Genomic DNA, 61,784 nt, shown 5'->3' with positions numbered 1-61,784 from the left:
AATGGTGGTAGAGCTAGAGAAAAGTTGTGGGTCAACAGAATTTTCTAAAATTAAGATAGGAGATCAGAGACAACAGAATTTAAAAGAGTAAGGATGGCCAGACATTTTGCATGAGCAAATGAACAATGGCTGAAAGAACGATTTTGAGATGGGGACAATGGCGAGAAAAATTGAGAGTTCTGTTTCTGACCCTTTATGTGGAGAGAGATTCCCCTTAGCCAGTTAGACTTGTGAGCCTGAAGATCAAGGAAAACGTTGGGGCTGGAGATATATGCTGGGAGTGTCATCAGCATAGAGATGGTATGGGGGGGACTGGAAGGAAAACCCTCTGTAGGGAAGAGGGCTGGTGCAGTTGCCAAGCAGTGAGGAGCATAGGTTGTTTGGGAAGCATAAGCAATCATGTTTCTATAGGTGCAGAAGGAATCAGAATGAAGATGAGCCTGAGTTTGGACACGAAGACTGTATGCTTGGCACACTTGGAATTGCCGTGCACACTGGGTCTAGATATTTAAAATTACAGTTCTTCTAACCTCTGTGCAAATCTGAAAAAGTCATTCCCTCTGGTCTATGCAGACTACTGGCCACCACCGCTTAATAAATCAAGTGTGTGCTAGATTTTGGCCTCTCTTACCCCAAGAGCACCATTAATTAAGCAGGGCACAACTTGGTGGCTTTGCTTCTCAAAGCTGGGATACACATATTCCCATCCTGGAGCACACAGAGCTGTAGGATACCAGGACAGATCTTTCTAAGCATCATTCAATCAGATATTTATTTTAGAGAAAAGTTTTTATTCAGGGAATAGAGGTATTAAGCTAGTATAGGTAGATTATAGCACATGACAAACTCTATGTGAGCTTTCTATCTCTTGCCACTGCAGCAAGAGGAGCTGTTGCCATATCTGCATATCTCCAATGGACAGTTGTACACAACTGCTCCAGCTTCCTGGTCAAAAGGAACAAGCAGACTTACAGCCCCGAACCCAATAATCTGAAAGCCCGCATCTCCTTCTGATAGGTACAACAGGCTGATCCAGCACAACACGGTGGTCATGGAGCCAGCAGCCTATGGCAAAGCTGAGACAGTCGTCATGAAGTGGAGATCTGGTCAGCAAAAGCTGGCCACCTCCTCCTGCACAGCCAGAAGCCATGCTGAAGAGGAAGCGGGCCCCTCCCCACCAAGAGCTCCTGAGCACTACCCCCCACAAAGCAATAAAAGATCAGCTGACTTTCCTAAAAACAAACAAAACTGTATGTGAAATTTAAAGCTAAAATAGAAGAAATTTCTTACTTATAGCAGTAACTTTCACCCAAGGAAAAAGAATGAAAAGTTTTGCTTCTATGTGTCTGTATTTTAGTAGAAGTTTAAAAAGGACCTACCATTTATTTAGCATTTGGTAAGTGCTGGCAGTATGCTAAAGATATAACTTCTTATTCCATAATAGCCTTTCTTATCCCCATTAGACAGAAGAAGAGACTGACACTCAGCTTGGTTAAGTAACTTGCTCAAGTCCACACAGTGAATACAAGTCAGAGCTGAGTTTGAATTTTGGTCTATCTTCATAGACACACCCCTAACCACTTTGAACATCTGTCTTTCTAGAGTGTCCCCAACATGGTCCTCAGAGTTGTTGTAGTACCCATGGCCAGAGGATTCAGACTCGGTGGGGCGTAGGCTTATCCTAGCTGTTGGAAGAACCGGTGGCACAGAAGGAGTCCAGAACCAGGAAGAGTTGGGATGGATGATCCTTGCTCAGAAATTATCCTCCAGGGGCCATACCTGCTGCTTGTTTGTGAATCTTTGGGAAATAGGTGACACACACCATCACAAGTGCTCTTCTCTACTAGTATCTAGGCTGAAAAGACAAGACTTCTTGACAAGACTTCTTTATTCTTGCAGAAGGTTGTATTTTCCAAGATGGCCCTGACAAGCTCTGGCTTCCCACGTGCTCTTTTTAAAATATGACATCGTTGTTCCTTTTATAAGGTAAGGTAAGGTCTCTCGCTTTGAGTCTGGGAGGGATGGCGACCTCGAGGGAGATGTGATGCTACAAATGTGACTTCTGAGGCTCAATCATAAAAGGGGATGCAGCTTGTGCTTGGTCCTCTTGGGACACTTGATCTTAGAACCCAGCGATGATGCTGGGAGAAGCCCAAGCCATGCAAAGAGGCCACGTGTAAATGTTTCAACCACAGCCACAGCTAGGCTTCCAGCTGTTGTTTCCCTGAAAAGAAGACGTAGCCGGACCATCAGCTCTAATGTGTCTTTTGGAGCAAAAATTAATATAAGACCTGGTCTTATTTTAATACAAGACCAGGTATAACATATAATTAATATAATACCATATCTTATATTAATCTTTACTCCAAAAGACGCATTACAGCTGATGGTCCGGCTAGGTCTCTGTCATGCAGGGAGTCACGCAGGGTCTCTAGTCCCGCTCCCCACATAAGAACGCAGGATATGGTGAGGCCAAAAAGGAACACCCACGGAGCCATAAGTAGGGGAGTCATATCACTATAGTCTCACTGGCGGCTGGGTTGGAGACACAGGAGGCAGGAGCCACAGAATCCACAAACCACACTTCACCGGCTAACTGCAATCCACTCCTGCTCGCTCAGCCACCATCTTCTTGCTAGCCCCCATTTTCTGCTAGCGTAGCCACAGCAGTTATATTACTGGCCAATGGCTCACTGGTTACAGCTGATGGCCATCCAATCACAGTTGATGGCCATTTGTTACCTGAGTGAGCACCTTTCCACGTGAGGCCGAGAGCCTGGAAACTGCACTCCTGGCTCTGTCCCCACACTCCACCCCTACAGGGTCTCACCTCACAACCTATGCGACAAGCGTCTTCCGTGAGGGGCCCTGTGCGAGAAGCCTGGAGGTGAATGCAATATCCTGGACACAGCCAGGCTCTCTGGGCACAGCCAGGGTTTCTCAGGGCACCACCAGTCCTTCTGGGCATAGCCAGACTTCCTGGGCTTATTAGGGTACCACGAGCCTCCACAGGCACAGCCAGGGCCTCTCAGGGTACCGCCACTCTCTTTCTGGGCACAGCCTGACTTCCTGGGCTCAGCCAGTGTTCTCAGGGCACTGCCACTCTCTCTGGGCCTCTCAGGGTACCGTGCTGGAACAGCGACCCACAGTCAAGGTGCTTACATATTCTCGATGGTGGCCGGTCAAGACACAAAAGCCAACATCCGCCAGTTCCACTACCTGGTGGTATGTTCCCAAGCAAACAGTCAAGTGGTCCATTAAATTAGGGATGGAAGGCAATTCCCCATAGTCCATAGTCATTCGCCAAGGTTGTTGTCATGCAGGGCGGCCTACGGGGTCTCCTGCGGGGGGTGGAGGGGGTGGGGGGGCCTGTGGGGTGTTCCCACTCCCCACACAAGAGCTCAGGACACGGTGAGGCCAAAAAGGAACACTCACGGAGCCACAGACAGGGGAGCCACACCACCATACTCTCGCTGGCGGCTGGGCCAGAGACACAGGAAGTAGGAGCCAAACCATCCGCAACCCGCCATCCGCTTTTCTGCCAACCAACCGACCCTACTTGCTAGCTGCAATCTGCTGTGCTAACTGCAATCCGTGCTTGCTAGCTCAGCCACCATCTTCTTGCTAGCCCCCATTCGCTGCTAGGGTAGCAACAGCAGTTATATTAGTGGCCAATGGCTCACTGGTTACAGCTGATGGCCAACTAGCCACAGCTGATGGCCATCTAATCACAGTTGATGGCCATTTACTACCTGAGCCAGCACCTTTCTGCATGAAGAAGAGAGTCTGGAAACTGCTCTCTGGGGCTCTGTCCCCACAGCTGTCCTGGGGGTGAGGGATGACCTTGACCTCACCCTCACCTCCCACAGAGGACTCAGCAAACGTTTCCTCCTGGAATTATAAGTCCTGCATCCAGGCTGCCTCAGCAAGCACTTCCCAGCCCACAGGGCCACAACGGCCTTCGCTTTCTCCAACCTATGCTGGTTGGGGAACTGTCCACGTCTTTCCACCCCTCCATGGGGGTCCAGCTCTCTAGCATCTGCTCCTCCTGGTCTTCCTGAGACTGAGTGTTCATATGCACAAATTGCTCCACTGTCCTTCGGAGAGCTTTGGCCAGCATGTACCCTGCTCACTACGCCATGTGTCAATGCACGGCAGCAGGCGGGGTCTCTGGTCCTGCCCCCCACATAAGAAAGCAGGATATGATGAAGCCAAAAAGGAACTCCCACAGAGTCATAAGTAGGGGAGTCATATTACTATAGTCTCACTGGCGGCTGGTTTGGAGACACAGGAGGCAGGAGCCACAGAATCCTCAATCCAGACTCCGACATTCTCCGCCGTGCTAACTGCAATCCACTCCTGCTAGCTCAGCCACCATCTTCTTGCTAGCCCCCATTTTCTGCTAGCATAGCCACAGCAGTTATATTACTGGCCAATGGCTCACTGGTTATAGCTGATGGCCATTTGTCATGCGGGGCGGCCTGCGGGGTCTCAGCTCCCGCTCCCCACATAAGAATGCAGGATGTGGCTAGGCCAAAAAGGAACACGCACGGAGCCATAGGTAGGGGAGTCATACCACTATAGTCTCACTGGCGGCTGGATTCACACGACGTGCGACCTGTTGTCCGTTTTTCTGCCAACCGACCGACTCCTCTCGACTCGACTCACCAACCAACACAGCCGTGGCAGTTATATCAGTGGCCAATTGGCTAACCAGCCACAGCTGACAGCCAACCAGCCACAGCCGACGGCCATCTACTACCTGAGCCAGCACCTTTCCACGTGAGGCAGAGAGCCTGGAAACTGCTCTCTGGGGCTCTGTCCCCACCCCATCCAATCAGAGTTGATGGCCATTTACTACCCGAATGAGCACCTTTCCACTTGAGGGCGGGAGCCTGGAAATTGCACTCCTGGCTCTGTCCACACAGTCTTTTTCAGGGAAACACAGTAACAACCAGCTTCAATTAGCCAGCCATGTGATTGAGCCAAGATTGGAAGTGGATCCTCCAGTCCCCAGTTGAACTGCCTCAGCTGATGTCTCATGGATCAGGAGTAAGCCTTCCCTACTGAGCCTTGCCCAAATTGTAGATTTGTGAGCTAAATAAGTTATTGTGGTTGTTTTAAGCCACTAAGTTTGGCGGTGATTTATTGTCCAGCAAAAAATAACTGAAACAATTCTCCAACAAACTTTCTTTGTAATCCAAATCTCAATAGAGCTGATTATTCGCCATTGCTATTTTCCCTTTCTGTTCTAGTTTGTCTCTGATCCTGAAGATTAGCAAGCAAAGGGATCAGGGCTAGGGGAGAGTTTATCATGGCCAACCCATGCCTGTGGAGCTCTAAGAGATAGTATTACGTTCGTCATTAGAATGAGGTTCAATCAACACACCCTTGTTAAACTCCATTATTTGCAGAGTGCTCTGTTAGGTGCTAGAGATTGACTCAGTGATGTGAATAGATAGTGAGCACCTGTTGTGTGCCAGGTACTGTTCTAGGCATTATGAATATAGAGGAACATCTGCCCTTCTTGAGGGGAAACAGGCAATATACACATATATAAATGAATAAGATGAGTCCAAATAAGACTAAGTTCAAGGAAGAAAATGAAATAAGGCAATACAATAAAGGAATGACTGGGGTGTGGCTCCTTGAGTCAGGGTAGTCATGGAAGGCTTCTTGGTGGTGGTGATACTGAGCTTATACCTTAAGGATGAGAAGGAGCCCCCCTCCGCCCCCAGCAGGTGGGTATCAGAGCTAAGAGCGTTTTAGGCAGGAGAATAGCAAGTGCGTAGGTCCTGAGGTGGGAAAGGAGGACAATGTGGCTGGAGTGGAGAAAGCAAAAGGAAGAGAGGCAGAAAAAGGAGTTGGCTGGATCTGGCCCCTGCCTAGTAGGTCACAGTGATTTTATTCTAGTGCTCTGGGTAGCCATTGGGTTCTAAGTAGGGGAGTGACATGATTTGATTTCAGTTTTGAAAGGATCACTCTTGGCAAATATGCACGTGAAAAGATGTTCAATGTCATTAGTCATTACAGAAATGAAAACTAAAACCACAATGAGATACTACTACACAGTCATTTAGGATAGCTAAACAAACAAACAAAAACAAATAAACAAATGAACAAGCCAACTGACAGTACCAAGAGCTGGTGAGGATATCAGAGCAACTGGAACTCTTCTATCTACATATACAATTATATAATATTTACACCACACAGACAAAATAGGTATAAATAACCTCAAGAGTATTGACAATAGCAAACTGTGGTAAAATGATTAGGAAGTGATCAGTTTTAAGTATTTATTACCAAGAATTCTGACTCCAATTACAATGTGCTCCCCGCCACCTCCCAACCCCTCCATCCAAGCAATTCTGACACCAGCTGGGTGTCCTACAATTTAACTCAATTTTGATACCATCTACTTGGAGTGGTAAAGGAATGCACTCTGCTAAAGCGCTTTATTTATGCCACCTTTCATTAATTAATTAATTCCGTTTAAAAGTACTTATTGAGCACGTATTCTGGGCCAGGGACTGTTCATTTAAGAGAGCGGATTTTGATCGCTGGTGGGCGGGGTGGAGGGCCGGAGCTTCCCGGATTCCCCGCCCACGACAGTGAGGCCCAATCGGGTCCGTGGAAAGGGCGGAGTCCCGCCCTCTTAGCTCCCTCTGGTGGGGAAGCGGGGTTGCGGCGAAAGCTTGTGTTTCCGGTTGAGCTGGAGACACCGCTTCCCGCGAAGGTGTGGACTCTGCTGCTCTCCTTTCTTCTCCGGGAAGATGTTCTACCATGTGAGCAGGGCACGGGGTGGCGGCGAGGGCAGGGCCGAGAGAGGACGAAGCGGGGCGCCGGGAAGCGTGGCCGCTTCTTGCCGCATCTCCCTGTTGCGCCTTGCCTGGTCTCCATGCCACTTTCCCCGCAGATATCCCTGGAGCACGAGATCCTGCTGCACCCGCGCTACTTCGGCCCCAACCTGCTCAACACGGTGAAACAGAAGCTCTTTACGGAGGTAGAGGGGACCTGCACCGGCAAGTGAGTGCGGTGCTCTCTGTGCCACCTGATGTACGCGCACAAGGCAACCCCTCCCCAAGTCCTACTCATTCTGCAAGGTCCTGCCATTTACTCTGGGGAACCCTCTCACACACTCCTAGGCGCCCCAGGCCGTCTGTTGCTTCCTGTGTTGGGTTCCCATGGCGCCCTCTGCAAAGCTGGATCTCAAGATTTACTTCCCTCAGCTTAGATTGGTCATTCATTTACTCCGCACACGTTTCTAAAGCTCCTGCTGTGTGCCAGGCCCTGTGTTGGGCCCTGGGAACGATATAGATAGAATGAGGCCAGCCGTCATGGAGCCCACAGTCTAATCATTGTTCCTGTGTCTGCTCACTGTCTGTGATTCTCCTGGTTTTCTCTGTCTCCATGCCCAGGGACTCATCTCTGGGCTACTCACAGAGGTCGCTCACACTGTGGTGTGAATGAGCTGGGATGAGCCCAGGGCTGTAGACTACTGGGGCCTCCATCATCAGAATAACCTGGGGTATCTCTTGAACATGAAAGTTCCTGAGGCTCATCCCCTCCCTGCAGAATCGAGACTCTGGGGACAGGCCTGGGAACCTGCATTTTAATAAGTTCTTCCCAGGTGATTCTGAGGATCTCAAAGACTGAGGTCTCAGCTCAAGGACGGCAGCCTTATTGAACATGTATTGTGAAATTATGAGAGCAGTGTTTGGCATTATATATACTGATCATCCTGTCTTCCTTCTTGGTCATTAGGCTCTCTAGCGTCAGGGGTGCCATCTGTTTCCTCTTTGTACTGGCCCGCTACCCCCAGGTTCATGAGTCTTGTTGCAGATGGATTTATTTATTTATTTATTTATTTATTTATTTATTTATTTATTTAATTATTATTGGGGAACAGTATGTACTTCCAGGACTTTTTTCCAAGTCAAGTTGTCTTTTCAATCTTAGTTGTGGAGGGTGCCGTTCAGCTTCAAGTTGTTGTCCTTTCAGTCTTAGTTGTGGAGGGCGCAGCTCAGCTCCAGGTCCAGTTGCTGTTGTTAGTTGCAGGGGGCGCAGCCCACCATCCCTTGCGGGACTCGAGGAGTCGAGCCAGCAACCTTGTGGTTGAGAACCTGCGCTCCAACCAACTGAGCCACCTGGCCACCCGTGAGCTGAGTGGCAGCTTATTGACTTCATTCTAGTTGTGGAGGGCGCAGCTCGCTGGCCCATGTGGGCATCAAACCGGCAGCCCCATTGCCCAGAGCTCACGCTCTAACCAGCTGAGCTCCCCCACCCCCCACCCTGCGTCTACCCCTGCACATGGTTTTAGAAGCTCTTCCACATGCAGTACCTTTTTTTCTCATCTTCCTCACAGGTATGGCTTTGTAATTGCTGTCACCACCATTGACAATATCGGTGCTGGTGTGATCCAGCCAGGCCGAGGTTTTGTCCTTTATCCAGTTAAGTACAAGGCCATTGTTTTCCGGCCCTTTAAAGGGGAAGTCGTGGACGCTGTTGTCACGCAGGTCAACAAGGTGAGACAATAGATAGAGGAGGCAGGGGGATGATCTCTCAGAAGATGTGGGATAGGTCCCAACTCCACTTGCTAAGTCTGTGCCCTTCGCTAAGTCATTTTTTTGTGCTTCAGTTCCCTCACCTGGCAAAAGGTATAATAATTTCGCCCTGCCCCACTCAGGGCATGTAAGTCCATATTAATAGTCATAACAATAGTAGCCTCTGTTGATTGAGTAGTTATTGCAGGCCAGGTCATGTATAAAGCCTTACAGTGACTCTATAAGGTGGGTGCTTTTATCCCTTTTTGTAGTACCTTAAGCTTAGAGAAGTTAAGTCTAGTGGCCGGTGTCACATGGACTGACAGGATTTGACAGGAGTCCCAGGTCTCAGCTCTTTACTACTTCACCATATTTGCTTAACTTAAAACGAAGCTTGAAAAAAGAGAAATGAAAACAAATGCTGTAATTCAGAGTGGTTTCAAACATGGAGCATATGATTAGAAATCAGATACAGGTGGGAAGCTTAGAAGACTTTGGGCGACAAAAGAAAGAGCAAGGGTCACTCGTTTTCCTTTTAGGTTGGACTCTTCACGGAAATTGGACCTATGTCCTGCTTCATCTCTCGACATGTAAGTCTGGGCATTCTGGGTGGGGCTAAGGAGAGACACTCATTCGTGACCATCTATTGGAGCATCCATTTAAAGTGCTGACCCAGTATCATTTTCCTTTCAAGTCCATCCCATCAGAGATGGAGTTTGATCCTAACTCCAACCCACCATGTTACAAGACAGTGGATGAGGTGAGTGGGTAGGAAGAAGTCAGTGAGAGGGAGGAGGGAATTAGCTGCTCTGAGGGAGAGTATTGGCTGGCAGGTGTCTGAGTATACTGTTCCCATCTCCCAGGACATTGTGATTCAGCAGGACGATGAGATCCGCTTGAAGATTGTGGGGACCCGTGTGGATAAGAATGACATCGTGAGTCTCTTGCCTGCCTCCCTGACTGTACCAGGCAGAGCTGGGAGCTGTTCGTTTCTTAACCACCCAGAGTTCCTGGATGTCCTATGCTCCTCTTCTGCCAGGAAGAGGGGATGGGTGGGCAGAAGGCCTGGGGCTGGGGCGTAGAGGATAGTTCTGTGCTGGCTTAGGCCTCTTCCTTTTTACCTTCCCTCCTACAGTTTGCTATCGGCTCCCTGATGGATGATTACTTGGGTGAGTGCCTCATCATACATGCCAGGGTTGTTGCCTGGGGAAGGGCTGTGTGTGGGCGGGGTGGAGATGGGATTTAATGCCTGAGTCACAGATGAAGGAAACCCTCATTCTGTCTGTTTGGAAGATCCAGGACATGTGGCCCTTGGGATGGGAAGTGTACAGTTATAGCTGCCCCCAGCTCTGAGTTTAACTGATGTGCTTTTCCTGTTCTCCCAGGACTTGTGAGCTGAACACCAGGGCCTCCCTACCTGGTTTGGTCCTTATCTAGGAGCTGTGACTGTCACACTTCCCATTTTGTCCGGAGGCCCAGTCTGACTGCTATGGGAGAGGCAAAGAATGTTCCTTGTCCCAGAAGACATCTGGCTTTTCTTGCAGCTTAGCAGCCACTTCCAGATTTTGACTGTGTTCTAACCATAAAAGGTGCTTGGTTCTCATGGTAGTGTTATCTCCTTTCTTTGGTAAGAACAACTATTTCTTAAAAGGCTGGGGTGCAGTTGCTCATTAGCCCTTCTTTGTTTTTGGCCTGATGCTTCAACTGGCCTCTGCTACCGAGGGGATCTGACTAACCCTTTACCAAGGTCTAAATTTGTCCTCATTGAAGGGAAGGCATTAATGCGGGGTCTTTCGCTTCTAGCATATGATACTATCATTAGAGCCACTCAAAGTGCCAATCTGGTTTTTTAGTATTTTCCCTTCCCCCACCCTTAAAAATAACCAAGAATATAGCTGGGGAGAGGAGACAGCAGGCAGGGAGAGGTAAACAAGAGGATAGTAATAACAGACTATGGGGTCCCAACACAGCCCTTTCTAGGATGGGTACAAAAACAACAGAGGGCTTTATGTGCTTATCAATCACTATACTAAACTGACCTGAAGGTGTGAAAAGGCTCATCATCTCATTAAGGTGACAACAAAAATAAAGGAAATGACTATTAAACAAACATACTAGCCTCCCTCACACATGCCATTACAATGCTATTTATCTACCTTGGAGTATCCTTTCCCAGCCTATCTGCTTGCTGCCTATTAATCTATCAAATCTCAGCCATATACATATTTTTTTTCTCAGCTTTTCTTGACTTCCTGGGGAAGCAGAGCTGTGTAGTAGAAAGCTTGGTGTTTGGATTGATACAGAACTGGTTTCCGTCCTAGCTGGATGATGTATGTTTTCTCATTGTCAAAGAGGCCTATGACCCTCTTTGGACGGTTGCTGCTACTGCCAGTGATCATACAGCCGGTCGTTGAGTAATGTCATTTCGTTTGATGCTGTTTCATTATAACATTAATGAGATACCTGAGCAACTTAACTCTTGTTTATATCAATTAGCCTGTGGTAAAATTGGTTTCGTTATATATCATTTTGCTTAAAGTCACAGAACCTATCAATGGCGTTAAGTGAGGACTTACTGTATGTGCAATTGTCTGGCATAGAGCCTGGCCCATGATAGGCATTCAACTGTTAAACATAATCACTACTATATAATACATATAAAGCAGTGATTGTCAACTGGGGTGATTTTAGCCCCCAGGGAACATTTGGCAATGACATTTTTGGATGTCACAAGTGGGTGGGGAGGTACATTTGTCTCCTAGTGGACAGACGCCAGGGATGCTGCTAAACATCCTACAGTGTATAGGACATATCCCCACAGCAAAGAATTATCTGGCCTCAAATGTCAGTTGTGCCAAGGTCTGGAAACCCTCATAGGAAGTATCCAGAATAGCACCTAGAACACGGTAGGAATATAGTTCCCTTCCCCTCACCTTCGCCACTCCTGGCCCGATAGAGGCTGTTCCATTCATACCTCTGTAGTGGGTCACAAAACATTATTTTGTTACTGTCTCCCTTTTCATTTTTTATTATGTAAAGTTTCGATTCTTTTATTGAGATAATTGTAGATACACACGTATCTCATTTTTGTATCTCCAGCTCTCGGCACTGTGCCAGGTTTTCCAAGTTTGTTGAATCCAGGAAAGTTCCTATGCTGGATTTGCAATGAATTTTCTAGTGGAAACAGTGTTAAAGTTGTGAAACCACTATACACAGGTTGTAGGGATTTTCCCTAAGTCCTAAACACCATGTGTCTCACTGAGAGTAAAATTCTTCCCAAGTTCTCAAATGGATCCACCCAGTGTAAATTGTGTCAGAGATAACCCAGAAGTAACAACAGACCTAGAAGGGGAACTGATGGACAGAGAAGCAGCTCATGGAACGTAAGCATGTGGGTGCTGGTGAGGATGCAGTGTGGCACCCACCAAGAAGGCTGGCACTATGGGGAAAGGACTAACTGGGCATGGCCTAGAAATGGTTTCTAGAACTCTTCTGATCTTTTAAGGTTTGGTACTACAGGAGTTAAAGAGGTCTTAATGAGATCACAGGCTGATAGTAATAGGAGTACCTGCCTGGTAACATGCTAAATCCTTCACACACATTACTGAATTTTCACAATAGCTCCATGAAATAGGTTCTGTTATCCCATTCTATAGCTGATAAAAAAGGTCAGAGAGATGATCTAATATGCTTAAGGTCACCCAGCTAGTGAATAGTGGAGCTTTGAATTTTTCCTAAACTGTCAGTCTGACTCCAAAGCAATCATAGCTCTTGTCCAGCACTGGGTGGCTGGGGAGAAAGGGCCACTTTTTTCCCATATGTGGCCATGTGGGTCTCACTACTGCTTTCCCTGGCCCCTGCCTCCACTCAGGATGGGGCCAAATGAGCCCCAGACAGCTTGAAAACAGTTTCACTATATCCCACAGGCCCCTGGGCCTTCATTGTTTCATACGTCCAAGTTTGCCAGTGTCTGTCCACACCAATGATACCTTAAAGAGATCTGCCAGCAGCCCAGGTCCTGCTAATCTTGGACTCAGGACCTGAGAGATCCTTCTCTTCATGCATAGGTGGACAAACAAACCAGTGTTCAAGCACAGTACTGAAAGAACTCCAAATACCATTCTGAATATGCAAGAGACGCAGTGAGGGTCACAGTCTCCTTAGGTGGTGTTGCCATGGCAACCCCGGTCACATCCATCTGGCTTTCCCAGCTCTGGTCTCACAGGATCTTTTCTGCAGGCAGTATCTACTCTGAAAGGAATGAAGGGTGAGGATGTGTACATCCATGCTCCGCTACAGAAAACTCAGTTCCATAAAGAATAGCCCATGCAAACAACCCCAGGTTGGATGAAGATAAAGGAATTAATTTACTGTCTGCTTCATGATGTGTGAATGAAAGTTCAACCAACTCTACCAGGTGCCATCACAGACATTATCTCACTAAATCGATTATTACCACGTTTAGTAGATGAGTGGGTGGGTGGGGGCGAAATGTGCTTAGGTTATTTGCCCAAAAGCAGTGTCAGAATTTGAACCTACGTTGGTCTGATTCCAAATATCATCCTTTACGCAATAAACCCACTTGCTTCTCAGTTGAGAACTGCCCGAGTTCGGGAAAATGTGTGCGTGTAAAACAGTCAAGGAAGTCTGCGAGGCAGGTGAGGGCTTATATTTGGCTTATTGGACGGGAACAGGGGAAGATACGCGATAGGGTGCCCCAATGAGCAGAGCCCTGGAGTCTGGAGACTGCACGTGGTTGTGGCCCAGTCAGCAGACCCTTCTACCCGCAGAGCATACCTACCTACCTACCAGGAGCCCCATCCATCCTTTTGGAAAGGGAAAGTGGCAGGTGATGGGGTGGTGAAGTTGAGCCCCGCTAAGGGGGGCAGGAAAACTTGTCTGATACCAAAATCTACAGCTTTGCTGCCGTCGCGCAAATGTAAGTGCTCGGGAACTCACAAGCAGACATGACCAAGGGAATGGGGACGCTATCCTTGAGAACACGGTTATTAAAACGTACACCAAACCATGCCCACTTACTCCCAAAATTCCCAAGAGCTGTTGCTTTAAGAAGCGCAAATCTTAGCGTCATGTGACCCCGGCGCCTGGGTCTTTCACAGTACCTTCACCGTGGCCAATCGCGTGACTGGAAGCCCCCTGGAGGGCGGGAACTTCGCAAGGTGCTCTCCGGTTGGCTGTGCTCGTGGAGGGCGGGGCCTAGGCGCCCAGAGAGGGAATTAGTGTGAGCTGGGTGACTGCGAGCCGCCGCTGTCGCTGCTGCTGCCGGTGCCGGGGTCGCGGCCGCCTCTGTAGCCTCCTTCGCCGCACAGGAGCCCTCAGGTGAGCAAGACTTAGCAAGTTCAAGGACTCCCTGTCCTGCTGCGGACTGCGTGCTCCCACTAGCCTTAGAACCCGCTCCGCTGGGGGCCCGCCCCCTTCGCTGACCACGTGACCCAAGATCGGTAACCCTTGACCTCCTCCACCGCGCCCCACAACCTCTGGATCTGGGATGAGTGAAGCTGGGTGGGAGGATGCGCTTCGCGGAGGCCGGTAGAGGTCAGTTCCCACGCCTCCTTACCATTGTGGCTGGTGGCTGAGGATGCGGAGGGGAGGCTGAGGAAGAAGAGACCTTGGTCCGAGGCCGGACTTTGTGGGTCTTCATGTGGGCACATAATAGGGAAGCTCCCACCGCGCCTTCGCTGGGCAGGACTTCATGCTCCCATTTTACAGATAGGGCAAGAGAAACTTAACAGTTACCTATTGGCGGGTCTCCAACGCCAGGTTTTGGGGCTGGGAATCCAGGCCTTGTTCCGCACACAGCCCTCCGCACCTGGCGGTTAGGACGAGAGTGTGGGTCCCTGCTCCTTACTTAGTGCTTGCTGGATGGCCTTGGACAAATCATTTCACATTTAGCCCCTCTGAGCTTTGACCGCCTTGGCTGTGAAATAGACACAGTACTTACATAATACCCATCTCATTGTTAATGAGGATAAAATGAGGTGTCAGCGGTATAAAACACTTAGCTCAGGGCTTCAGGCATGGCGCGTGCTTAGAAAAATAGCTATTCTTTGTTTTTTCAGCAAGCGTGTATTGAGGGCGTCTTATGTGCTGATACTGTGCCCAACGCTGGCAATGCAAAGGTGAGCAAACAGGCATGATCCTTGCCAGCATGGAGCTTACAATCTAGTGGGGAGGTAGGTGTTAATCAAAAAGTTTCACAAATATATAATTACAAACCGTGATAACTGCTTTAAAGGCAAAGTCCTGGGACATTGTGGGGGTCTGAGAAGACTTCCCTGAGCAACTGACACGTGAACCGAGATCTGAAGGAACGACTAGGCAGTCATTAGACAGAAGGATTGAGGGTGGATGAGGTGAAGGAAAGCATTTCAAGTAGAGAAAACAGAATGCATGATGGTCCTGAAATAAGGTGTTTTGAGGAAATGGAAAGAGGCAACAGATGGGAATGCAGAAAACAAGAGAGTAGGAAGAGGAATAGCAGAAGTAGGTATACTTCAGGGCCTTGGACCCATGGTACAGGTTTGTTCTTTATTCCGAAGGCAGTGGGGAGCCACTGGGAGAAATGTGGGGAGGCCAGGTAGGATGCCCGTTGGATTTAGGAACCTGGAGGTCCCTGGTGACCCAGTGAATCCTGCTAGAGAGGAGTAGTGGGGCAGCACCTGAGTGGATCACAGTAGAACTTGGCCTTGTTGCTGGTGGGGCTGATGCCTCATGGGGGCCTACCTTCTCATGGGTGTGTGTTGAAGTCCGTCACAGCTGCAATTTTTTTACTGAGTTCTTAGTCTGCCGTATCCTGTGAACAGAAGAACAGGTTTGTGCTTTTAGACCTTGCAGCCAAACTGGGGAAGACCAGACACATGGGCAAAAACCTAACCACTAAAAGTCTGATAGTCCCAGATGGCATATGGGACAGAAAGACCTCAAAGGAGTGACTGGATTTGCCTTAGCAAAGAGGAGCGGGTGGAGGTTTGGAGTAGACAGGGCGACAGACCAGCCTGAGCGCTGGTGGTGAGGCATAGGCAGGCTGGAAAGCACCAGACTGGTCTTACTGGGAGAAGGGATCCGCTTGAACAGCTGTGGGGATTTGGGACCAAACACAAAATGTCAAGCCCAGGAGTTTGGACTTTCCTTTTATACACAGTGGGGAAGTATTGAAGATTTTCAAGCAAGGGAATATCAGGATAAAAGTCGTGTTTTCATCAAGGTTTAGTACATAGTGGTTGTAGCAAGAATCAAACGGAAGAAGGCATGAAGTTTTTGTTTATAATGAACGATGGTAACGTCTTCCATTTGTGTAGTGTTCTCGTCCCTGATTTTCTTATACATTATCTCACTTTATCCTCACAGCAACTCTGTGAGTTTGGCAGGGCAGTTTAGGACACCAGGGCTCAGACTGATGAAGGTCTCAGCTAAATTCACATAGGAAGTGGTAGGGCAGGGCTGGGACTGAGCTCTGTGGACCCCAGGACCAGGCATTTCCTCAGGCGTCACTGTTGTCTCCCCTGTGGCCCAGCTCAAGTCTGTTTCTTGCTCTGAGTCTCAGTTTCCCCAGCTGGACACTGAGAGCCTTTGTGGCTCCTTGTTTGAGATTCCGGAGCCAGAGCTGCAAGACCGGTTTAGAGTGCCTTGAGTCAGGCTCTGGGCTCTGAGAGGGAAGGGTGGCTTTTCAAACCTTCCCTCCCCGCTCCTAGCTCCACCGGGGCCATGTCGGAGCGAGAAGAGCGGCGGTTTGTGGAGATCCCCCGGGAGTCAGTCCGGCTCATGGCAGAGAGCACGGGCCTGGAGCTGAGTGATGAGGTGGCAGCCCTGCTCGCAGAGGATGTGTGCTACCGCCTCAGAGAGGCCACGCAGGTATGTTCCCTCCACTCCAGTACCCCCAACTGTCCTTCCCACAAGGGTTCATTCACCGAATGGATCTGTGCTTTGAGGGAATACAGTGGAGGCAGTCCTGCCCTTCCCAGAATTCCCCTTCTAGCTAAGTGGGCTTCCAGCAAACACAGCACTTGCATTTTCTCATGTGCTCCTCACAACAGCCCCACTGGGCGGGCCAAGTAGATTCATACTCACATTCTGCATGTGGGAAACCAAGGCCCAGAGAAAGACCATGACATTGGGGGTTGTCTGCATAAGAGTGGAGCTGGAATCTAGGCTTTCTGATAGCTGGTCTGTTGTCCTTTTTGCCTCCTCCCCAGGCTGCCTCTCTGCACTAGGGGCCCTGACCCTCCTGCTCGCTGTCCCCTGACTCTGTTCTTCCCCTCCCAGAATAGCTCTCAATTCATGAAACACACCAAACGCCGGAAGCTGACTGTCGAGGATTTCAACAGGGCCCTCAGATGGAGCAGCGTGGAGGTGAGTGGAGCATGGATTACAGAGGCTTAGCTGGCATGAGCCCACTTCCATGCCTGGCTCAGGGCTGGCAATGCAGTGAGACATGAAGATCAAATGCCACAGGAAGTGAGCTCACAGCAACCGCAGGACCGGGTGCCTGGCTCAGGCCCCTAAGGCCTATGAGTTCAGAAAAGAGGGACAGGAGGCCACAGGGGCCAGGAGGTTAAGGAAGGCTTCTTGGAAGAGATGGGACTTGAGCTCGGCCTTAAAGGGAGGATTGACTAAGGGAAAGAGGAGGCATTTTGGGTGAGGGAGGAGCCTGAGCACAGTGTGGGTGTTAGCGTCCTGCATAGTTGTTCTGGGACAGGGAGTGAAGGGAAGGAGGTCATGTTTAGAAGACAGCAGTGTTTTTCTAGTTGGGTGAGTGTGAGGAGGACCAGCAGTGTGGGGAGTGGGCTCAGAGCCGTTGTGGATCTGGGCGGAGGGACCACGTTCTGCCCCTTGATGCAGTCAGCACTGGATGTTCCCAGCAATGGGCCTGAAGCCCCGGACATCATCCCCACTTCTCCGGACTCTTGGACGTACCTCAAACGTGGGCTCCCTGCCCCGACCAGAGAGCACCTCCCCCGCCCTGGAGTCAGCCTGCTCTCCGATCCTCTCTTTGCTCAGGCCGTGTGTGGTTACGGATCCCAGGAGGTGTTGCCTCTGCGCGCCGCCAGGGAGGGGGAACTCTATTTCCCTGAGGACCGAGAGGTGAACCTGGTCGAGCTGGCCCTGGCCACCAATATCCCCAAAGGCTGTGCCGAGACGGCTGTGAGAGGTGACTGCTGGGGTCCTGCGTGGTGGGGACAGAGCTGGGTTGTCAGAGGAGTGGCGATGGGCTGGCTCGTGGATGGGGCAGAACTCAGTGTGGTGCGTGGTGCTATAAGGGGCAAAACCCCAGGCTGATCCTCTCTCTGCTCTGGTTTTAGTTCACGTCTCCTACCTAGATGGCAAAGGGAACCTGGCACCTCAAGGATCGGGTAAGGGATAGTGTGGGGAATGGGCTCTCTGGTTGGACCTAACTCCCTTTAGCAGGTGAGGGTGGTGTACCCCGGGGTCTTCATCTGACAAGTATTTACCAACACCCTGTTCTGAGTGGGCACTGGTCCCTGCCCAGAGGGATCAGAGCTGGAGATGGAAGCCCAGACTTGTAAGCAGTCACGATGCCATGTGTTGGGTGCTAGCATGGAAGTCTGGGCAGCATGCTGGTGTCCCTGAGTGGAGATGTCTCACATCCAGGGTCTGTTGAGCAGAGCTGGGGCTTGAGAACTGAGCAGGAAAAACTATCTGTCTGGCAGAGGAGGGGTGGGAGGCGGCGTAAAGAGCACAGAGGAGTAGAGAGCTTGTACAGCTGCTCAGAGGGGCTGTGCTCCGGGAGTCCCCTCTGAATGGGCTCCTTGGGCGTGGGGATGGCGGTTGTGGGGGAGCAGGCAGGGGAGGCCCCGAGAGAGGGCTGGGCCGTCCCCCTGACCACCTCCTGCCCATGGTCTCGCAGTACCCAGCGCTGTGTCTTCACTGACCGATGACCTCCTTAAGTACTACCAGCAAGTGACTCGGGCCGTACTGGGGGATGATCCACAGCTGATGAAGGTGAGCAAGTGGGTCCGAATTTGGGACACAAACTCCCGCTTTTGAATTCCTGTGAAATGCTTTCAGATGCCTACTTCCTGTCCTCTCCACACTGACCGATGTGCGTGCAAGCTGTCCTCAGGGGCAGCGGGCGCTCTGAGGCAGGCTCTCCTCCGGTGCTGACTCCCCTTTTACTCTAGGAGGAATCCTGTTCCTTAGGGAAACGGGCAGCTCAGCAGGTGATCAGTCTCCCCACACCTTAATTCCAGAGCCTCCTCTTGGAGTATCTGTTGACCTGGGTATTCACGCTGCAGCTTCCGCTTGCCTGGACTTGAGAGGGGGCAGGGCAGAGGAGACGAAGTGGAGGAGCCAGGTCAGGATGGCCAGGCCTGCTCTGAGACTAGCTATTCAGTCCTTAGTCCCCAGGCCTCAGACCAGCCCCTGCTGCTTTAGCCTCTGGGGCTCCACAGGGCCTGCTGGACAGTACCCGTGGTCAGTCCTCTTCTGTCCAGAGCCAGGTGAGAGCTAGTTTGGTGGTCTGCTCAACCATATGGCTTCTCTCTGAGGGTTTTACATCCTCCACTCTCCACATGTCTGGCTGCTGCTGTTATTTCCCCTGAAAATTAGGAATGTTGCTACCATACATTCCTTTCTTGCAAGCGTGGCTCCTGTTCCCCAGGCACAGTGCAGGGGCTGGATGCGGGGCTGGGAGCTGAGCTCCTTCCTCACAAGCCTGTTGTCCGCTTTCACAGAGCTGAAGCTTGGGATCTTTATCCTGAGGAGTTTGGAGGGCACAGGTGGCAGAGGTTTGGGGCTAAGATGGTTTTACTCCTTTACTTACTCTGATATCTTTTTTCTGCTTATAAAAATAATACCAGCATATATGTGTATTCGAGAAGAACTATACCGTAAAAACTTACAAAGTAGAAAGTGACAGTCTCCCGTAGAGTCACCCTCACCTTTCTTTTCTGTGTGTAAACGATGAGTATAAATCAAAGTGGTATTATGTAAACATCTGGTTTTAGAAGAACTGCTTTTCTCAGGTAAAAATATGTTGACCATTTAGATTGTATTCAGTTTTTTGTTACAGACACTGCTGTGTGTGGGTATGTGAGTGCGTTTCTTTTGTAGTAGATTAAATTTGGGTTAGCAGCCATAAAAAAAAAAAAATTTGGGTTAAATTTATAGAGGTTGAATTGCTGAATCAAAGAATATGAACATTGGAAACCTTCGTACATGAGTGATAAAGTATCCTTTAAAAAAAATATCGGTTTCTACTTGGGGCTGGTGGACCCAGTGCAGACTGGCCCCTTCCTTTTCAGATTGCTCTCCAGGACCTGCAGACCAACTCCAAGATTGCAGCACTCCTGCCTTACTTTGTTTATGTGGTCAGTGGGGTAAGTGACCGGGCTGGGGTGGGGGAGAAAGTTTTGTAGGGAGGAGATGACCCAGCAGCTTGTAGGGCTCATGGCAGGGGCCATCAGAACGGCAGGCCCCTGTGCACCCTCGTGTCCCCCTAAGCTACCGTCTTCTCCTAACAGGTAAAATCTGTAAGCCACGACCTGGAGCAGCTACACCGGCTCTTGCAAGTGGCACGGAGCCTGGTTCGGAACCCACACCTCTGTCTGGGGCCCTATGTCCGCTCCCTGGTGGGCAGTGTCCTCTACTGTGTCCTGGAGCCACTGGCTGCCTCCATCAACCCCCTGAATGACCACTGGACTCTGCGGGATGGCGCTGCCCTCCTTCTCAGTCACATCTTCTGGTAGCCACTGGGCCGAGAGCTGAATACAGGGTGGGACGGCTGAGAGCTGAGTGGGTTGGGTGGGGAGGTGGGGTGAGACTTCTGGCTTTGAGGCCATATGTTGAGTGCTCAGGAGCCCCTTCCCTTAGAGCTTCCCGGTCAATGTGCCGTGGCACACTGTGATTCTACACATTTGACAAAGGTTTCAAGGGTTTGGTCCTTCAGCCTTCAGGGCCGGGGCCAGTCACCCCCAGCTACCTCGTTCATTTACTCCAGTGTGCCGTACAAGTGCTGTTTTCTGTCTGTGCTGTGACTTGCAACATGTTGGGTGGTGCCGTGCCTCGTCCCTCTCTGACCGAGTGTTGCTCCCACAGGACTCATGGGGACCTTGTAAGTGGTCTCTATCAGCAGATCCTGCTCTCCCTGCAGAAGGTCTTGGCAGACCCTGTGCGGCCTCTCTGCTCTCACTATGGGGCTGTGGTGGGGCTGCATGCCCTTGGCTGGAAGGTGAGGACCCTGGCCTTTCTCACAGAGCCATAAGAGCTCCCATTTGTAGTTGGAAAAATAGCATTTGGGTATCTTTCATCATAAAAAGGGTATATGCTTACTGCCATCGTGTATTGAGGTCTTGCCGTAGGCCAGGCTCAGTGACAGACTGACTTACTATATAGAACTACGTCTTATCATTTCAGAAGCACGGCAGATATTAATATACCACCATTTCATAAGTTCCCGCCCATTCTGTGTTATCATGTTAAGGAACTAATCCTCAATTCTTGTGTTGACTATGTTTTAAACATGACTAGATACTGAGCTTTGTCACAACCTTTTTAGCATCTGTAGAGATTATCAAATTCCTGTGCATCTGATAATTTGACAGGTTATATGAATGCGTTTTTCTGCTGAATCACTCTTGCCTACCTCGAGTAAATTCTTTTGCTGTCATTGAGATTGTTACTGGAATTCCATTGAATTATTAGATCAGTTCTGGGGAGAATTGACTTCTTCAATGATACTAAATCTTTTCTACAAATGTCATAATTTCTCATTTTTTAAGGTTTTTCACTGTCTTTCAGAATCCTTTCATAATTTTCTCTGAAGAGAACCTACACATACTTTATTAAATTTAGTTCTAGAGCCTTTTGTTCTTTGATGCTGTTGTAATGGTATCTTCTTTTCACAGTGTTAATTTCTTATTGGCATATAGAAAGAATTGATTTGTGTATTGATTCATTTACTGTACTAAACTGTCATTTCTGTCTGTGGATTCTTTGGGGTTTTTAATGTAGATCTATGTGCAAATAATGACAGTTTTATTTCGTCTTTTCTAAACCTAATCCCTTTGTTATTCATTGCCTGGACCACTAATATCATTTTACATATGATGATAATGGGCAACCTAGTCTCATTTCCAATTTTAAAGGAAGTGCTAATAACCTTTCCCACTGAGGCTGTTGTTTACTTTGTGTTTATAGATAACCTTTCTCAGATTAAGAAAATTACATTCTTAGTTTTATCATTAATTTGTGTTGAAATTTTATCAAATGCTTTTTCTGTACGTTTTGAATTGATCGTCAGGTTTCTTGCTTTTATCTGTTAATGTGGTTAGTTGTATGTATAGATTTTCTAATAGTAGACCATTTTTACAGTTCTAGAATAAACTCAGTTTGGTTATGGTATGTAGTCTTTAGAAAGATCCAAAACTTTATTGGAATATAATGCATTTTTTATATACTGTTGGGTTTACTAAATTTTTCAAATATTTATCTATATTCATGAGTGAAATCACTCGTGTTTCCTTTCATGTCCTTGTATGGTTTTAGGATCAGGGTTATACTGACTTCATACAATGAGGTGGGGAGGATTTCTTTTTTATATTGGTTTTAATAAGATTGAATATCTGTAGACTTTGCAAATTTTGACGTTTTATCTGTGGTTAAATTTTTAACTACCAGAGTTATAGAATTATTTAAGCTTCCATATATCTTGAGTCAGCAAAAAAATTGTTTTGCTAGGAGCTTGTCAATTTTGTCAACATTTTCAAATCCTCAAGCAGTGATGACTAACCAAAAAACGCTTACCCATCAAAGCCCATCAAAAATGTCACCTCCTTTGTGAAGTCTTAATTGCTTTCCCCAAATTAATCACAGGACTTAAAATTATATAATCAAGGTGCAGGTCTCTGATCTGTTGTTGTTTTTGTGGTTTGAACTGAGTCCCAGTTTAAGTGAGGACAGTACTTGCTTATTGACTGTATAGAGTAGCCGTTGGCAAACTATTGTTGTTAGTGCTGGGTGTCACGTATCACATACGCATTCTTGGCCCTTATGTCAGTGATAGTGGGGTTACTTTGTTGTCTTTGTACCTGGTAATTTATTCCTAGGGCTTAGTGAAGTCTTGGGCACACAGTAGGTTCCAAGTAAATGTTGGCTGAGTATGCCAAGCAGGAAATTTAGGATTGTGCATTGTCCTGTATCATAGATAAAAGCAGGTCTTTCATGGGAAAGCGTTCTTGAGAGGCAATGATCCACAAAGAGGCACTCACTGCATTCCTTCTCTCCCTTCCAGGCAGTAGAACGAGTCCTGTACCCACACCTGTCCACTTACTGGACAAATCTGCAGGCTGTGTTAGATGACTATTCAGTATCTAATGCCCAGGTTAAAGCAGATGGGCACAAAGTCTATGGAGCTATTCTGGTGAGTGCCAGCCCCCCTTCCTTGCATGAGCTCAGCCGGCTTTACTCTGGAATACTTGATGTTTGTGTCTCCCAATCCCTTTGCTCTTACAGGTGGCCGTAGAGCGACTGCTGAAGATGAAGGCACAGGCAGCAGAGCCCAGCAAGGGTGGCCCAGGCGGCAGGGGGTGCCGGCGTTGGGACGACCTGCCCTGGGACAGCCTTCTCTTGCAGGAGTCTCCTTCTGGGGGCAGCGCAGAGCCAGGCTTTGGGTCTGGCGTCCCGCTGCCACCGGGAGGTGCGGGGCCGGAGGAACCTGCTCCTTCGGTGACCTTGGCAGACATCTACGGGGAGCTCTACACTTTCTTCGGTGACAGTTTGGCCACCCGCTTTGGCACAGGTCAGCCTGCGCCCACGGCCCCCAGGCCGCCGGGGGACAAGAAGGAGCCGGCTGCCGCCCCGGACTCGGTGCGGAAGATGCCGCAGCTGACGGCCAACGCCATGGTCAGCCCGCACGGCGACGAGAGCCCCCGGGGCAGCGGTCCGCCATCAGCCTCTGCGCCCGCCGCCTCTGAGAACAGGCCGCTGCCGCGAGTGCACCGAGCGCGGGGGGCGCCCCGGCAGCAGGGCCCGGGCGCCGGTACCCGCGACGTCTTCCAGAAGAGCCGTTTCGCCCCGCGCGGCGCCCCCCATTTCCGTTTCATCATCGCCGGACGGCAAGCCGGGCGGCGGTGCCGCGGGCGCCTCTTCCAGACTGCCTTCCCCGCGCCGTACGGGCCCAGCCCGGCGTCCCGCTACGTGCAGAAGCTGCCCATGATCGGCCGCACCGGGCGCCCGGCCCGCCGCTGGGCGCTGTCGGACTACTCGCTGTACCTGCCGCTCTGAGGCGGCGCGCCTCCTGCGCGTGTAAATAAATCCCGCGCCCGGAAGTGAAGTCTGCTCGCTCGTGGGTCGCGCCGGATGCGGCGGGGCTTGGGCGGTTGTCTGGCGGCCGCGTTTCCTGGTGGCGAGGGCGCCATGGCGCTGCCCTGGCTGCAGCGCGCCGAGCTCGCGCTGTTCGCCGCCGCCTTCCTGTGCGGGGCCGTGGCGGCCGCGGCGCTGACGCGGACCCAGGTGCGGCGGCGGCGGGAAGGGGTAGCGGGGCGGGGTAGCGGGGCGGGTGGGCAGGCGCGGGGCGGGCCGGGCCTGGCACGAGACCACCGTTCTGCGGGCCGGGCCGGCGGGCGCAGGGCGGCGGAAATGCAGGGATGCTGATGGCGGTCTGTGGCTCCGTCTGCCCGGGACATGCTTCAGTCATTCCCTCGGCAAAAGAACGAGTCTTCTGGAGTCACTGACAGCGCCAGACACAGCCCGGTCTCGTGGCTTCTGCTGCATAACCTTACCCTGGTTCTGAAACAAGTCGGCCCAGGCCCTGCCTTCGTCCTGAAATCAGACACTACTGTGCTGAGTGAGCTACGCCAAGAAATAAAGCATAGTGTAGTGGAGATGGTCACGCTACCACACGATTGCAACACAGTGTGTTAAATGACAAAATATCGCTGTGGAAAACGCTTACATAAAACAGAAGCCAATAATTTACACTGAGTGTTTACGCCAGCCAGGCAATTTTGTTAGTAAACATAAGCTCATTTAATGCCTATAAAGTAGGCACTAAGTTACAGATTGGGAAGCATCGCACATGATGTTACGTTACCTAAGTACTGGGTTTATCCTAGGATTTCTGCACAGGGGAGACCAGAACTTGTAAGGCACCTCTGAAGCTCAATGTATTTTATAACCACCGCCTATTTCCTGATCCTGGCCACTGCAGGTTTTATTTCCCCAGCAAGGCCTCTCCTGGCCCAGAAATGGGGAACCACAGTACACAAATAACTTCCTAGTGTGACCCTGGCCTATGTTATCCCTAACACCTGCCATGAGCCTGCATCTAGAGGGACTAACCTGAAAATTAGGACTCAGCAGCTTCTCTCCACAGGGTTCCTTCAGTGGCAGCTGTCCTTTGTATGGTGTGGTCTCCCTGAATCGCTCCTCCCTGGCCTTAGCCCGACCCTCACCTCCTTCCCTCTGCTACTTTGTGGCTGGGGCTTCTGGCCTCCTGGCTCTCTACTGTCTCCTGCTTCTGCTCTTCTGGGTCTACAGCAGCTGCATCGAGGACTCCCACAGGTGACTTTCCCACTTATGGCCAGGGGCTGAGGTAGGACGAGTCCCACCTCAACTACAAGGCTTGTTCTCCCTCCTCAGAGGCCGGATAGGGCTTCGTGTTGCACTGGCCATCTCAGCGATAGCCATCTTCCTGGTCTTAGTGTCTGCCTGTGTCCTCCGATTTGGCACCAGTTCTCTCTGCAAGTCCATCACCTCCCTGAACGCTACTATTAGGTAATGGGAGGGGGAAGGGAAGCCTGGCTGGGGCTGAGTACCTTCCCTTGGCAAAGGGATCCCTTTTTATCCATATCGGTTCTCATCTCGAAGGGCACCCAAGCATAGGAGTGTTTGGGGTATATTCCGTCTCAACAACTGTCTTTTTGACCTCACAGCTGCTCTGAAGCCCAGAAAATTCCATGGACACCCCCTGGAACCGCTCTGCAGTTCTACTCCAACCTGCACAATGCTGAAGTGAGGTCCTGGGATATAAAAGACTGGGTGGAGACCCAGGGATACACAGATTCATAGCAACATCTGTAGTTGTAACGGTGCCCATCAGTGACAGGCTGAAGAGCTGAAGGGCTCCTCAGCCTGACAGCAAACAGATTAGAGTCATGTGGGTGGAAATGGATTGAGATCACCTCACTCCTCACATGCCTGTCCCTGTCTCCCACAGAACTCTTCTTGGGTCAATCTGGTATTGTGGTGTATGGTCTTGGTGCTCCAGGTCGTGCAGTGGAAGTCTGAAGCCACCCCATACCCGCCTCTGGAGAGTGGGGACTCTGAGTGGAGCTCTGAAACAGATGCTCTCTTTGGGCCACGCCTTTCCCATTCCTGAAGAGTAACCAGAGTGCTTCCTGCAGCCATAGACTCCGTGCCCAAGTGCCTGCAATCCTCTTACCCCACTTGGCCCTGTTTATGCTGGGAGCCTCAGTTTTTCCTCCATAAGGGAAATATGACAACAGGTCCCCTCCACCTCTCTTCCTACAGCTGTTTTTGTACCAAAATATATTCCTTTCTTCCTTCATGTTGGTACTGAGTTCTTCATATTAAAGCACTGTAGGTAGGTGGATGGGAGGAAAGAGTAAAGGCTAAACAGACATGGATCAAACTTAGAGGTATATTCAGGTAGCTGACCTTGGGATGGCTGTTTTTATTTGCTGTTCGTGAATCTTGGGTCACCTTGTGTCACCCCATCCCTAAGGTTCAGTTTTTATTCCCCTCTGGGAGGGGTGACTGTCCCAAGGTTGTTTTTTTACAAGTTACGGTATGCACCCACAGTGCTGTCAAAGAGTTTCGTGTTGGGGAAATGTCCACTTTTGTCCAAGAGGAAATAGAAGCGCCGGCCTTTAACCTTCAGAGGCAACATGGCAGGGACTTCACCCCTGTGGGCCATGCAGGAAAGTTGGTTCAAGGGAACGGTGAAATGGGCACCCAAGCCAAAGGGGGCATGAGTGGTGAGGGTCACCTGCTTCCCCCCAGCCCGTAGCATCACTGAACGCACAGAGCGGAGGGAAAAGAGAAGACCAGCACCAAGTACCAGAGTACCTGCAGGAAGAGCAGATTGGGGTGAGGGTTTTCACTGGAGAGGGAACAACCCTTCTAGTACGGAACAAAAACAAATGGTGATGATGTAACATTTATTGAGCTCCTCTTATACCCCAGAATTTTGTTACTAGTTCCTCCCAACAACTTGAATAGATGTCCATCCCCATTTTAAAGACGGGAAGACAGGTCCAGGGGTGAAATCACTTGGTCAAGGTCGCAGTGAGAGGAAGACCTCAGCCTACGCCTATCCGAGGGCTTGGCGCTCAGGGACTTCCATCTCCAGTGTTTCGCGCTCCTATAGTGGGTGGCCTGCCCACCCTCATCCTGGGGGTTACGGAGCCCCTTACTCTCATTGCCTAAGCGGGGGGTGGGGGGGAGCGTCGTGCCCAGCCACCCCACATTCCCATAGTGGGAAATCAGCCCATGCCTTACCGATGGCGCCGCAGCCGACCGCCAGGCCGTAGCGCCACAGCGCGGAGCGCACATCCCAACGGCCGCGGTCTTGGAACTCCGTGTCCGGAGGCCGCGCCGGGACCGAGGGTCGGGCCAAAGCTGCTACGGCCAGGGAGGCCCAGAAGACACCTTGGCCGGCGCAGAACAGCCCGAGAACTGTGAAGAAGCGGCCTCGTTCGTGTTCGAAAAGCAACACATCCCGAGGCGGGGTAGCGTCGTGTAGGGTTCGGCGTGCGGGTAGGCCCCGCAGCACCGCAAGCAGCTGCACAGGACACCGCCTCCCAGGTGCCGCCATGGCCGGCGCCATACTGCTTCCGGGGTGGGACTTCCTGCAGGCAGGCCCCGCCCCCGAATCTCCGCAATTGGCCTGAGGCAGGCAGCCTCCACCCCACCCCCTCCACCAGAGGGGCGGGCCCAAAACCAGTGCGCAGGACACAAAATACAGTATCACTCTTTATCTTAAAAAGTAGGGAGGAGTCTGGAGATAAGTACACAAAGCACCTCAGTCCTTCGGGTAATTTAGTGTCAGTTCTACAAAGTAACCTTTGGCTTCCTGGCACCAGGCTCAATCTTCTGAAAGTCTTCCAGAGTCTTGCAGAAGGCAGGTGAAGAGAGGGATCCAGCAGCCCTCTCTCGTGGGTCACAGTCACAGGGTGTCCTTGGGGCCAGAGAGGAGGAGGAGACGACAACCATGACAAGGAAACATCTATATCCAAGGACTATTTACAGGGGCTTCTTCTGGGGCATGACTTGAGATCACTTCATGAACGCCACTTCTGGGATTTCGCCCTTGGCCTTAGGGAAAAATGAAAGATCAGTATAGAGCCTGATAGGCCCACAATCCTGTCCTGCCAGATTACCTGACCCTCTTAAAGCCCAGGAGATCCCTGTCTCTTTGCCATTGTATTCCCAAACTTTACCTTGAGATGAGTAAAGGCCTGGGCAGATCTGGTATAGTCCCAGTTGTTGTCCTGAAGGCACCTGGGGCGAGGGAAGAACAGGCACTTCAATTAGAACCAACATGCAGCCACTGTGATCACTAAATGCCACTTCAAAATCCTTTCTTTAGAAATACTTGTCCAAGTTGGCCAACAATTATATACATTCCTGCACAATCTATACAAATGGAAAAGTAGCAAAAATCCAAATGTCTAACAATGGTCTAAAGGAGTATTAAGTAGTTACCAAGAAAACAAAAGATAATTTTTACAGTGACTGAAGACAACTGGATAAGCAAAAACAGTAAATTGCAAAACAGTATATAAAAAGGGACTTCATTTTAGCTTTAAATTTTGTTATGCTAATTTATACATGGGGAAATTTCTTTATGGACCGTCCTTTTTTTAAGCAATAAAAAAGTTTTGGCTATTAAAATTTCAGGCACACTCACTATTCACTACCAGTCCTACTTCAGTTTACCCCTATTCCTACACATGCCCAGCACTCACTTCTGGGACCACTCAAGGTTCATGCCAGACCGGGCAGAGAATGCCTGCAGCATTTCCTGCTGCTCTGGGGAAAGGGTGGGCACAGGGCTGGAGGAAGGTGTGGGTGCAGGCATAGCGAAAGCTCTTTGGATCTCGTCAGGGCTGGCATTACGCACAAACAGCTCGTCGTTTACGATGCATAACCTTGGGGACAAAAAGCACCTTAGATAGCTGGACAAACACAGATAACCTCATCCCCCCAACGTTACTCTTGACACTCAAGATTCTTTCAGTACATACAAGGTCCCCCCTCCCACTCTTAGCCATTACCTTTTGTCATTTTATTGATACGGACTTACCCATAGACTCCACAGATGGGGTCAACTACCGAACAGTCTGTTATTATTGTACATTCTGCCCCAACCCAACCCATGGACAGTGCTTAGCTCCCATTTACCTTCACAACAGACTCAGAAAGTGAATATGTAGTTACACAAATTTTCAGATGAGGACACTGGCCCTTAGCTACAAGTGGTGGCGCCAGGCTGAAAACCCCAGCCAGTCCAACGCTAGAATCAAGTTCTTCACCACCACGTGAGCTTCCTCCTGATTCCCTTACCTTCCTGAAATTCTGCAAATACCCTGAGGACTGACTCTACCCCATTCCCTCCAATTCCCACAATGCTGACCATGAACTGGGACTGGGCCCCCACGTGGTAAGCCGAACACTTACCCTGAGATGCTGGCCGGAACAGCGACGAAGGTCCGTGTGAACGCTCGTAAAGAATCCCGAGACTTTCCATCCACTGCAATGGTAACAATGGCAACGAGCCCTGAGAGTAGCTCATGCTTTATGTTTACAAACTGCTTCTCAAATCGTGCTCTTATTTGATACAAAGAACCCTAAGTGGGCCAGGCCGATGATTATGTGGGTACAGGGGAGCAGAGGTGGGGAGGAGGGTCAGAGATGGGAAAGCACAGCAATAACCACTATTATCCCACTGATAGGACATCCATCCATGTGCCAAGCCCCGTGTCAAGCACTTAAGTCACTCCATTTACCATGGGATGGCTATTACTGACCCCCTTTTACGTATAAAGAATCTGAGGCTCAGAAGTAATGTCAATTGCTCACGGACACATCGGACCAAGGTGGGGATGGAAGCTCAGACGTGCCTGACTCCAAAGTCTGTGTCCTAATCCTCAGGCTTTCCCCATATCCCAGATAGGAAAGACAGGTAGAGGATAGGCAAATGAAGACAGCTTGGGGGCAGAGCAGGAGCAGGAGGTTGGGGAAGAAGAGGGAAGAGAAGGCAGCTGGGAAGCTGAGAGTTCTGAGAAAGACTCTAGCTGGGAGAAAGAGCATTCTTCAAACAGCACTCCAAAGATTCTCACCTTCCTTGAAGACCCCATTGACAGAAAAACACAGCAACGTGTTCTGAAAAAGAAGCAGCAACAGAAGCTACAAAAGAAGCTGCAGGCTCCCAGCCAGAGCCTGAGCCCCTCTTGCCTCTTAACTGCCCCTTTCCCAAATCCAGGCTGTCAGGGAAGAAATGAGGGCTTACTGTCTGGGCGCTTATGTCTACCACAAAGGAATTGATGTCATGCTGAGTTTTGGGCAGTTCGTTGAGGAAGGCGACAACGTTGAGCCGTGTGTGCTTCAGCAGCCGAAACCGCAGGGCTATAGGCCAAGGAGCCAAGGTTAGGGGCTGCTCCGCAGCCGAGCCCCAGTACTGATTCCTTCCCAACCCCTTTTGCTCATATCACACACTTACTTGGGTCTTTAAGCTTCTTCACATTCCTGCTATCCTTGAAGTACTCGCCCAAGCTGCTTCTGGGGAACAAGAGGAAAAGGGGACAGTGGTCAGAGCAGCGTGCACACTAGCAGGTGCTGGCCTGTTTTTGCTGGAAAAAAAAAAACTGGTTCTGGGCAGGTTCTGGGGTGTGACACTCACCGGGCAGGGTTCTGGGGGTTGAAAGGGATGCTCAGGGAGCAGCAGGCCCCATCATGGTAGGCGTCCAGGAGTCGCTGCCGGTTTCCAGAGTCATAAATCGCATAGTACCTATGGGGAAAACAGAAGGGAAGATCTCTGCTCCATAGTCTAGATCCACAGAGGGTCCCAACAATTCCCAACAGTGAGTTGTGCTGGGACTAGCCCACCTCTGCCCGGCCTCAGGGACCCCAGGATACTTACTGCTGCAAGAAGTGCAGGACCAGATTCTTTAGGGCCTCTGTTCCAAAATAGCTTCCCTGGAATCAAACAGATATTAGAACCGTGTAACCAATATTCTCCTCCCAACACAAATTCCAGCTTTGTCCCCCTATCTCACCTTGCAGGGTGGTAACATCGTGGGGGCATCAATATCAAAGGCAATTGGTGGGGGTAACTCATGGCCGTCCTGCCAAAAGGAAGTGAAAGTTGACAATGTAAACCAGAGGGAAAAAGGCTGGGTGAGTAATTAGATTGGAAAACTAAGAGTAGGGGAACAGAGGTCAAGTGTAAAAGAGACATGGAAAGGGTCCTGGAATCCTGATAGATGCCATTTTGTCTGCAGGCATTTTTCTGGAAAGAATTGTAGCCTTGGTTGGATTTTCAAAGGGTTCCATGTCCCCAAAGTAATGGTCATACAAACATGTTAGGTAGGCATGCTTGCTGATGAGAGATGCTGTTTGTTAGAAAATAATAAAAAAAGTTATGCACTTACCAGGCGTAATAATTTTGGAAATCGTTCGCGAATGGCGCTGTCAAGAACGGGACAGAAGTGAGTGACGCTTCAGAGCCACTGTGCCTCCTGGGCTGCTCTAGGAGCAAATACATCAACACCCAAGGGACAGGCCATCCCATCCTGCTTATCCTCTCACTCTTCCCCAGCCTCTGAGCGCCAAGAAAAATGGCCCCACTCCCCACCTCATCTGAGGCACCCAGAAATGACTGCCTTGAAAGCTGACTCTTCTCTGTGCCTGACCCCGAGTGCCACAGATGCAGCACTCCCAGCCTAGGCTTTAAGCCCAGGACCTCTTTCCCCTCCCTGCCCCCCTTACCTTCTACCTACTCACCTGTGCAGCCCCGGGAGGAGGGAATGGGGTGGGAGCCCAAGGGCTCCGCTGCCTCAACAGGTATCCATCAGTTCTGCCAGGTCTGGCTGTGGCCAAGACCAAAACACACCACAGGGATGGCACAGGATGTTGGGGCAGGGAGATGAGCAAGGCGGGGATCAGGAAAAGGGGAGGCAAAGGAGGAAGCGAGAGAAGGAAAAGGAGAAGGGAAAGAGAGAAAAGGTAGGATGGGGCAGGAGCAAGGGAGAGATGGGCAGGTAGAGGGGAGTAGAGAGAAAAAGGAAAGAGAAAGCAAAAGAACTACAAGGCAAGGAAGCACTTAGGAAAAAGAGGGAGAAAAAAAGGGAAGAAGGTCCCCTGACACAGCCCTTTCCTTCAGCTTCCCTTTACCCCATGGTCCAAGGTAGAAATCCAAGGGAGAAAAATCCTTGCTACTGTGAGGGCAGTTGCCATTGGCCAGATCTCTGTCTGCTCCCTGGGTCCCGACCTGAGCTGGGCGTGGGAAGCAATGGGCATGGGAAGCAAAGCAGCCATGGGGGCAGGAGACCTCCCTCAGAAGGGGTGAGGGTTCAGGCCCCTACAAAGTTGGGGGGGTAAGGGTCTGTGCCCCACCTCTGTTGGCCCCCAAGTTCTCTCCGATGGCCCCTCTGCGACTGTGCCTGTCTTAGGTTGTTCCTTCCCTGAGGAATCTTACCCGTCTCTGGCTAACCAGCCATCCTCCGGGGCCAAGCAGGGTGATGTGAGGTGTGCGAGTGAGGGAGGAACAGCACCCCCAAGAGGGTCAGTTCTGTCTCCTTGGTAACCTATGCCCCCGTGGCCTCCACGCCCAGCACCTGCCTTGGGATTCCCTCGCCTGCTGGCGGGGCCCTGGCTCTGGTCACATTTCTTGGGGAACCCAGGTTTCTTCTCCAGGAAGGGCCCAGCTCACAGCCCTGGGCAAGACAGACAGAGTGCATGGCACCAGCCATCAGGAGGTCTCAACCTCATCATGGGCAAGAGAGCCCAGGTGACAGCCATGGGCAAGTGGATTTTGACAAGAGGGTCCCTCTTGACAAAAGGGCAAGAGGGACCAATACAGGATAAATGAGGGACGGCCCATCAGCAGGAAGTCCCAGGGTAGAGGACTTTCTCAGCCCAGGGATACCAGGCTCTTGGCACAAGACAGCTCCATGTATGGGGAATATACAAGACACCACCAGTCATGGTAGAAAAGAGGAGGTGCCCTTCCTGGAACAAAAGGGTAGGGAGATTCTAGAAAAGGCTGTGTTCAGGAAGGAAGGAGAAAGGCCACAGAACCAGCAAACTAGTAGTCAGGTGAAAAAGAAAGGAGATGTGGGGCAAAGCTGGGACATATGGACAAACGGAAGGGAGGAGCACGTGATCCTGCCAAAGGACAGGTGGTTCCAGCTCAGGGCTGCACATCTCCTGCAGACGGGCACTGGTCAGGGTGCATTAACTCAGCCTCCCAGGGGGTGAAGGTCCCCAGGAGGGGAGACATAGGCCACAACTGACCTGATGTAGGTGGACTGGTCTCGAAAGGTGTCGCACAGGGGGTTTCCCTCAAGCCACAGCTCTTCCAGCTTCAGCCCTTTCACCTTGTCCAATTCCCGTTCAGACTTCAACTGCAAAGGGAGAAGAGGCAGGAAAGAGACCCTGGTGAAGAGAGCCAGACATATCCCCATACCCTACCCCCACCCTCATCTCTTCAATTCCTTCCTTTCCCTCTTGCCACCACAACGCAAGTCCTCTCTACCCTCTGCCCACCCCAACCAAAACAAAGCCAGGTCTCAATTCTCACCACATTTCCTGAGAGGTTTAGGATCTTTAGGTTGGGTGCCTTCTGCACAATGCTGGACATGTCATCCAGCCGGTATAGCTTGTTACTGCTCAAGTTCAAGGATAATAGCTGTGGGGAGAGAAGAGTTTAGAGGAAGTATCACCAGGGATGGGGATCCGAGACAAATCTGCCTCCAACTCCATCCTATCTATCCCACCCTGCTTCCTCCTGCCTAATACCGGGCAAAGGCCTCACCTCAGGAATGTTCTCCTCAATGATGCGCAGGGTCGCCGCCATGCAGTTTCTCCGGTTCAGGATGACATCAATGTTCTGGGCCACCAAATCTTCAGGAAGGAAAGGGAAGTGAGAAGGCTTGCCTAGGCCAGCGTTAGCACCAAACCACTCTGACTTTCCCTGTCTGAAAGATACCCTGGTCTCCACCTATCTGGGAATTGCTGCCATGAACTATACCTGTGTCTAAACGGAGGCCCTTGAGGTCAAGCACTTTTTGGGAGCCGTCGTATCGTTTGCTCATGACCAACTACAGAGGAAGAACAAGGTTTCAGTGGTCACTGGGGTTGTGTGCGGGGAGGGGTGGAAACACACGACTAGAGCCTGCCTCACCTTTAGCTGCTCTATTTGCTCCGGCTTCAGTTCGTTCTGTACAGTGCGGGGTGGTAGGGAGGGGTTGATGATGATGGATATCTGCAGGGAAGACATGGACGGCAGGGTGAACTCTAGGAAGCCTCAGTCCCAGGACCAACACCCAGTGGCCTGAGCACCAATCTCCACCCCCAGCCAGCCATGCCCTTTATACACACCTTTCGGTTCTCCTGATCCAAAATCTTATAGTTCACGGCCTTCAATGCAGAGGCAGTACTGGCATCCTCAACAAAAAACTGGGCCCGTGTGTTTTCATAGTGAAACTGCAAGAAGAGAAAACAAGAGCATTAGACTTGGGAGCCCAGAGCCCCTCGCCCGCCTGGCCCCTCCGCTTTCCTTGGTGCCCAGCCAGCCACTCAGGCCTTACCTCAATGGGGGTGAAAGGGACACTGCACTTGCTCTGAATCATATTCAGGAGCCATGACTTGTTATATTTTCTGCCATAAGGAATCTACATGAGAGAAAGGGCAGGGAATAATATGAAACTAAGGCTGAAAAGGAGATCCAATCTAGTGCTTCACATAGTTTACCAAGCTTTAAAAGACTTTCTAAATAAAACACCAGTTAAAGCTTTACTACTAGAGTCAGACATGGATTCCTTAACCTCCTTTTTGTCTGTTTATACTTATTATTCATCAAAAGAATCAAATCGTTTGATTCTAAAAGTCCCAAGATATTATTTATACCTTGCCTGCCCCTCAGAAGTCAAGGGGCCCCAACCCCCACGACTCAGTTTGAGCCACATGGAGACATCCAAAGGAGTTATTCCACTTCCCAATCAATTATCCCGTTTCCCTTTAGATGGCCTTTCCTTCGTCCCCATGATGCCTGTCCTTTCTATTCCTTTTCTGCGCCTGCCCTTAGGTTCTAAGACATTGATCCTTAGGCCAAAGGACGGATACCTGACTCTGGAGCAAACAGCTCAGAAGACTAATTTTGTGGTGTGAAGGGTAAACACCTTCACTCTGAGGCCAGCCTCTCATCTCTCCTACACCATCTATTTCCAAGATACTCACTGTAATCTTAAACCACTTTTTGGAGGTCCCATCCTGGCTGGTGCCAGCCCCTTCTCTCGGAGGAGGAGCTCTGTCTCTCCGCACAGTAACATGAATGCGGTCTCGATCGTGCCAATTATCGCCCCGACGGTTAGTTTGTGCAGCATAGGGGTTGCTGTGTGGAAGTAGAGAATAAAACCGGCCATAAACACTAGGAATGGCTTCTCAAAGTCTTTGCTGCACTGTTATGAGGACTACAACTAAGACTGTTCAACCATTAAGCTGGTCCTGGCATTCCTCACTCTTGTAGGTAGGAAGAGAAACGACATGAACAGTAAGAGTAGTGTAAGAGTCGATAAATTCAAACCAGATCCACTGGTTACTCACTATCGTACTCGGGGAACATCCTGGGCATCACTCATTGCCACATCTCTGTCATCTTCTTCAAGGTGGGAAGATCGAATGCCAGCACCTCCTCTTGCAGACCTACGGGTCCCCTCAGCACACTTCCACCGGAAAGGACCCCGGCCTTTCTTTCTTCTTTGAGGGAAATTAACTCGATCATCATGCTCTGGAGTTGGGAACAGAACACAAATTAGAGAACTGGCCCAGCTGCTGTGCTGTGGCACCGCAATCACAGTATCGCTGCACTATTGGATGAGATACAAACTAACTACAGAGGCTAACTCCACGCAAACTCCCCCCCGCCTTTCCAGAGACAGAACCCTCCGTGTTGGGATGGCAGCAAAAAGGGAAAAACCACGGGGAAACCATGCAGGGCTTTTGAAAAATGAAGCAGAAACTGGAAGTACAGAGAGGAGAAACACAATGTGGAAATGTGAGCGACCCAAAAGTGGAACTGGGCACAACTCAGACCCCTCGAAAGTCACCTGAAATCTGCTTTCACTCGGACTCTCAAACCTACTTAACCCTATTCAGTGTTTGAATGGTGACCTCTCCCATCCCCTTAAACCAAGCAACTACAACAATTACATCTGCTTTCAATAAACAATGCTTTTTTTGCCTATACAGTGTATGTTAGAAATGTAACCAGTTTAAGGGCTTGTTTAAAGTCTTGTTCTTAAACTCTGAAGTTTTGGGAGTGAGTTCTTTGTTTCCTTGGCCAGAAATGTCTCTTCACTCAGAAGACAAATTCTAGATGCAGGTTCTAATGGCAGCTAGGGTGCTTAACCACGAGTTCTCAACTGCTCTCTAGGAATATGACCCTGTGAATCCTGGTGTGTAGGAATGGTTTCTTAAAAAAAAGATTGATGACTTCAAACAAGGTCTGCCTAATGCGCCGCACCCTGCAAACAATGAACGTCAAGAAATGACCCTAGAAAAAAAAAGAATAAATGAATAGAAAGCACAGCTAACATTCACTGACCACTTTCTCCAGTGCCAGGCACTACCATTCTCCTTGATATGAATGATCTCATTTTAACACACACACACACACACTCAGGAGGTAGGTACTGTTTCTACCTGCATTAAGGGGGTGGAAAACGAGGCCTGAGCGTTTAACTCACTCAAGCTTGATGTACCCAATTCAGGACTGAAAACTCGGCTGTCCTGTGCTCCACACCACTACCCTGGACCCCGTATAGTGTTTGGTCTACAACATGGAGGTGGTGTGTAGGTCTAAAATATTAAGCCAAAGCCGCAGGGAAAGGGGGCCACACCGACCGGACGCGATAGAAAATAGGGCACAGGTAGCTCAGGAGAAGGGCACTGACTCACATTAAAGAGAGTCTGGCCGCCAAACTGAAATGACAGGGATCCACCACCCACGAAGTTCAAAGGAATCTCGTCACCCCACGGCCGAACCACCGGCTCCGAGCCGCAGCTCCTCGCAACGCCAGGATTCCGGAGTCAACAACTCGGGCTCCCACCTCCGAGTCCGGTGGGACCCCCGGGGCTGCCTCGCCCCAGACCCGCGCCTCCACCGCTCTCCGCGGACGCGGGCCCCTCGCGGCCTCCAGCCCCAGGGCTGCGGCCTAGGCCAGCGCCGCCCACCCGGGGCCCAGATCGCCCCGCTCCCACTCCCGGAGACAACACTGACCGTTGTATGACTTCCCCCCGTCCGCCATGGCACAGCGAAAAGCAGGGCGGGCTCAGGCGCGGGCCACAACGCCACCAATCGTCAGAACGCCCAGGCGATCCAGGTCGAAGCGACCCTCCGCCCGGCGCCGCCGCATTTATCTGGCCCAGAGCGCCGCGCCGTCGACGTCCCCAGGTAGTGGGCGGTGCCACCGGGGGAGGAGCGCACTGCTGCGCGTGCGCACTGGGCGAGCAGCCGCGCCGCGGGGCGGGGCTGCGGGGCGGGGCCGCGGGGCGGGGCTGCGGCGCTTCCCGGCTCGCGCTAGACCTGGGCTTGCCTCGAGGGCCGGGGCCCATTCGCCCTGCCGCCCGCTTTCTTCCGTCCGCGGCCACGCCAGCACCTCCAGAATTAGCGCTGGAGCAGAGGGCAGGCTCCCGAAGCCCAGGACTCCGAGGGGAGCGGGTTAGAGGGGCCACATGAAGGGCTTCCCAGGAATGGGAGGCCTGGGCCCCCGAGCGGGTGAAGGCTCACAGACCCCCAGCGGGATTTAGCCAGTATGTGTGTCAGTTCAGCCCTCTGTGGGCTGCGGGTCAATCCTTCGTTTCCAACGCCTGTAAAATGGATTATCAGGATATAGAAAACTAAATGTAAGCTCCAAGCAGCAGAGACCTTGAGTAATTCACGGCTTTTTTCTTCACCTGACTCAGTGCTATGCCTGGCACACAGCAGGAACTCAACAAGTATTTGTGAAATAAATGAATTTCTGATCTATGCATCCCCCGAGGAGTTGCGGAATCAAATGAGAAAGGCTACATGTCAGGCTGTGGCGGAGCAACCGTCTCCACAAACCGCCCCACCCACAACGGATGTGTTGTCCTAGGCCCACACGGGGTGTCAACTGGGTGGTAAAGATTCTAGCAGGGCCACCAGCTGAACAGTGGCCGAAGAGGGGGGAGAAATTTAAAATGCGAGGGCTAGGAAAGACACGGCTCTCCTAGACGCCCCAAAGTACTAGGGCCAGCCCAGTGGATGGTGATTGTCGTCTGTAGTTTGAGCTTCCTCTGGGGTGTGTGAGATGGGAGGGCTCCAGTGATCTCAGAATGTGGCTGTGGGTCCTAGTCACAAATGACAAAGCACATTAACCTCCCTGGAGGGCAGGTATTCCAGGTACGTCTCACCTTCATTCTCCTGTGACTGGCTTGGATTTGGTGAGGGGCTTGGAGGGGACCAAGAACCTCAGCTGGAGCTGAGAACAAATTCTTCACTTCACTTTCCATTCCTGGCAGCAGACAGAGCTCCTGCCTCATCCAGCTCAGGGGAAAATTGGGGCCAACTGGTTGAAGGATGCAGGTGAAACAGGTCCAAATACTGCTGGAGATGGTCCTGGAAGTTGCCACCAGTCGGGAACCCACTCTGGGATCCTGCGTCCCCCTTTGAAGGGAAGCTGCCAAGCTAATGAAGTGCTGCTGCACTTGGTTCTCCCCTGCCCGGAGGCTGCCGTGTGCAGAGCCCAAAGCCTGGCCCCTCACAGCCATCAGCCCAACCTGAAACGTTCCGGTACAGGTCAGTGGGCTCACTCCAGTTGCTGCCTGGCCCTTCGACGCTCCCACCCAGAAATGACAACATGGCTAGTGAGGCTGACGGTCTTGCTGTAATTGGGAGAAACTGGCTGCAGCGCATTTGGCAGATTGAGAGTCACCAGCAGCCAAAGTTGGGGATGTGCAGGCAGCCAAGGGGCTCAGGGCCCCCGCCTCACATGGTGAAGAGAGGAAGAAGAAAGAGGTCAAATTCTAACCCAGATGGGAAAGTTGGTCCCTGGGGCAGTTTCACTTCCTCTCCTCACTCTCAGGATGTGGGGCAGGGCATCATCTCCCCTTGCTGCCAAAGTTTCCTCTGGGAGAGGCTGGGGGGGTTTATAAAAATCTCCTCGTGGAGACAACTTCCCCCACTGGCGGCCCAGTTGGCCTCTGCTCCCTTCCAGCCACTTCACAGCAGAGTCCAAATCCAGAACCATGTGTGTTTCGTGGGCCTGAGTGTGGTGAGGGGAGGACAGGGTAGTCAGAGGCAAGGGGTGGGGAATCAGGGGCAGTGGCCATTCTTAGCAGTTCCAGGAAAACAGGGCCTTTCTTCCAAGCACCCTGCACAGGCTCAGTGGCAGCAATGGCCACCTGCCCTCCCAGGTGAGTTCCAAACCCCCATGGAGTGCCTCAGAGAGGAGAGGGTTCAGGCAAGGAAGACCACAAAGATGATGAAAAAGACAATAAGGATGAGGAAGATCTTGATCATGAGCCACCGGTTGGACGTAACCGACTGGAAGTATTTGAGGATCTCTGAATGGGCAGCTTCCACATCCAGCTGGGCTCCCAGCACGTTCTCATCGATCCTGGGGATGGGGCCGGGGAGAGAGGAAACAGAAGGTCACTAGATTAAAAAGAAAGCTATTGAAGTATATTTACTGACAGGAAAAGATGGTCACAATATGTGGAAGTAGAAAGTGTTTATACACAATATGATTCCATTTTTGTGCATATACAGAGGGTGCCAAAAAAATGCATACACGTTTTAAGAAAGGAAAAAACTATTATGTTAAAATGGTAATACAACAAATGATGCTAACATTCATTTGATTAACGCCTTTTTTTTGTTTTTAACTTTTATGTATTTAAGTGTGATTTTCCAGGACCCACCAGCTCCAAGTAGTTGTTTCAATCTAGTTGTGGAGGGCGCAGCTCAAAGTGGCCCATGTGGGGATCAAACTGGCAACCTTGTTAAGAGCACCGTGCTCTAACCAACTGAGCTATCTGGCCGCCCCTAACGCCATCTTTTGAACGAACGTCATACCACACATTGATACGGTAAATCAACTTTGAAAAGTAATACGTAGATAACATCTCTTAAAATGTGTACATTTTTTGGCACCCCCGGTATATCTGTGTATACAAAAAGCTCTGGAAGGGTAATACAAACAAGTCTTGGATCTGGTTTGAAAATCAGCTCCACAACTTATTAGATGATGACCCTAAGCCAGTTTTAACCTCAAATCTCATTTTCCTCACCTGAAAAGGAAGGAAAAGTGAGGAAAACACAAACCCTAGCTTTATCGTTGTTGTCAGTCTTACCTAAGTTAACAACTATCTAGTGCCCAACCCATACTAAAAGCCCCCAAAATGTTAGCTATTATAACGTTTTGCTCATCAGTATTTATTGACTTTTCTTTAATAAATATGTATTGCATTTGTAACAGAAAAAAAAGTTCACAGGCCATTATAGTCAGGAAATCCTGGTTCAGAGTGAGACAAGAAGAAAAAAAATTACACAAACAGGCAGTCAGGGGATAAGAGTCCTACATTATGAGAAACTGTCTCTCCAGGGTATAGAGAAGTCCTCAGAGGAAGGGCAATCTCTTAAGAGATTGTTGAGAAAAACATTTCCCAGCCAACCTGCATGTGCAATGCTAAAAACCAAATACAAACCCTGGTCCTTGCAAAGTGAGTCCCTGGGAGTAGAGACCTTTCCAACCTGTGAGGATAGAAAAGTTGATGGAGCCTTGCAATCTAGGTGGAATATGAGAGGAAAGGCTGGGCCAGTGTTTGCAAGCCCGAGGTCCTGGGAAGGTGGTCATGAAAACTGCCAGCTAATCTCTGTCCAAATATAGAAGCCCAGATTATATGTGATTCCCTAGTATGTCAGAGAGGCTAACTTAAGTACCAGGTTTCCTAGTTTGGGGCTATAATTACATTTCTCAGTGTGGGTGCATTTGTCACGTCATACCCAATAAAGCTCACATTGGCTCCACTGAACAAAAACGGAAAAACAATAAATGCAATCTGACACACAAAAGATTTTAAATGGGAGTCCACGAATGAAACTAATAGAAGGGAACACTGGTGGTGAAAAAAAAAAATTAGTAATCAGTGGGACACTGAGAAGTAGCAAGGGAGTTAGAAAATGGAAATGAATAGGGCTGAAAATAATGGCTTGGGAAAGAGAGGGCTGAAGAAAACTAAAAAGGAAAAAGTTTACATGGGGAACAGGACAAAAGAATGTCTTATGGAGAGAAAGAAAAACCAGAGGGAAAGAATCAAGCATCAAGAAGCTGGAGTCTTGCTGAACAGAAAGGATAAATGATGAAACTGATGTGAGAGGCCTGGAAAACCAGAAGACTAGAAGGTGAGTATAAGTTGGGAACAATAACAACAAAAAAATGGAGGTTGAACCAAAGACAGTGAGCCCAAGAACTGGAAAGATTATGTGACTGTGATTAAGAGATCTGAGATTTTAATTTTTGAGTTTCAGTTTCCCCCAAACTTCACGATGCTTGCGAGTAAATGGATTATATTCAAGAGGATACAGAAACTGCCTTCAAGTAGCTCCAGATGTAGTAATCAAGAATAATGATGGTAATGGATTGTAATACATTGAATATTACTATTATTCCACAGTAATTTTAAAGAAAGCTCATTCTTTCCGGAACAATGGAAGCTAATAAATGTAGAAGGACTGAGAGAATCAAAAAATTACCGTTTTACCATCACTCAATCTCACAAATGAGTCAGGCTAGGATCACCGTGGGGCTGAGGCCCTGGACATTCCCACAGGACTCAAAGTATCACTCCACAGATGACTTAACCTAATGGTCATCACCTTAAACAAGTGACCAAACTTGTCATAACCAAAAAAGAAATAACCTCATCAAGTGCTAACTGAAACAATCACCTACGTAGCCAGCCAAAAATGTTAACCTAAATCTAATCACAACGAAACCCTGGACAAATGCGATGCAAAACTTTCTACAAGAGGCACTGGCCTCTTCCAAAAGAGGAGCCCATGTCACGAAAAACAAAACAAAGGCAGACTAGAGACATAACAATCAAATGCAATGTGTAAATGTTACCCAGGTCTTCAACTGAAAGAAAAAAGCTAAAAGCATTTTTTTAGAACAGCTGGGGGAATTTGAACATGGACAACATACTGAATAGTGTTGGACAGTTGCTACTTTTCTCAGGTATGATAATGGTATTGTGACTGTTCAGGATAATACCTGTTCTTGGAGGATGCAAGCTTTTAGTATTTGGGGACAAAATGTCATGATGCTTGCACTTACTTTGAAATGATTCAGGAAAAAAAAAAAAGAAAGAACAAGAGGAAGCAAAGGTGATAAAATGTGAACAGCTGGTGAATCCGAGTGAATGGAATACAGACGTTCCTTGTGTTATCCTCCCAACTTTTCTGTAATTTGAAATTTTTAAATTTACAAAATGGGGGCGGGGGGATGTTCGGAATGATTGAGTAACATTAGATCAGCAGTTTGCATACCTCAGAAAAAATAAGAATCACCTGTTGAGCGTCTCAAAAATGCAAATTCTTAGGTCTCAGCTCCAGAGATTCTAGGGTGGGACCCAGGAATCTACATACTAAGGACATTTGGACCCAATCAGTGGTTTTTAACCCAGATCCACTGGCATCCAGGAAGCAAACATAAGAATGTCTATATCTATTTATATCACTAGTCATTACTTTCTAGCCACACTGGCCTTCTTGATTCTTGAATACAGCAAGTGTCCCATCGTAGGGCCTTTGCACTAGCTGTCCACACTGCCTAGAATATCCTCTCTCTCCTTTACATGGTGGGATCCCTCTTGTCATTCAGGTCTCTGCCTCGACATCATGTCTTCCTGAGAACAGCCCTCCCTGCCACCCAACCTGATATTCCTCATCAGTCATCACTCTCTAACACATCATCCGACTTTTAACTCTCTGGACAGCCTTCTCCTTGCCGGACAATTTCTTGTCAGTTCTTAGCAGCTGTCCTCACACACCCTACTCAATTACATACACACACTGCAAAGCTCCATGAAGTGGACACATTGCTGTCCTACTCATCGCTGTATCCCCAGCACCTGGAACAGTGCCTGACACAGGACGGGTACTCAGTAGACACTTGTTGAATGGATGGAGGCAGGTGAACTGATCCCTGTGGGTGGGCAGGAGTCACTCGATTCTTCCAAAGGGCTGTCCCCTGGGGACCTTCAGGATGCCAACCCACAGGGAGGGGAAGATTCTCTCTTTGGAGTGGAAGAGAGAAAGAGTCTCACCTCTGAATGGCTTCTTCCTGTTCCTTAACCATGTGTGCCAACTGCTGAAAGATGGAGCCCAGCTCAACAATTGTGGACTCAATGTTCTGCATGGTGTCTGCCCGGCTCTGGATGTAGGAATCCTTCGGAGGAGAGAGCGCGCATGAGCACTGGGAGCTTCTTCAGGGTAGGGCCTGCCTCTTTAGGACCCTCCTGGTTTGCCAGTTCACCCATGGCACATTCCAAACATTGACATGTAGCCCACAGGATAGAGGGTCAACTCCTCCCAGCTCAGAGCCTGGGTACCTGCTCATCAATGAGCTGTAGCTGCTGGCTGGTCCGAGAGTCCATCATGTCGATGGTCACATCCCCAGAGGCACGGGACTCCGCCCCCAAAACCACAGCACCTCCCCCTGGACAAAGGAAGAAAACATGGCACTTTTTATTGATTAAAAGCTGTTTCAAAGACCACATGCTCTAGATTTCAATCCCAGCTCTGGCACTTACTAGCCTTGTGACCCTGGACAAGTCATTTAAGCTCTCTGAGCCTCAGTTTCCTCACCTGTAAAATGGGGGATAATAGTTGTTTTCTCAAAGGGCAGTTGTGAAAATTAAATGAGAATGTGACTACAGTAAGTGCACGAAAAATATTAGAAACTGTCATTCGTCTGAACATGATTGAATTCACCCCCAACAATGAGAATGTGGGAGACTAAGGGTGGATCATGAATGCCAGCAATCACGTTTGACCTCTGAGAGATAAAGCCTAGCAACTTCCTTGCCTCTTCATTCTCCTACCGAACCCCCACCCTTAGAGGATGCCATCACAACCAGAGTAACTAGGCCTCACCCCTCAGGACTCCTCACATTGCCTGACTTACCCAGGTGGGTGGGGGCAAGGGGCAGGGCTGACACGGGTGCCCGGGAGAACTGCTCCCGCCGGCTCCTCTGCTGCTTCAGGTTCTAGGAATGGGGAAGAAATGCAAAGGTCCTGAGGCCACTGGAAAGCAGGTATGTTAAAGAGACCCCTCCTGTCAGCCCATGACCCTGTTGCCCTTGCCTTCCACTTGTCCCTTTCCCGCATCCCCCCCGGGCTCTTACTCCCAGATTCCTATCCCTCCTGCACAGGTTCTTCTCACCTCTGTCCTCACTTCTAAAACTGATTTGAAGTCATTGGACATGGAGGCCAGTTTCGACTAGAAGAAAGAGAGAGAGGGTCAGCCAGACGAAGACAACACCTTCCTCCCTTTTGTCTCCCCCTCTCCCACCCCAGATCCCACCTGCAAGGAGACCACGATGGTGTTGGAATGGGTTTGCAGGTGCCGGCCACTCTGGCTGCCCTTGGCCCTCACGAAATCCTGAAGCTGGGCGATTTGTTTGTTGAGGCTATTGATATCCTGGTGAAAGAGCCAATAGAAAAACAGTATCATCCAAGGAGTCCTCAGCTAGCAGCTTCTCTCCCACCTGGACATCTCTGGTGGGAGAGCAGAATGGGAGTTACCAGCAGTTACTATCAGACCAAAAGGGCCTGCAAACTCTAGATCTTGCTCTGGTTCAGTCCCTGCAGAGTAGAGCCAGAAAGAGGCAAAACACGGTCTCATCCATTTATAAATGACTTGTTTACTCCCTCTACCCAACGGCCCGACTCCACCTCGTGAGGCTGTTGTCATGCAGCAGCCTAGCCGACTGTCCCCTTGTGTTTTTCCTTAAAGAAAGAAGAGTCTGTGAGACTGTGCCTTTTTGGGACGTTGTTTTATGATGATGTTTACACCTCATGTCTCTGTCTGGTCCCCAAAAGATGGTTTGCAGCCAAGGACGGATAAGATTTCTCAAGTGAAGAACAACCTAAGACAGGCGGAACCGTGTGGGGACCCCCAATGAGCTGTCTTAGAAGATCTAGGAAGGAACATTGCCTCCCCTTCCCCCTGCTTGGGAAAAGTCACTGCTGCCTCTGGCTTTCCTCCCTCACCTGATTGTGAGAGAGGTCATAAGAGCGATAAAGATCAGCTCTCTCTGCTTAGCTCAACAGAACAGTTTCAACATGAGAGACTTGTCCCCAGGAAGGTACACACCTTAGTTAAGTCATCATAGGACTTTCTGCTCTGGCTGCTGGTGGACGGGAATAATTGGTTTGATTCACTTTTGTGATATGATGGATGAGTCTCACAGACCGTGTAAAAAACAAAGCTACTTCCTTGTATGTTTATCAATAAAAGCCACCAGTCGGTCCGATTCAGGGCTCCAGTCTCTTGTTAGGCTGTGAGACTGGAGCCCTGAATCGGACCGACTGGTGGCTTTCATTGATAAACATACAAGGAAGTAGCATTGTCCTCTGAGATTTAACTGCATAAAGTCTCTGTTTCTTTCTTTCTTAAATTTTAACCTAATGCTGCCCGTTCTTGCTCCCTCACTGCCCGTGTTGTGCTGGACGAGACATAAGGCCAAGTTCACAGTCACAGAACCACTTAAAAGGCCAAAATCTTGAACCCGGAGCGTGCTGACTAACAAAGCACCTTCAGTGTAGTATTCGGGAGAAGGGAAGAGTCAAAGGCACTGTGGTTTTCCAGAAGCATCAGCAAAGTAATTTTATATACAAAATCCCTTTTAAAAATCATCACTGCAAAAGTAAAATCTGTGACTTGTCCAAGGTCACACACAATGAGTAGCACAGCCAGGCTTTCTACACCAGACCAATGCCTCATCCACTGCCCAACACAGCCTGCCAAGGGCCTCCTGAGACGAGAGAAGAAGGAGGACACCAGGGGATGGCAGAGAAAGCCTGGCCCAGGGCAGCCAGCCAGGGAGGAATCAGACAAATAGAAGGGGGAGAGGAAAGAGGTCTAGAATAGTGAGTTCAAGAAACAGGCTAGGGCCAGCCCAGTGGCTCAGACGGTTAGAGCTCCATGCTCCTAACTCCAAAGGCTGCTGGTTCAATTCCTACATGGTCCAGTGGGCTCTCAAACACAAGGTTGCCAGTTCAATTCCTCGAGTCCCGCAAAGGATGGTGGGCAGCGCCCCCTGCAACTAAAATTGAACAGGACACCTTGAGATGAGCTGCCGCTGAGCTCCCAGATGGCTCAGTTGGTTGGAATGCGTCCTCTTAACCACAGGGTTGCCAGTTCGACTCCCACAAGGGATGGTGGGCTGCGCCCCCTGCAACTAGAAAACGGCAATTGGACCTGGAGCTGAGCTGCGCCCTCCACAACTAAGATTGAAAGGACAACAACTTGAAGCTGAACGGCACCCTCCACAACTAATACTGAAAGGACAACAACTTGACTTGGAAAAAAGGCCTGGAAGCACACACTGTTCCCCAATAAAAGTCGTGTTCCCCTTCCCCAATAAAATCTTTAAAAAAGAAAACAGGCTAGATGAAAAACTAGATAACGTCCAATAACCCACCCCTCCCACCATTAGTATACCCTTAATTAGTATCCCAGCCCCAACCATTCTCTTGAGAGCCCAGGACAATTTCCACTGCTGACTGGTCTATCTCTTTGGAAAATTAATGCAGCCTCCGCATAGCCAAAACTGCATTCCAGGCTTTTTCCCCCGTATGATCTCCCCTCAGGGTTCTAGCTTAGAAAATGGCACCACTTCCCACTTTGGTGCCCCAGGTAGAAGCTTCTAAGTCACATACTCACACACTCCCTAACCCACGTTAAGACCACAACACAACCGCGTTCTATGGAGTGCTTACCACGGAATCAGCCCCGTGTGAACACAATAGCAGCCTCGTGTTTGTTCAATGTGCACCACGCAACATTCTAAGCAGCTTACAGCTTTCTCTTTGTCTTAAACTTAACATACTAGAAAACAAATCTTACTTTCCACCCCCACATCGCCCAAAGCTATTCCCCCTTCTTCCTTCCTTTTCATTTTGGTGAATGGCACCACCATTTACCAGCTGCTCAGACCAAAAACTTAAGAGCCATCGTCAATTCCTCCCTTTCCCCTTATCCACATGGAACGTAGCAGGAACCCACCAAGAACCCAGCTGATTCCAACACATCCTCTCAATCTGTCCACTCATCTCCTTCTCTGCTGAACCCATCCTACTCCAAAACGTCTTTTCTCTCTAAAAAATCTCCAAGAGCCTCCTAAATGACCTTCCCTTAGAACTTACTCCCCTACAATCCACTTTCTACACAGCAAGCAGAGGGATCTTTTAAGAAAAATGGGGCACACCATCCGTCTGCTTGAAAGCTTCGCAGAGCTTCCCACTAAATTTAGAATCCAACCCAAATTCCTCACCTGGCTTACACAAGCTCTGTATGATCTGGCTCCACCCATTTATCTAACTTATCTCCTACCTATCTCTTTCTCTCTCTATGCTGCAATCACACTGGCCTCTTTCATGTTGATCAAATGCATCAAGGTCACCCACACTTCAGGACCTTTCCCTCTGTTATTCCCACTTTCTGGAAAGTGCTCCCTCCAGATCTCTGGATGACTGGCTTTTTCCTGACCATTCAGGTCTCAATGTCACTTCTTCAGCCAGGCCATCTTACATCAACTCATCTAAAGTAGGCCCTACCCTGAGTAACTCACTTACCTTATTTTTTTATTAAAGGATTTACCACTATCTGAAACTGTCTTTTCTGTTTACTTGTATAGTGTCTAGTTCACCCATTCAGAAAGGAAGTTCCCAAAGGCAGGGACCACCCATCTGTCCAGGCAGTCAAAGGCACTAATTAATGTCAGTGATGGGAAAATAAAGGAATTCTCACAACAACCCTATGAGGTATGTAGTGTTCTTATCCCCTTTTTATGTATAAGGGAACTGAAGATCAGAGTAAATAGCTTACCCAAGGTCACACCATAAGGGATTCGAACTCAAGTCTGTCTGAATCCAGTCGTGGTTCTTGAATGCCTTGCAGTAACACCCCAATAGTTAGGGAAACCCTCTCTTTTCTACACAGCACAGCATCTTGAATGTGTCTGCCCTTTGGCTCTGCCATAACCATCTTCGTCCTGGACAACTGCAGCAGGTTCCTTCCTAGCCTCTCTGCCCATCTATGCTCCAGGGTTTTTTTTCCCCCTCCATTCATCATCATTCAACTTCACATTTTATTCTTATCACATTTTGCTGGGAAAGGAAGGAATCACAACTGTACACAACTGTGCTATACTGATGTCTTTTAGACAGAATTGGGATCCAAGCTCTAATTGTTGTTGTAGCCCACGGCATTCAGTGTGATTCTACAATGACCTTCACTACCAGCCACCAATCTACCTTTACAACCTCTTCTCCTGCCAATCACTCATTCAGTCAACAAATATTGAGTACCTACTATATGCCAGACACTGTTTTTTGGGGGATACATCTATGATCAAGCAGAAAGAAAAAAAATCTCTGCTCTTCTGGCACTTATTTTTTTTTTTTTTTTGAGAGGGATGAGGTAGGTGGGAGGAAAGAGAGACAAACAAACATAATAATAAGTAAATTAATTATAGAAAATGTTAGAATATATTGTTATTAAAGACAAATAAACAAACAAAAACACAGCAAGGTAAGAAAGATCAGAGTTTTGGTGCTGGATTATTAAACAGCATGTTTAAGGTAGGCCTCCCTGAACAGATAACACCTGAGCAAAAACTTGAACTTTCCCTTGTATACTCCATGCCTCTGCATACACTGTTTCCACTGTCTGGAATGTTCTTCCACGGCCTCCACATAAACCTTGAAACCAGCTCAGATTTGACTTCCTCTATGAAATATTCCCCAGTGTCCCTAGACTATCTCATTTATCTTTTTGTATGATCTTTTCTGCACACTTTCTTCCTATTCACTGTAAGTCTGAGTTTATGGGGCTGGTTATCTCTTCTAGACAATAAGCCCCTGAAGGCAGAAATCTTGCCTCATGTTTGTAAGGCAAGTGCTCAGCACAGCGCTTTGTATACAGCAGATGATCAGTAAGTTTCTACTGACTCAATGGATGAGCAGGATGTTTGGGCTGGCTCTAGAAACTTGCTCTGGGTCTCCATGGCAATGGAAAATGATGGGCGTGACCCGACAGGAATGCTGGGCTCTCTTGACAGCTAGTAGCTCACCTGTTTAATGATATACGTTAGCTCCTCAATTTCCACTGCTTTATCATCAAAGAGGGACTTGCGCTTTGCCACTGCAGAGACAAACAAGAAGGCAAGAAAGGTGAGGTCAAAGACAAGGCTCAGGGAGTCAATTCCTCGGCCCTCTTTGGTTCACTGCCCCATCTCTGAAACACCCCAAGAACACTCACAGATTGTCAGCTTCTCCAGCTTGGCAAATGTGTTGCTGAGGTCTTTCCCAATGCGCCTGTAAAGACGCAAGAGTGAGAACACTGTGGGAAAGGGCCTATTCCCACACTAGCTCCAGCACAATCAATCCTGCCCTCACTGCCAGGCCACCAAAGGCAAGCCCACTTCTCCTCCGACACTGTATCAGCACACCACATAACTTCTCCCAACTCACTTGGCCATGAGTGTGAATTCACTGCGCTGCCGGACAGCACGCAGAGCTGGTTTGTTTGTCTGTATTCCATTCTGAAAAGCAATGTCAACAGGTGAAACTTTAGTTCCTCCTCCCCATTTCCAGCTTTCACTGTTTTCAGGTGTCCACTAAACTCTCTGTCTAGTACCAGTGGTACCCTCCACCAGACGGTCTAATTTTATCAGTAGCAGTAGTTTAGAGTCCATATTTGAAGACAGGGAGACCTGGGTTCAAATCTTGACTCCATCACTTACTAACTGGAGGATTGGGGGCAAGTTACTGAAACCATTCTGAATCTGTTTCCTCTTCTATAAAACGAAGACAACCCACACACCTCATATTGTTGTTGCTAAGATTAAACGAGAAGACGGTTGCAAAGTATTTTAGCCACATAGCTGGTACATTGAGAACACCAGATAAACAGTAGCTACTATCACCACTCTACCGCTGTATCCCAATCAGGGAATTGAAGAGGGCAGCTGGAAAGCTCAGACAGAAGAACAGTTGCTAACAAGAGCTGAGCAGTAAAAATATTTCATAAAATTACAGTCACTCAGATCCCACTTAGGTTCATCAAGTCCGGATTGAGACAAGGGAAAGCAATTTTTTTTTTTTACAAAAGCACTTCAAAGTGAGTTTGATAAAAATTATTTACCTAGAAAACTCCCTTCGTTTTACATACATAAAACCTGAGGTCCAACTAACTTCCCCGTGGTCCCAGAGCAAACAGTGGTCGAACTACACCATAACTAGAACTCAAAGTGCTTGTCTCCGGGCTAAAGGCTCTATTGAGAACCTGCTCTTTATGCAAACCAAATATACTGCAGCCACCTCTCATCCTGAGATATTCCTTCCAGAACAGCAACCCTACCTTCCAGGGGATTCCTCACACACACAAAGTCTCGATGCTTGCCTCTAGAGAGGTGGCCCACCTCTTAGTAGATTCTACTGCCCCCCCTCCAAGCCTGCAAGCCTGATCGGTTCTCCCGAGAGTTTCCCACAAAAATGACTCCAATCAAAAAAAAAAAAAATTACATCACTCAACAGGGCTGGAGCACAGCCTCTCCCAAATTCGAGTAAAGCTCACTCCTGCCTTTCCCACTTCTGGTCCTTACCTGACGGCTCTGCAGGGACTTGCAGGCAGACAGGAACTCCTGGGTCCGATCCCGGCAGGACATGGTGTCGGGAGGGGGAGGGACCAGGGCCACTGGGGGGGGCAGAGGGGCGATGTCGCTGCTGCTACTGCCAGCAGTTGCAGGGGACAGGACCTGTGTCTTTGAGAGACCCAGGTAGACACCCTCATCCGTGTTCTTAGACCCGTAGCGTTTCCGCGGGATCATTGAGACGCATAACCTCGGACTGTTGTGGAGGGGAGAGTGTCATTCTCCAGGCAGTCTCCTTCCCCACAAATTCCCCCCAATCAGCAAATCCTTGGGTCCCCAAGCCACCCTCAGATCCTGGGGCCGGCCCCCAATGGGCAGGGCCCGCCGCTTCCTCTCCGGCCTAAGCCGCTCCCCTCCTCAGCCTCTTCTTCCACCTTGGCTCAGACAGCCAGAACGTGGGCCGGGGTCCCTGAAGCAGAGACAGGGCTAAAGGCAGGTCCCGTGGACCCGAGGCTCCAGCCCAGTCTGTGCAACTGCCGTAGGCCCTAACTGGGCCCTCTCGTATTCACGGGTTTCTTCGACTCCTCAGGGAGAAACGAAGACCGACCTCCGGAGGGGTACACACTTCGGTGGGCGGAGGGGGGAAATCTCTGGGTGTTTATTTGAAACAGGAAGTCCCACCTCCGCTCCAGTCCCGCCTCCTGGAGGACGGCAACTATTGATTAGGTAATGCCGACGTCTTTCTCAACAGGAGCTTTCCTGATTGGACCGCGAGGTACTCGCTCACCCGGAGCCGGGCCGGCAGGACTTGTCCGCTCGCCCCTAGTTCCCTTCCCCCCGCCCATCGCCACCCCCGGAAAGCGCTACCGGGGGCTGACACGGCCGCCAGACCCCTCTTAGAGCGAGTCCTACCTCCTCTCTACCGCCTGCCGCCGCCGCCGCTACCACAATCTCCCGGGTCGTCACCACCTCCTCCCCGGGCGCCGAAGCCGCGGAAACCCGACCAAAGACTAGAAGCCGCCACGTCACCCACACGTAACCCCACCCCCGGTGACGAGGGGGCGGTGCCACGCCTCTTTGAACTCGGCAACCCAAGGGACACGCCCCCCACCGAAACGCAATGGGAGGATCTCGCCCTCCCATTGGCTAGGCCTCTCCCCTGACTCCGCTCCCTAGGAACCAGAGCCTGAACCCAGGGGGCTGGGCCAGCCTCAGCAGAGGAGCCTTAAAGAGACCGCAGCCCGGGTGGTTCCCGTGCCTTGTTCGCCCAGAGCAGGCAGCCGAAGCATAAGCGCTCCAGCAAGTACACGTTAGAAACTTTATTCTCTGAAGACTGGGGTGAACTGAGAGCAGGGCTGGGGTCACCCCTTCTCCGGCTCCTCCAGGACCTCCTCCGGGTTGTTCTGTAACATACACTCATGCTTTTGATTCTGGATTGATTGCCTCCTGTTGGACGGCGTGGAGCCCCGACGGCTGAACATGGATAGCCGCCTCCACAGCACGGTGATCAACAGGCTTTTGTTAGACTTGGGATTCCGGTCGTCCGACGACTCCACATCAATCCCTTCGGTGTCTGCGGGAATGACGAGGCTGCTCAGCTCCGCTCTACCCTCCCCGTCCAACCTCCTGGGCCCTCCTCCCCCTCTCCAGCCCCCTGGGCCCCCTGGTGTGTCTCGTCCCACCTTCCTCTTCCACTTCCTCCGATTCGGCCTCCTTGGCTTGACCCTTGGAGGTTGGAAAGCCCTTGTCTTGGCAGCAGCCCATGGCCTGTGCAGCCCGGCACTCGGTACCACCCACTCCAGCCCACCTGGCTCTCACCAGGCTTTTGTGACGTCAGATATCCCATCGCCTCAGCTCAGAGAACAGCCACCCCTCTTTCATTTCTCCCATCACAAAAGGCTCAGAGTCATGGTGGGTGTCGAGCTGTTTATTTACAAAGTGAACACAGACTTCAGGGGCTGGTGGAGCCAGGCCGCTTCTTGTTTCTCTTTCTGGTTTGGAGAGCTCCTGGGGTCCGTTCCAAATCAGGGAGCTTCCGTTTGGCAGCAGCCTCCAAGGAGGCCCAAAGTTCATCTGCCTCTGTGTCTTCTAGGGGCACCTTGTTGGGATCTTGAGGCTCTTGGGGCTCATCCTGGTAAGTGGAGAAGAGCTTCAGTGTCAAGGACACAGTAATAGACCCACTGGGAAGGAGGCTCTAGCTGGGAAATAATCACTTTTATTTCCTGCTCTGGGAAACCATTCCCACCCATGTTCCTGTCACCCTTGGCAGTAACCCTGTCAGGACTGTAACTATTAACATTCCTCACAAAAATTAAATAACGTGACAGGTAGATGGATAGTCCCAGATCTCTGTTCCAGCTGCTTCCTTTTTTCTTCCCACAGGGAAATAAATCCTGACATCTATGTCCTTGGCTCCCACGTTCCCAGACACAACTGCTCACCTCCCAGTTATCCCTGCCTGACAGGAGAAGGCAGTTCAGTTGAGATTTGAGATAAACCTGCAAAAAATGAGGTGCCTTAAGGAGTCAAGCATGAAATAGAAACATGAATGGGGGCACATTTGGCAGCAGGCTCTCACCTTATGCTCCAGGCCCCGTGGATTCCGGATCCTGTGTACCCTCAAGATTCTGTCCAAACCACAGGAGGCTAGGAGGGGCTTTGAAGGGTGGCATTGCAACCCTCTGACACTGCCCGCTAGCCCCTTCAGACAGCCCAGTAGGCGCCCTGGAGAAGGGGTTAAGCATCAGTGCCAGCTGACCAGCCAACAACCATTAATTTTTACTATTCAAATCACTTTACATTTCAATATTTAATCCTTAACATAACGCTGAGATAAGAGTTACCATTAATATCTCCATTTCACAGGTGAAGGAACTAAGGCACAGCGAATTAAAGTAATTTGTGCAAGGTCGTACAGCTTTTGAAACCAGGATTTGAACTCAGATAACCTAATACCTGAATGAGGGCTCAACCGCTCTACTGTCGTGCCTTAGAGGGCATCCTACCCTTCCCCTCCCCCAAGGCTCCCCAGTCCACTACCTTGCCGAAGGTCAATTTCTGCCAGCTGCCCATGAGTGTTCCCCACAATCACTGAACTGAGAAGGAGATCAGAGGAAGGTGGGGTCAGCAGGAGCCTCCAAGAGTCCTTCCTGACCCCACTCTTTGCCCTCTAAACACTCACTTGCCCCCAGGAGTGAGAGTCATGGCTGTCAGTGGGTACTCTCCATAGGTGGCCTCTAGAACCGGCCGGCGCTGGGGGGAGGCTGGATCATAGACACGGACCTGGAGGAAGACTGAGGTATCACAGGGTACCCTCACTCCACATACCCCCCCTATGGCTTCCCCACATCTTCAACCCCTCCTTCATAGACTGCTTTGATGTTTATAACCCACTCTTAGAGAAACTTTCTCATTTGAAATGTATCCCTCTTCTGAGTGTTGGGGGGTTGGGGGAGAGCCGTTAGGAGGATAAATGGACAGGGATGAGGGAAGCAATGCTCCAGGTTGGGAGCTTAAGCCAGGAGGTAGGGATGTGGTGGTCTCTCACCTGATGGTACCCTGTACAGGTGACAAGCTTCTGTGACTCAGGGAGGAACTGTATGTCCTGGTCCCAGATGGGAACTCGCAGGTCAAGCCAGTCATTCCGTACCTGGTGGGGTGGGTAGATGGGGGGCAGGGTTGTGGGGTGCTCAGTGTGTCCCTTCCTTCGGCCCTCCATTACCCCTAAAGCCATGGTCTCTGACTCATAATGGCCTCAGCTTCCCTGGACCTCAGACCTAGCCCCTCCCCACCCATCACTCACGTTCTTGGCTCTGAACACAGGCTCCTCAGACCCCTGCAGGTCCCACACCTTCAAAGCATTCTCCTTCCCACCCGTGGCAACTACGTGGGGGTGCACTGGGTCTTGGCGCATCCTACACACCCCAGGGCCCACCCTCAGTTCCAGGAGCTGAAAAGAATGGGAGATGAGATGATAGATGAGAGTAAGTTCCAGAGTCCTTAATCCTCTTCCCTCAAAGCTTTCATTCAGCTCCCACCCTGGCCCCCTCCGTCCCCAAACACAGGGATCAGGGCAGGGGAGCCTCACTGGGTCGGAGGATGTCTCCTTGTCATTGTCACCCCAGACTCGAAGAATCCCAGAATCCACACATGTGATGAGGGTGCTGCAGAGGGAAGATAGACTTACTTTTAAAAAAAAAAAGTGAAAGTATCCTCTAGGCCCCCTTCGACCCACCCCCAAATTAACCAAACTCCTACAGGCCTGTTCCTAAGGAAGCCTCTAGGCAACTCTGGTCTGGACAGGGCTTGGCAGCTTCCAGCTTCCCGTTGTTTAATTTCCTCAACACAGTAAGGATTTACCAGTTTTATAAGTGAGGAAACAAGCTCTGAGCAATTAAAAGATTTGCCCACTGAGCTGTAAATGTCAGAACCAGAGCTGGAAATCAAGTCTGTGATACTCCAAAGGAGAGAATGCCTTTGTATTCCACAGCTCCATCTGGGGGGACCCGGTCCCACAGGTCTTTCTGACTCTTGAGTCAGACACCAGGGAGTCAGAATCAATAACTCTGAAAGGACTGAAATGGGACTGGTCTGGATTTAAGGTTCGGCCAAAGTCAGACACCAGCTTCTTTTGAGTTCCATGTTCTGGGTTCCAGACGCTAAATGTCGATCTGTCCCTCAAAGTACCCGTCCTACGAAGCCCAAGCAAGTCTCTCCCCAGGAGCTGTACAGCCCGAACCTATGCTCCTTCTCACATTTGCTCACCCTCCCACCTTGGTTCAGGGTCTGTATCGCTCCCCTGAATTATGGCAACAGTCTCCCAACTGCTTCCTCTCCAATTTATCCTCCACACTCCTACAGGCTCACAGCTCTGACCATAGTACTGTCCACTCAGAAACCAGTAACCCTCACCACCTACAAATGTACACATTTCTCAGCCTGGCATTTAAAGCCCTTTACAATGAATCCCAACCTACCCTGCCTATCTTGTATTAAAACGCTTCCTCAGCTTCAACCCCCAAATGCTATTAATCGCCCCTGAAAGGTACCCTGTACCCTGTAGCGAGACATCAATCCTTGGCCTCTGCCAAGGCACTATAGCCTCTTCCTAGAATGCCCTTACCCCTTTCTCCACCTGCCAAAATTCTACCAATCCTTCAAGGTTCACTTCAAACATCTCACCCACACAGAGCCTCCTAGACCTCGCCTGTCAGAATTATTACTACCAAACACACACAGCCTGTTCACAACCTCCTCTCTCCATCTTTGGAAGAAAGCTGGGCCAGTAACCTAACCCAAGACAGCACTTTCCTATCCTTTGCCTTGGGACCTTTGTCACCTTGTTGGTGGTTGTTAGCCCCATTTAAAAACATCCTCTTAACTATTAAATGACTTGCTCAGGGTCACTCAAAAGATTATGGAAACAAAAGAAATGCACACTCTATGAAAGTAGGTACTGTGTGTGTCTGGTTTACCTGCAGCCCTTGCATTTCGCCCAATGCCTGAAACTCAGTAGGTGTCCAATAAATGCTTGTTATAGGAATGAACGAAAGAAGGCAGGACACAGTCCGTCACCCAGCCCGGGCCCGTGTCATCTAAGGGCTGATCATTACTCGGCGTCCTGCGGGAGCCTCATCGCTCTCTGTTGAGGGGCTCAGCGAGGGACTCGGTCTTACCCGTCGACCTGGGCAAGGCCTCGGAACGTGCCCTCCCCTCCGGGGCAGTGCCTCTGGCCCTGAAATCCGCCCTCCTCGGTGCTGAAGTGCCTCACTGTCCGGTCGGCACAGCCCACCAGGATCTGCAGGAAGAGGAATGCAGAACGGTACGGAGAGCGAGGCGACCGTACCCCAGCTCCGTCCCAGCAAGCGGCCGCTCACCTGTGTCTCACCTCCAGCGCCCCAGCACAGGGTGCTCACCGCCTCCTCGCGTCGCGGTTGTCCCGCCGCCGTGAAATTCGCCGCCTGTTTGCGTTGAAGGTTCACCCCTAAGGGACGCGGGCGTCAGTCGCACCGGGGTCGCCAGCTGGAGACCTACCCACTTCCCGGCGCCCGCTCCTGCCACCCACCTTTCAGGATCCCAGTCTCCGTGCCGATCCACACGTGGTTCCAGCGAGCCCCCGCAGCCGCCATAACCAAGTCTGGCAGCCGACGGCAGCATTTCCGGCGCAGCGTCTGCGTCACCCGCGCGCGCGACGGTGGATCCGGACCAACGCTGCTGGTTCTGGGAGTTTAAAGAGCGTGAAGAGTAGAGATCTCTCGCCTGCTCCAGCTTGTTTTTCTTTACGATAACGATTTCTGGAGATAATTGTGGGGATCTGAAGACTTAACTGGACCATTTTACACTTGGACTGGAATGCATCCTGGGTGGACCGCGATGCCGGGTCGAGCCAGCCTTAGTACGTCTCCCTGCTGCAAAGCGTCATGTTTTGTTTTCTGTACGAGAGCCCACTTCGGAATCGATTTAAATCACTGTTGTGGCGCATGGCTTCAACCTAGAGTCTAAAAGACACAAAACGAAGAAAGACGGAGAAAATAAAACGGAGAATCTTTAAAACAGATATCTGTCTTGGAAAGGTGGAGGTAGGGGGGTCGTTTTTCTTTCTTCACATTGAGGTTTGGTGATGGTAAAAAGGAACACAAACCGAAAGCAAAAATCTGCAGGTAACAGAAACAAAAGCTGCAACTTTAAAATGTCATAATTAAAATGTCAACGGCCTCCTTCTTTGAGTGACTGTTTTCTGAGAAATTTTGTTCTTATGAAATCAGAGATTATCAGAAACTTTGCTGTTTGAAATGGTATCAGTAAGAATAAAGTATCCCACTCTTGCCTGGCAGACCTAAGTCCTCCACGGAGAAGCAGCTATGTTTTCAGAGCAGCTGCAGGCCTGGTAATAGAGTTCTGAGCACAACATTCCACATTTATTTTTGTATTACCAAGGAAAGAGCACCCTTCGGAGTCCAGGCCTGATGTTGATCTCTTTGCACACAGCCCTTTTTATTGAGCCTATCAGAACACAATTTAAACTACATTAAATCTGAACTCCCATCTTCCCTTAACATCCTGTAAGGTTTTTTTATGACATCCAACCATTCCTCTGTTGTGCCGGCCTTTCCTCATTGTATGTAATACAAGTCGGGGACACCTAACGGCCTGCCGCTTAATATGAAGCCAAACTGAAACCTTAAGAAAAAGATAAGGCCTCTCCCGTACACAGAATAAAAATATTTAAAAAAGAGTAAACCGTTTCTAATAAATGAGGAAACGAAGGTGCTATTCCAGTTCAGATAAAAAATATGTATATCGGAGTCAACTTTCCAGCTTTTAAGAATGCATCAGAAGAGCTGAAAAGCAAAATATTGTATCTGGCTGGGAAACAGCAACTTATTGCTTTTCTCCAAACCCCCCCAAGCACACACCCACACGAAACCACTTTGCAACATACAGTCCTGTACTCAAAACAACAAGAAAAGGAAGTTAACATAACTTACGACTCTAAAAACTCGTGTAAATTGCGCTAGAGAGCATTTTCTTATTTTCAGACCGCGGTAAGTTCCCCTCGGGAGGGGTGCACCGTTCCTGGAAGTACTGCAATACCAGGTCGATGCGTGGAGTGGACGGAGCAAGCTCCTATTCCATCTCCTAATTCCAAAAATCCATTTAATATATTGTCCTCGGATAGAGGACGTATCAGATATTAAACTGATAAGAACAGATACTACACTTGATCTTAGCCAAAAGGCCGAGAAGCGATACCTTCGTTTCTCACCTCCCAGCCTACCTTATCCTTCCTGTAGCTTTTACGATTGTGGTGACTTTAACGGCATAACTATTAGTTTTTTTCAACACACAGCCTTTCTTAAACTTGAATTCTTATTATTTTAGTTCATAATTATATATAACTTTTTTGAAACAGAACTTAAACAGGGTCCTTTACCGCTCCGTCTGTCAGCTCGCTGTTCGGTGTGTTTTGCATGAACCCGCCCCTCTGCTTTTATACATTCTTGGGATTGGTCCACATACAAGTCAATGCCCACATTTCAATGCCCGCTTGATTTCTTTCTCCCAGACTGTGGCATTAGTCTCTGAAGGCTTTTAGGCACGCCGGGGGGCGACCGGGTGGTGGTCTCCGTTAGTCAGTTGAGGGTGGGGCGGTTGGCGGCGCCGGGCTCCGGGACATATACCGTGTTTCCCCGAGTATAAGACCTAGCCGAACAATCAGTTCTAACGTGTCTTTTGGAGCAAAAATTAATATAAGACCCGGTCTTATAAGACCGGGTTAATATAATATAATATAACAAATATAATATAATACCCGGTCTTATATTAATTTTTTCTCCAAAAGATGCATTAGAGCAGATCGACCGGCTAGGTCTTATTTTCCGGGAAACGCGGCATTTGGAGAGTCCGCGGTTCCAGAGCACAGGTTTTGGAGTCCAAATTGCTACATTGGGATCCCTGCTAGCCAGCTCCTGACTTGATGACTTGAGGCATGTTGCGTAGGCTCCTGCCCCTTGTTAAATGGGGCGGTTGTTAGAGCAGGACACTCAGTGAAGGTTGGCCTTTAGGATTCCGTTCCCCTCGCATCCCGAGGCTCCTGGTTCCCTTTTGTGCCTCCTCCCAGACTTGTCACATCCACCTCCAACTTGCTTCTACCTTGACGTTTGTACCATCCATCATCCACCGTGGACCCTTCACAGAGGGGAAAAGATGCCCTGAGAAAGACGTTTCTTCGGAGGTTCCTGATTTCTCAACTCGCCGTCCAGCGGTGGGAAAGAGAGGGTGAAGCCCAGTGTAGGGAAAATTTAAATGAGCAGTTCATTTACCGGCTCAAAGCAAAGCCTGGCTGTATGGAAGGGATATCAGGCCCTGGCTGTAAAGGGACTTGAGGTCCTGTTTCCCTGGAAACTATATTAACATGAATGTGGAACATTCTGTTGGAAACCTCCTTAACTGAAGCTCTATAGCTGGCTGAAGGCCTTGTCTCTGTGTCAAAGTTAGATCCTAAGGCAAGAGTAGGTCGCTCCATTCTCACTGATATGCTTTCAACTAGCAAAGTTTCTGATAATCTGTGACATAAGAGAACAAGGTCAAGGTTCTCAGCACTGTGTCCCTGATGTTAATAAACAGAAGCAGTTTCTACAGTTTCCCATAAGTAAACCAGAGCCTCCAGGGAAGAGCTGAATTGGGGGATGTGGTTACCAGAATAATGCCCCCCACAAAGACACCCATATCCTAATTCTCAGAGCCTCTGAATATGGTACCTGACATGCATGACAAAAGGTACTTTGCAGATATGATTAAATTAAGGATTTTGAGAAGAAGAGATTATCCTGGATTTGGTGGGCCCCTCTGGTGTCATTGCAAAGGTCCTTATACGGGACAGAAGGAGGCAGCAGACTTGGTGTCAGAATGATGCAGCAAGAGAATTTGATGAGCCTTTGCTGGCTTTGAAGATGGAAGGGGGTCACGTAGGGTGACCTCTGGAAGCTGGAAAAGGCAAGTAAATGATTCTCCCTTAGAGCCTCCAGAAAGGAAGGCAGCCCTGCCGCCACAGCTTGATTTTAGCCCGTTGAGACTCATTTTGGACTTCTGACCTCCAGAAGCGTAAGATCAATTTGTTTTGTTTAAGCCACCGAGTTTGTGATTTGTTATAACAGCAATACAAAACTAATCCAAGCGCAAAAGCAAAATTCAGTTTCTTTCAATCCCAACCTTCTTCAAATTCTGCAAGACCCAACCTAGTGCAAGCCACAGCCCCCTGGCTTGGCTTCAGTCCTGCCCAGGCTACAGCCAAGCACCCCATCTCTTGGTAGGTCTGTGCAGTCAGCAGTTGACTGTTCCTGCTTTGAAGCAAAGGCAAGTGGGGAGTGGCTCCTTCATTCTTGTTCTACTGTTACCTCTGCCTCTTCCTGCGTGGGTGCGGGAGGCTGATGTGAGGGCTCCACAGGAACTTGGAAATGCATTTGTTTATGCTTATTGAGCAGTTATCTATGGCCATAAAAAAAATGAGACATGGACCTTGACTTCATGACCTTTATAGTCTACTGGGGAAAACTGGCAGAAGGCTCCTGTGATCCTCCAGGTGGGAGACAAAGGTGGCTGTGGTAGCAGAGATGGAGAAAAGTGGAAGAGTTCATAGAAACACTGGCTTTGGTGACAGGCAAAGGGAGGCCAAGGCAAGAATGTTCTTTCCATGGGTACATTTAATTTTTGTAATTGAATTTTAATGAAATTCATCTAAATCGACAAGTAGTATTCAAAGGTTTATAGCAACTATCCCCATTTTACACTCCTCTGTTAACTCTTTAAAGTTTTTATTTTTAATGGTACTTTCCTCCATATTTATAAATCGATTGAACAATTTTTGACTTCCTATTTTTTTGTGTGTTCTTGAGGACGATGCTATAAACTTAAAAACCAACACAATATAAAATACGTCGAAGAAATGGCTGGTCAACTTGAAGAGGTTTGTAATTTTTGTTGCTTCCCCCAACCCTTTTGAGAATCTGTGGAAGGCTTTGCCCAAATAAACACATATTTTGTCTCACACGGTTTTGCATACCTTTTCTGGTGGGATTCTTAAGAGTCCCTTGAAACCAATTTGCTTACCTATAAGTATACAACTACAGCCCTAGAAGAGACAGAGAATCTCGCTGAAGTTGTCCACACACCTAAAAAGAGGCCACGTCAGTGGAGGAACAGGACTTGGGGGTCCTGGAGTCCCATCTAAGAGCTGTCCAAGAGGGAGCCCTAACTCCAGGATTTGAGACTGGCTACTCAGGGTTGGTAAATGTCTCCTGCGGACAAAAATCAACCCTGGTTGAGAGCCACTGTGCTATTTCAAATAATCGTATTTGCTGGCTGTCTTATTTTGCCTCTCCCTCTTTTAGAATGTAACTCAAAGGCAAGAGCAAGGCTATGGCTCTTCTGGGGAGTACATTGCTAGGTTTGGGATGGAGCAGTTTGTTGGCGCTGTTACCACTTAACTGAGGTGGGGAAGCTGAGGGAGGAGCTGGCGCAGGCAGAACAGGGGATCAAGGGTCTGAATATCTGACTGAATATCAAGGGGGAAGGGCAGGGGGTGGATGTCCCTGGAGCTCAGGGAAGAAG

At 49.7% G+C, this 61,784-nt stretch overlaps 8 protein-coding genes across 16 annotated transcripts; 3 read left to right on the top strand and 5 right to left on the bottom strand.

Annotated features, from left to right (window-relative positions):
* Positions 1-6,676: 6,676 nt before the first annotated feature.
* POLR2G (RNA polymerase II subunit G) lies at positions 6,677-10,149 on the top strand. The gene is made up of 8 exons (XM_081062213.1): positions 6,677-6,788; positions 6,920-7,029; positions 8,369-8,528; positions 9,086-9,136; positions 9,241-9,306; positions 9,410-9,481; positions 9,682-9,715; positions 9,932-10,149. The coding sequence occupies exons 1-8, from the start codon at positions 6,777-6,779 to the stop codon at positions 9,943-9,945; spliced, it is 519 nt and encodes a 172-aa protein (XP_080918339.1). The 5' UTR covers positions 6,677-6,776; the 3' UTR covers positions 9,946-10,149.
* A 3,606-nt stretch (positions 10,150-13,755) lies between these two features.
* TAF6L (TATA-box binding protein associated factor 6 like) lies at positions 13,756-23,854 on the top strand. 4 transcript variants are annotated; one of them, XM_081062207.1, is made up of 12 exons: positions 13,756-13,886; positions 14,627-14,740; positions 16,259-16,418; positions 16,830-16,916; positions 17,565-17,715; positions 17,867-17,917; positions 18,433-18,527; positions 19,829-19,903; positions 20,048-20,268; positions 20,622-20,754; positions 22,816-22,944; positions 23,037-23,852. In XM_081062207.1, exons 3-12 carry the CDS (start codon positions 16,272-16,274, stop codon positions 23,805-23,807), a joined length of 1,860 nt encoding a protein of 619 aa, XP_080918333.1. In that variant the 5' UTR covers positions 13,756-13,886; positions 14,627-14,740; positions 16,259-16,271; the 3' UTR covers positions 23,808-23,852. The 4 variants fall into 4 exon arrangements, with proteins under 4 accessions (XP_080918333.1, XP_080918331.1, XP_080918332.1 ...); XM_081062205.1 differs by having other exon boundaries at positions 14,627-14,686; positions 23,037-23,849; XM_081062206.1 differs by having other exon boundaries at positions 13,759-14,102; positions 14,627-14,686; positions 23,037-23,854.
* A 28-nt stretch (positions 23,855-23,882) lies between these two features.
* TMEM179B (transmembrane protein 179B) lies at positions 23,883-26,091 on the top strand (the record flags this gene model as incomplete). 2 transcript variants are annotated; one of them, XM_081062211.1, is made up of 6 exons in its annotated part: positions 23,883-24,069; positions 24,651-24,732; positions 24,885-25,085; positions 25,164-25,298; positions 25,457-25,535; positions 25,741-26,090. In XM_081062211.1, the coding sequence occupies 6 exons, from the start codon at positions 23,883-23,885 to the stop codon at positions 25,900-25,902; spliced, it is 846 nt and encodes a 281-aa protein (XP_080918337.1). In that variant the 3' UTR covers positions 25,903-26,090. The 2 variants fall into 2 exon arrangements, with proteins under 2 accessions (XP_080918337.1, XP_080918336.1); XM_081062210.1 differs by lacking the exon at positions 24,651-24,732 and having other exon boundaries at positions 23,883-24,035; positions 24,898-25,085; positions 25,741-26,091.
* Positions 26,092-26,183: 92 nt separating this feature from the next.
* TMEM223 (transmembrane protein 223) lies at positions 26,184-27,395 on the bottom strand. The gene is made up of 2 exons (XM_081062212.1): positions 27,045-27,395; positions 26,184-26,612 (listed from the first exon to the last, which is right to left on the bottom strand). Exons 1-2 carry the CDS (start codon positions 27,370-27,372, stop codon positions 26,320-26,322), a joined length of 621 nt encoding a protein of 206 aa, XP_080918338.1. The 5' UTR covers positions 27,373-27,395; the 3' UTR covers positions 26,184-26,319.
* Positions 27,396-27,506: 111 nt separating this feature from the next.
* NXF1 (nuclear RNA export factor 1) lies at positions 27,507-37,250 on the bottom strand. The gene is made up of 21 exons (XM_081062209.1): positions 37,048-37,250; positions 35,373-35,556; positions 35,007-35,160; positions 34,358-34,441; positions 34,149-34,253; positions 33,952-34,032; positions 33,799-33,868; positions 33,583-33,671; positions 33,349-33,456; positions 33,063-33,172; positions 31,199-31,235; positions 30,824-30,892; positions 30,688-30,743; positions 30,448-30,555; positions 30,268-30,326; positions 30,058-30,173; positions 29,888-29,930; positions 29,226-29,298; positions 28,514-28,696; positions 27,986-28,046; positions 27,507-27,860 (listed from the first exon to the last, which is right to left on the bottom strand). Exons 1-21 carry the CDS (start codon positions 37,073-37,075, stop codon positions 27,822-27,824), a joined length of 1,857 nt encoding a protein of 618 aa, XP_080918335.1. The 5' UTR covers positions 37,076-37,250; the 3' UTR covers positions 27,507-27,821.
* Positions 37,251-38,658: 1,408 nt separating this feature from the next.
* On the bottom strand, positions 38,659-51,760 carry STX5 (syntaxin 5). Of its 3 annotated transcripts, none has more exons than XM_081064939.1 (11): positions 51,588-51,760; positions 50,688-50,931; positions 49,555-49,625; positions 49,343-49,398; positions 49,155-49,225; positions 44,381-44,497; positions 44,240-44,296; positions 43,982-44,063; positions 43,407-43,513; positions 43,122-43,243; positions 38,659-39,409 (listed from the first exon to the last, which is right to left on the bottom strand). In XM_081064939.1, the coding sequence occupies exons 2-11, from the start codon at positions 50,910-50,912 to the stop codon at positions 39,250-39,252; spliced, it is 1,068 nt and encodes a 355-aa protein (XP_080921065.1). In that variant the 5' UTR covers positions 50,913-50,931; positions 51,588-51,760; the 3' UTR covers positions 38,659-39,249. The 3 variants fall into 3 exon arrangements, with proteins under 3 accessions (XP_080921065.1, XP_080921067.1, XP_080921066.1); XM_081064941.1 differs by having other exon boundaries at positions 50,688-50,779; positions 51,588-51,724; XM_081064940.1 differs by having other exon boundaries at positions 50,688-50,846; positions 51,588-51,721.
* Positions 51,761-52,036: 276 nt separating this feature from the next.
* On the bottom strand, positions 52,037-52,439 carry TEX54 (testis expressed 54; the record flags this gene model as incomplete). The annotated part of the gene is made up of 2 exons (XM_081063760.1): positions 52,037-52,248; positions 52,358-52,439. The coding sequence occupies 2 exons, from the start codon at positions 52,437-52,439 to the stop codon at positions 52,037-52,039; spliced, it is 294 nt and encodes a 97-aa protein (XP_080919886.1).
* Positions 52,440-52,587: 148 nt separating this feature from the next.
* On the bottom strand, positions 52,588-58,425 carry WDR74 (WD repeat domain 74). Of its 3 annotated transcripts, XM_081063097.1 has the most exons (12): positions 58,163-58,425; positions 56,740-57,172; positions 56,552-56,658; positions 56,351-56,472; positions 54,763-54,838; positions 54,478-54,624; positions 54,223-54,324; positions 53,857-53,957; positions 53,715-53,770; positions 53,254-53,399; positions 53,117-53,173; positions 52,588-52,806 (listed from the first exon to the last, which is right to left on the bottom strand). In XM_081063097.1, exons 2-12 carry the CDS (start codon positions 56,801-56,803, stop codon positions 52,627-52,629), a joined length of 1,158 nt encoding a protein of 385 aa, XP_080919223.1. In that variant the 5' UTR covers positions 56,804-57,172; positions 58,163-58,425; the 3' UTR covers positions 52,588-52,626. The 3 variants fall into 3 exon arrangements, with proteins under 3 accessions (XP_080919223.1, XP_080919225.1, XP_080919224.1); XM_081063099.1 differs by lacking the exon at positions 58,163-58,425 and having other exon boundaries at positions 56,563-56,658; positions 56,740-56,823; XM_081063098.1 differs by lacking the exons at positions 54,223-54,324; positions 58,163-58,425 and having other exon boundaries at positions 56,740-56,914.
* Positions 58,426-61,784: the final 3,359 nt, after the last annotated feature.

This window comes from Rhinolophus hipposideros (assembly GCF_964194185.1).
Source record: "Rhinolophus hipposideros genome assembly, chromosome: 10".
Lineage (NCBI taxonomy): Eukaryota > Metazoa > Chordata > Mammalia > Chiroptera > Rhinolophidae > Rhinolophus > Rhinolophus hipposideros.
The sequence above is the reverse complement of the archived record's forward strand: the minus strand, read 5'-3'. Positions and strand labels throughout refer to the sequence as shown.

What these genes read in the sequence shown, in the direction of transcription:
- POLR2G (XM_081062213.1), top strand. An exon ending in GAGGGGACCTGCACCGGCAA is followed by an intron (nt 7,030 to 8,368) that starts GTGAGTGCGGTG and finishes TCTTCCTCACAG; the next exon opens with GTATGGCTTTGTAATTGCTG. An exon ending in CCTGCTTCATCTCTCGACAT is followed by an intron (nt 9,137 to 9,240) that starts GTAAGTCTGGGC and finishes TTTCCTTTCAAG; the next exon opens with TCCATCCCATCAGAGATGGA.
- TAF6L (XM_081062206.1), top strand. An exon ending in TCAGATGGAGCAGCGTGGAG is followed by an intron (nt 16,917 to 17,564) that starts GTGAGTGGAGCA and finishes CTCTTTGCTCAG; the next exon opens with GCCGTGTGTGGTTACGGATC. An exon ending in AAGTCTATGGAGCTATTCTG is followed by an intron (nt 22,945 to 23,036) that starts GTGAGTGCCAGC and finishes TTGCTCTTACAG; the next exon opens with GTGGCCGTAGAGCGACTGCT.
- TMEM223 (XM_081062212.1), bottom strand. Translation starts at nt 27,372, where the DNA reads ATGGCGCCGGCCATGGCGGCACCTGGGAGGCGGTGTCCTGTGCAGCTG. An exon ending in GGTCGGCTGCGGCGCCATCG is followed by an intron (nt 26,613 to 27,044) that starts GTAAGGCATGGG and finishes CTCTTCCTGCAG; the next exon opens with GTACTCTGGTACTTGGTGCT.
- NXF1 (XM_081062209.1), bottom strand. Translation starts at nt 37,075, where the DNA reads ATGGCGGACGGGGGGAAGTCATACAACG. An exon ending in TAAACCTCTCAGGAAATGTG is followed by an intron (nt 33,173 to 33,348) that starts GTGAGAATTGAG and finishes CTCCCTTTGCAG; the next exon opens with TTGAAGTCTGAACGGGAATT. An exon ending in AACCCCCAGAACCCTGCCCG is followed by an intron (nt 30,327 to 30,447) that starts GTGAGTGTCACA and finishes CTTGTTCCCCAG; the next exon opens with AAGCAGCTTGGGCGAGTACT.
- STX5 (XM_081064939.1), bottom strand. Translation starts at nt 50,912, where the DNA reads ATGATCCCGCGGAAACGCTACGGGTCTAAGAACACGGATGAGGGTGTC. An exon ending in TTTTAGAAGTGAGGACAGAG is followed by an intron (nt 44,064 to 44,239) that starts GTGAGAAGAACC and finishes CCCCATTCCTAG; the next exon opens with AACCTGAAGCAGCAGAGGAG. An exon ending in CAGGAAGAAGCCATTCAGAG is followed by an intron (nt 39,410 to 43,121) that starts GTGAGACTCTTT and finishes CCCCATCCCCAG; the next exon opens with GATCGATGAGAACGTGCTGG.
- WDR74 (XM_081063097.1), bottom strand. Translation starts at nt 56,803, where the DNA reads ATGGCGGCTGCGGGGGCTCGCTGGAACCACGTGTGGATCGGCACGGAG. An exon ending in ACTCTCACTCCTGGGGGCAA is followed by an intron (nt 53,771 to 53,856) that starts GTGAGTGTTTAG and finishes TCTCCTTCTCAG; the next exon opens with TTCAGTGATTGTGGGGAACA. An exon ending in AGAAATTGACCTTCGGCAAG is followed by an intron (nt 53,400 to 53,714) that starts GTAGTGGACTGG and finishes CCCCTTCTCCAG; the next exon opens with GGCGCCTACTGGGCTGTCTG.